A 71,126-nucleotide genomic window follows, 5' to 3' on the forward strand; every position below is an offset into this window, starting at 1 on the left:
ATCAAGCCTAAGTTTTTACATAACATTATATATTAAAAGTAAGAAACCTAAATCATACCTTAGCTAATTCCCAAGTATTATTCCAAGACAATTTTTCTAAAAGAACACAGTCTTCAAAACCTCAACTAATCCGCTTCCTCCAAGTTCCAGTATTTACAATTTTGAGCTCCAATTATTTATTTTCAACCTTACCCAAGTTTCACATAAGTAAGAGTGAACATTTTCCTCAAACTAATTGGATCCTATGAAATTGTTCCGGTAAAAACGTAAAGCTCGACGCGGTGAACGCGTAGCCACAAACGGTACGGTGATTGGAGCTCGAACGGAGAAGTTACGGGGATCGGAAGGTTACCGTAAAGGTTTCGGTAAAGTTCGTTTCTCTTCTCCCCTAATGCACTTCAGTTTCGTTTCTGTTGGAATGAAGGGGATGAAGGCTTGGGTTCACTTAAAAGGGCAGGTCCGGTTGGACCGACAGTTCGATTCGGGTCCGGTTCAACTAGTTCGGTCCAATTTTGGACCGTTTTCTTTGAAATTAGTGTCAAAATTTTCGTTTCGATGAGCTCTATCCTAATTTAATATAATATTCGTGTTTCTAATCTTCCTTATTAAAAAATAATTTATTGACTAATTATCTACTAATTTAACCGAGGTTTACAGAGACCAATTAGATTAGCACCAATTATTGCATTTGATTCAAGGGCTAAGCATTGAATAATTGAAGAAAGAGATCTCTCGAGACAAATTCCACAAGTTTTGAATGATTTATTTGATACTCATTGTTGATTACTCTATATATGATAATAGTAAGATATTAGTATACTCCTAGGTCTTACGTTTTGTGATTGACAATAACAAATGTCTCTGTTTTGTGATTGGCAATAACAAATGTCTCTATGAGTTATAGAGAAAAAATAAAGATTTGAGTATGATAGATAATTAGAAAAAAAAATCTTTTAAAAAATGAAATAAATGAAAAAATAATCTAAGAATATATTTGTCATTTTACAAAAAAATTTGGTCCCTTTTTTAAAATATTATAAAATTAGTCTTTCTAAATAATTTTAATATTAAAAATTCTTTTTAATAATTAAATCTTCCTAACGTCCTTTGTAATAATTTTTCCTAAAAAAACACACCAATTAACTATAAGACTGGATTATACATAATTTTTTTTCTATTTCTAAAAAAATTAACCCAACAATTCAACGTCATCATTCTCTTTTCTTTTTTCTGGTGCAACACTATATTTTTATTTAAAAGATTTTTGTATTGTAATTATTATTTTTTTTTGTGACATTACTTTTAAAAATGATCATTTTTCATTTAATCACCACTAATAAAAAAATTTAAAAAAAAACTTATTATTTTCAAATAATAAGCCAAATGGAATGTTTAATCTGAATATTTATGGGATGGTTTTAAATTTAGTATGGGAATGAGCAATGAATACAGTGACGAACCCAAAAATTTTTTATAATGAGATAAAAATACACTAAAGTAAATTTTGTTAAACATCAATATATTTATAATTTAAAACACACACATATATATATATATATATATATAACTAATAATTTTACTTATATTTATAATAATTATGTATAAGAAAGAATATTAATTAGAATTCAATTAAAAAGTTAATTTTTTTCAACTAATTTCAATTAATATCACTCAATTTTTTTAAAATTATGTTATTTATCTTAAGATTTAAACCCCAAGTCTCTAAAAAATTGAAAACTTTTATAATTAAAAAATAATTAATTTTAAATAACTAAAAGTAAATTTTTTTAATTTTTTTATTATTTAATATATAAATAATATTTTTTATCTCAACAAATTTTAAAAAAATAAAAATTTTATTTATATTTTAAAAACTAAACATCAGTTTAGTAATTAATTAATTGACTATTTTAAAAATAATATTATCATTATTTATTATATTTTTAGTTTTAGTTTTTATAGTAAATTAAATTTAATGCGATATATATAATTGTATATTAAATTTAACAAAATATTTTTTAACATAATTCTAAAATAAATTTATAATTTAATATAGAAACAAAGATAATATAATAATAAGATTAAATATATTTATTTATATATAATTATTATTAATTTTTTATCACTTATTTATATATAATTATTATTAATTTTTTATTACCTATAGTGGGGGCAAGTGTCCCCTCTCTCCTTAACCTAGGTCCGTCACTCAATGAATGTAATATTATTGTTTTTAATAACTCATAGATGTTAATGCTTTTTTTTTTTTTTTTGCGACTAACATAACACAAATAAAAAGGATTTAAGAAAAAGAGTAGCACTCCTCTCTAATAATAATGTTTAAATAATTAGGAGGCAGTAACCACTCTAAGTACACATATTTGTTTAAAGCAGCAGTCTTATCTATTAAATTAGCCACTCTATTTGTTGTGCGTTGGATGAATACTAAAGTAGTTGTCAATTTGCACTAGAACGTCTCTTTGATTTTGTCAAACAGATCAGAGTCATTCCTAATTATGCTGGTTGTATCTTGCGAAACAAGAAGAAATGCATCAAGATTATCAGTTTCACATATAACCTCTTTGCACTCGCAATCCTAAGCCATAACAAGCCCTCTCCAAATAGCATGAAGCTTACAACAGAGAACATTAGAAAGAGGTATACTGGCAGAACAACCTTTTATCCAAATTTTCATGCTATCTCTAATAATATATCCAAAGTCAGTTAATTGCTCATTTTCAAAAACACTTGCATCACAGTTCACTTTACAGACATTCATTGGAGGTACTTCCCAGTTATATTGCAAAGAGGAAGGAATAATATGTTTTTGGTTGGTAACAACATTAGAGAAATCTCGAGCAGTGTGTTTAACTAAGTGAACAATTTTTTCCTTACTCCATGGATCATCTTGATGGAAGATGTCATTGTTTCTATCCCTCCAAATCCACCAAAAGGTCGTTGCAAAGAGAAACTCATTTTTGTTGAGGTTAAAACGAATCTAAAACACAAAATCCAAACTAGAGTTTTGAGCGATCATTTCCAAGTTTAAGCTAATTCAAATTTGATGAGTTTTTTGGCAAATCCTAAAGCAATGGTTAATATTCTTTAGAGTAAGATAACATCTCTAACAAAAATAAAAAATAGCAAGACATCTTTAAAATCAATAACTAACTGTAAAAATTCCGTTGTTGAGATAAAATCAGAACAGACACTTTATAAAGGATTTTTAAAACAACGAAAAAGAAAGTAATTTACTAATTTAAATACGAGCAATGCCTTAGATAACTAGCACTTAATTACTATTTTATAGGACACTTTAAAACAAACCACATACAACCTTTTAAATTTGGGTAAGTGCCTAAGAAATCATATATTTTTATTATATAAAAATTAATGTCAAAGTCTTTGTACATTAAATTTAAACTATTTTTATTTTTTTAATGATGTTATGTTAGTACATTTATTTTCTTCGCAAATTTTAAAAATCAACCAATCAAATCAAATTTTAAAAAATTAAAAATAAAAAAATAAAATCGTAACTCCCACAATTAATTAATTAAATATAATAAACATCTACATTAAAAGTATCATAATAATATTATTGCAATAAATTTTAAGTTACAAACTATTCAAATTTTATATTATTTGAGATACTTATATATCATACATAAGACTTTTATTGTTATTACTTCATTTCACAATTTGGGGTTTATTTACGAGAAATATTTACACCAACAAATGAAGAATAGCCTATTTATTTAAAAATAATTCTATTAGATGATTAGATACAAAATAAAAATATTTATTGTATTTTCAAAACAAATTAATGAAAAAAATACTTTTATTACTTTTACTATTTATACTTTTTTATTATTTTACAATACTTTACATATAATTATATTTTAATAATTTTTTTTAAAGTGAATGTAATTGTATTACTTTAAGAAAGTGATACAATTATACAAAATCTTATGTGGACCAAAAAAAATAACGGAGGGGTTCTCTCAATTGAAACTATAAATGGCTACCGTAATAACTAATAAACTAAAGTAAGAAAAATACATTAGAAAATTAGAAAACTTGTCTACTATTCATCTTTTGGCAAATCTTTTTTGTTGAGTTCGAGATATGTTGGACAGCGGTCTTCTCATTTTCAAACACCTCTTTATTGTGTGCTTTTCACAATACCCAACAAAAAGCAGCGAAAATGTTGAGGGCGTCGTCACCTTCTCTCTCATTTCCAGTACCTAATAGTACCTGAGTCCACCACTCTACAAAAGGGAAAACACTTTGCAATGGCGGCACCAATTTCAAATCTACTGCTCCCTATACTTCCTAAGTAGGGCGGCACTATCGAAGACAGTGAATGAAGATTTTCGAGACTAATCTACATCTAGGACATAAAGGGGGTTGACTGGAAACGTTGATCGATGAGGCTCGATATAGGTAATCTTTCATGCACAGTTCTCCACAATTTTTTTTATCTTTGTTGGTATCTGTAAGTCCTAAATATTTCTCCATATTCTTAGATTTTGCATGATTGCAGGTAGTTGATTGATAGGCTCATGTGCAAAGCCATACGCCACCACATATCCAGACGCCACATCATATTGCTTCTTCAAATTCAAGGCACAAATCAGAGAGTCATTGCCGTTATTATTCAGCTCTATGGAGAGGATGCAGGTACTTACTTTAGGGGAAAAGATTAATTCGATAAGTTTTCTGTTTCATCTTCTTCCTGTGGTCAATAAATCATTTACTCCATTAATTGTTGAAAATATATTGTTGTTGGATTGCATTTTGAGACTGATATAATATGGGTATGGGGCGGCAACCAGGATTCTTGCCAAATATTAACATCATCTTCTGACTCTATACTTCGCACCAATCTTTTTTTCACCACTTTTCTATCTTCTAAGAGATTTTGCCAGGCCCATGAAGGGTTAGTCTTTTTGTCTGCAGTCAAAGAAGACTTATATTTAAAATACTTACCCTTTAATATTTTGCTAAGTAGTGCATTAGGATTAACATCCAACCTCCAAAATTGTTTTTCAAGTAGAGCCAGATCTTAAACACGCAAGTCTTTGAAACTCAATCTTCCTCTCTTTTGTGTCTTGTCATTTTATCCCAACCAATCCATAACATTTTCCTTTCAATGCTTCTTTTACTCCACCAGAATTGTGTTAAAATTCTGTGAATCTTATCTAAAAGTGAATTAGAAAACTTAAAACAGGATAGGATATACACAGGGATTGCTTCTCCAACAGCCTTGATCAAGACATGTCTTTCACTTGTTGACAATAGATTTCTCTTCTAAGATTGTACCTTCTTTTGTACTTTATTTTTTATGGCTCCAAATGTGGCATTTTTAGATCTTTGTACAATTAATAGGATGTCTAGGTATTTATCTTGGGCCCCTGTATGATCAATATTCAGAATTTTTACTAGTTGATGTCTAATGTAGAGCGGAGTGTTTTGATTGAAGAATACTATTGACCTGCTTAGGTTGAATTTTTGCCCACTAACCATCTCATAGTCATAAAGTAGAGTTAGGATATTAGTACATTATTCTTTTGATGCTTTACAGAATAAAATAGAATCATTTGCAAAGAGAAGGTGGTTAATAGCCGGACTTCTTTTGTGAATCTGAATTCCTTGAATAACCCTGTTTTTCTCTACCCTGTGTAACAGAAAAGAAAATTCTTCTGTACAAAAGAGAAAAAGATACAGTGATAGAGGGTCTTCTTGACGAATACTCTTAGTTGGCCTAAAAAAATTAAAAGGTTGGTCCTCCACAAGTACAGACTAAGAAATAATAGAAGTCAGTTCTTTGATCCATGCTATCCATCTAGCATCAAAACCCATCCTCTCCATAATGAACCATAGAAAATACTATTCCACTCTATCGTAGGCCTTGCTCATATCCAGCTTTAGAGCCATTTCATTCCTCAAACCTGATTTTTTTAACTTAAGATAATACATGCACTCATAAGCTATTAGAATATTGTCAGATATTAAACTTCTCTTTCAAGAAGCACTTTGATTAGTACTTACAATGTTATTCATAAATGATTGTAGTCTATGAACAAGTACTTTTGACATAATCTTGTAAAAGACTTATGAAATGCTAATAGGTCTGACCTATGATATATTTCTGGCATTCGAAATCTTGGGTATTAAATAGATCTAAGTGTGGTTGAAGCTTTTTAAAATTCTTCCACTTCCAAAGAAACTACAAATACCCCTTACACATTATTACCTATGACATCCAAAAAAAATTGATAAAATTTGGTTGTGAATCTATCATTCCTCGGAGCACTTTGAGCGCAAACACTAAATATATCTCTCTTTGTCTCTTCAAGTGAATCTGGTCTCAGTAGCCTACGTTCATATTAGTTGTAATCGTAGGTTTGAAATCCTCAAAAAGTATTTCCGGATCAGTTTGATTAGTAGTCGTAAAAATTTTCTGAAAATAGGATTCAGCCACCCTCGCTATACTTGTTGGATCAGAAGCGACTTCTCCATCTTCTCCAACTAATTCCCAAATTTTATTCTTCTGATTTCTAGATTGGAACATTTGATGGAAGAACTTTGTGTTGCTGTTTCCTTCTTTCAACCATTTACATCTAGACTTCTCCCTCGAATAACTTTCTTCTCTCTTCATCTCTTCCTCTAATCTATTCTTAAGTTCAATCAACTTGCTACCTCCAAAGATACCCTCAGCCTTTTTTGCTTTCAGCTGCAAAGTTATTTTTTTCTATTAGTATTTTAGAATTGGACCGAGATTGTTGCTACCATTGTACTAATCTGTGTCGACATTGCTTGAGCTTCTATGCTAAAGAGTACATCAGAAAGCCTTCAATGGTTAGCCCCCAAACGTCTTTCACAATCCTCTTTACCTCCTGCTTGCCACACCATTGCATCTATCCTGGAATTTCAATCTTCTTTTGGTCTTCCAGGTCGGGGGGTTTGAATCTAGGATTAAAGGAGCATGGTCCGAACCATTGTCTGCTTGTCTCCCCATATATTTTAACATACTTATAATTATACTTATTTAAATATACTATTTAAATCAAAAAATCAATTTTAATCATTTTTTAGTACTATTTTAAGTTTGTATTACTTAAAATATTGTTTGACAAAAATGAGTTAAAAAATATTAATAGATATTTTAACTTTATGCTATTTAAATTATTTTAATTAAAAATAACTTATTTTACACACACACACAAAATAAAATAGGAGAAGAAGAATTTTTAATCTTACTATTATAGATGTCATTAAAAAACTATATACATTAGGAGAAAAAGAATAAGTAGATGTCAAAGAAAAACCTATAAAAAATAAAATTTTTGTGCTACAAGATAAAATATTATTAACATGTATTTTACTTTATGCTATTTAAATTATTCTTATTAAAAATAGCTTATTCAATATATTATATATACACACAATAAATATTCTTAAATTTTTTTTTTTACTATTATAGATATTATTAAAAAACTATATGCTCTAAGAGAAGAAAAATAAATAGATGCCAAAGAAAAACTCATAAAAAATGAAGTTTTTGTGCTACAACATAAAATAAATATTACAAATTTAAATTATAAAAAATTTCATCAAATTCTATCAAATTATACTTATTATAAAATATTCATCAAATTATAAATTACTAACTCAATAATTATTATAGATTCAAAATTAAATTAAAGGTTTTAGATCAAAGTGCTACAATAATTTCTGTGCCATTTGATAGAGAAGTAAAAAAATTATTAGGTACAACTACCTTAACTCTAATTACACTCTAAGATAGCAATGACACTCAAGTACTATCCCAATTAAAAAAAAATCATACAACTTCACACTTATATTTAAAGTCAAAATAAATGATTTTAACTATGCTCTCAACAATATACTATTACCAAGACATTTGTTCCAATACAAAATACCAAAACTCAACGCCTAATCTCCTATTACAACAAATAAAATAGGCAATACAACAAAATTTTTATTTATTCAAAACATCATTTATATTGCTCATTTATATTTTTCATTAATTATAGGAACCAACTTCATCAACACTAATATCATCAGACCTAGATGACATAATTATTAAAAATTAAAGAAAAAAAAGTAAATGAATTTAAGACACATCTTCAGAAGACGAAGAACATATATAAAAAGATAAAACAGAAAAAAAAATAATAGATAAGAAAATATATACAAGTCAACAGTTCAAAAAAAAGTCTCTGCAAGAACATATGATAGAAAGAAGAAAGAAACAATTTCAATAACAACAAAAAATAAAAAAAGGACAAACAACATATAAAAAGATTAAGTCCGTCAATTAAAACAAATACAAAAATAAAAACAACAAATAAAAATAGGTAAATTCTATCTAATCCTCTGTAAAAAAAACATGTAAATTACTTCCTATGATGTATCACATCTTAATTAATATTTACTTTTAATTTGAGTTATTATCTTAACCATAATTAAATTATATTGTAATTAAATTTTTAAAAGGTATAAATATATAATTTATTAAAAAAATTAAAACTAATTTTTTTAATTTTTTAAATTAGGTTTAGGGTACTCTACAATTTTAATATAAAAATTTTTTATATTATAAATATTTTAAATAAAAAATATATCAAATTTAATATTAATTTTTATACATTTTAATTAATTTTTCAATAATATAAGATTTTTTTAAATATACTATATACTACCGTTAATTTACTAGCACAGGTCTCACTCTAGTCTTATATTATTCTCTGGTAATTGAAATAGTTACATTACATTACATATCTAATGGCATTTCAAGCATTTATTATTAAATCTTTCTATGTTGAGTTGAGAAGGAAAAATTATATCAATTAAAAAGTACAATCTACTGACATCTCTTATTACTAATCCACTCCTGCCTAACTAAACTATGGCCTCTACATAAATGTCAAGAAAATCAATGAAAAACCAGCGAAAAGTCCCACCTTGATGAGTAAAGTTGTAAGCATGTTTCCACTGCTCTCAATTTGTATAGGGAAGAAGCAAGTTCCATTTGTGGGGTCATCTGTTACAATCTTGGCCAATCCTTTGAAATCACATGCCTCAACACTTTGGTCACTTATTTGGAAGTAGGAGTTAAAAGCATAGGAAGCACTCCCATCCTCACTCTGATTTGCACAAGAAGAACCAGCACCTAAGCTTGTGCAATCACCAAGTGCACAAGCATAGCTCAATGCCCCTGGCAAACTGCTCATGTTCAAGGACTTGTCAAAAGGTTTGATTACACACCATTTACGCTCTTGGTAGACGACACCTTTAGCTTCAACAGGCATTTTATTTTCTCCGTTACCTGAAAAATCCACTTCAAACTTAGGCTTCCCGTCGTATCGAAAAATTCCCCAATGGCGTTCGAAGTTTCCGGGGGCGATACTTTTGTCGTCCTCGTCCAAAAGAGAGAACAGATATGCATCCATAGGCCCGGGGCGAAGCGGGGTTCCTGTTTTACTAGCCATTTTCTTGAGGAACCCTTGGTAGAACCTTTTTGCATTACTTGGAGTACCATGTTTGTTACCATCAGTTGGCCATCCAATTTCTCCAATCACTATGTTCACATTAGAGTGATCAATCTTTCTCAATGACCAAACAAGGGTATCAAAGTTTGCATCAAACACATTGTGGTATTCTTTATCATTGTCAGTAACTGGATTTGCCACGCCATCAAAGAATGCGAAATCTATTGGGAAACCTTCATTTTGATATAGACTAAGGAAGGGGTATATGTTAACAAGAAATGGTGAGTTATGTTCATCAAGAAACTGCACAATTTCCTTAATAGCATGATACACATCCGGACGAAACTCGCCGTCGGATGGCTTGTCTGTCTTAGACTCGTACACATCGGCATTCAATGCCGTTGTCACCTTGATCTTGTCTCCATAACCAGCCTTGTCAATAGCATTTTGAACATTTTGCATTGCTGGAAATGTGATATTCACGAATGAACCATTGTAACTTCTCAAGAATGGTTCATTTCCAACAGATACATATCTGCATCACCATATTGTTATATGAGCAATAGCTAGAAAGTTATTATTAAATCATTTTTTCACCTTAGTTCATAACAACAATAAAAAAAATTTCACTATCTACAAATTCAACTCAACAGAATATATAAATTTAATTATAATTTTACTCTTTATTATATTATTTTTCATAGATAAATACTCTGTATATATTTAGTGTTATCTTCATCATAAATTTTAATCAATAAAAAAAATGTTCTGTATCTTTGCACTTTTTATATACTCTTTCAGTTTTATTAGTTATAGTCATAAATCTTTGACAAAAACTATGGTTATGGAATAAAATATTAAAAATGTAATTATTAGTATACCTGATGTTGACCCCTCCGTTATAAACGAATTTTGTGACATTATTTTTAACCCAGTCTTGAGCATAATTGGCATCTCTAGCTAGTTTCCTGAGTTGGTCATTGGGAATTCCAACCATGAGTTCAATGTTTGAGCCAGTGAAAGCACTCACAACCCAAGGATCCGTGTCGAAGATCTTGGCCTTTTTTATGCCGTTGTCCTTCAACATATTCACTACAATGGGAGGATTTATGGGGTGAGTTGCAAGTAAACCCCAATTGATACCGAGACCTGGTACTGCCTCTGGTTCTGGTTCCCCTTCCACATGATGTAGTTGGCAATGAACCAGAAACAACCATATCAAAAAAAATGGCCACATGAGGAACTTGGGTAGAGCCATTGTTGAACCTGCAACTAAAGTATAGTAGATATTAGTCAAAGTAACGAGAATGATAACTTCTTTTGTAGGAGTAACTTGACTTTAGAAATTGAATGATCAATAACATTTGTGCCAAATTTGGGTTCTCTTGTATGATTACTATGTTAATGTCTAAATAAAGCACATAGAGTACTGGTTAATTAGATAACTATGTAACTGATTTTCTAATTGTGGGTGTCATGTCAAATCGTCCACAAATAGTCCCATAAGCTGTAATATTGAAAACATTAGAATGTAACATCTTTAAAAATGTCTTTTTGTCATATAAAAGTAAAAAAAAGTAAAGATATGCTGAAGGAAAGTTACCATCAAACAATCTTACAAAATAAAATAAACATAACCAATAACGTTTCATATTTGTGATTTTCTGTTCATGTTAGTTTTAATTACTTATTATTTTCAAGTAAAACAAAGATTTCGTCAATAGATTTTATTAACAATTATAAAAAAAGAAGAAGAAGATTTTAAGAACCAACGTTAAATCATTAAATAAGTTTTAAAACGATGTTATATATTTACAAGGGTGTTAAAGAAACTACACATCTTTTTATGTGATAAAAAATAAAAGTACAGTTTTGTTATAATATTAATTTACTAATTTAGTTGCTGGGCTCATAACAATCGTTAAAAGAAAACAGACGGTAGTATTAAAAATAATTATTTTTTTTATTCAAGTTATAAGGTAATAATTAAAAAAGGTAGAAGCTCATAGTTATTTTTGTATAAAGTCATAGTTGAGAATTGTTATATGATAATTTAATTAAACTATTTAAATTATTTAATAATTTTTAATTACTAATTTTAACAACTACACATCAGTTTTTATTCAAAAACAAATGCTCAAAATTGAAAAAAAAATACTAAAAAACTTTGAAAAAGAAAGTTAAGACATGATGGAATCTTTTTTAAATAAATAAAATAAATACTTTATTTACCAAAAGATACAATTTATAATATTTTTACCAAAATTTATTGTATCTCTTATTTCGTTTAAGAGAAAAAATATGTATATTTTATTTATAGTGTAAAATAAAATAAATATTTTATTTATCAAAAGATACAATTTATAATATTTCTACCAAAATTCATTGTATCTCTTATCTCGTTTAAGAGAAAAAATATGTATATTTTGTTTACAGTGTAAATAAAATACGTATATTCTTATTTCGTTTACATTGCAAACGAAATACGTGAATATATATAATGTTTATAGTGTAAACGAGATATGTTCGGATAAATTTTCAGCAGCTACAAAAGGATGTGCAACCCTTTTTATTCTCCAAAATAAGCCAAAATGTCTAGTGGTAGTGGATATGTGGTTATAAGTGTATATCCCAATTGCTATATGAAAAATAGTGATACTGGTGCGATATTTGAGTGCGAGAATCCCATTCTATTGTGTACCTGACGAGTAAGTTTATTGTCGGAACTGAAGAGTCTGATATTGGGTATTTGGTGGTCGCGGGAGAAAAGAGATCGATAGGGTGGGGTATCGGTTTCGTTTGTTTTGACTCCATAGCGACGAGCATGAGCGTCTCATGTTTGGCATCCATGGGAGAATCATGACGGAATAAGTGATAGAATTTTCTTTGGAGGTAGGTGATGTCGGTGGCAACAGATCTGACTAGTCGGATTTTGTGCAGGACGACCCTCCTCTCGCACCACCACCACTACACGTTGCTAGTCCAGTGAAAGACATGGACGTTGATAGTGAGGACTCTGATGAGGAGTATGTTACGGATAACAACGACATTAGTTCTTCTGAAGATGAGGAGGAGGACGAGTTTGTACCAGAGTCCAGAGATGACGGTCAAGCCATCAGTTTAGTATCTTTTGTCCGTCCCGTAGCCAATTTCGGCCTTATCAATTGTATCCAGTCACTATTAGACATTGGATCTGGACGCGATGCATGAGAAAACTCCATTTTCCAACATAAGTGAAGGCAACTACAACTTAGACGGTGGTGTGGAGTTTTGAGTTGGTCACAAATTCAGAAGTAGATATGCAGTAATGCAAGAGAAAAATTATGGAATTCATAGAAATGTTGAGTACCGAGTTGTGGAATCGGATCGATTAAAGTATTATGTGCACTGCCGGCAATATTAATAAACATGTAGTTAATAACTAAATCAATAAACATGTAATTAATAAATTGATTTAAATAAAAAACATTGGCTTAAATAATTTATAACTAAACTAATAAACATCTAGTTAATAAATTAACTTAAATAATGACATTTAATTAAATAATTAATAACTTAATCACTCAACATCTACCTAATAACTTACTTTAAATAAAAAAATTAAAAACATTTACTTAAGAAATTAATTTAACTAATACCTAAAATCATACTCTATCAACCTTTCATAACAATATATTAATCTAGCAAACATGTGTTGTATATTAGTTTTATAAAAATACCCTAAGTATGGCTACACATACATGCTCTAACATAAACAGAAAGAAAACAACACTAACCTTGAAATCAACTGCCACGCGATGTGCCATGTTGCGTTTAGTCGGTTGATGTCCAGATCATGTGCATTTGTGCGCGCCATGCTCACCAAGTAAGTCGATAATATAGTTAGAAGAGGGTAAAAGTTGGAGGAAAGTTGAAAAAATGGATGAAAAACCTATCGAAAGGGTACTAATTAGGGGTGGAAACAGGTCAGACCAGGCCAGGCTTTGCTCTTAACAGGCCTGGCCTGTCATACAGTTGATTGGCCTGAGCCTAGCCTGCAGCCTGCTATAGGCTCTTTATAAAGTACTAGGCTTAGCCTGTTATTCAGCCTGGCCTGGCCTGAAGCCTGTTAAAAGGTCTGATAATTTTTTTTACAAAAATAAAAATATTATTTAAAAAATTATTTTTTAATAAAAATAGTTATATGTAATATGTCATATATTTAATATTTATAAAAAAATTTTAAACTTTTAACATATTTAAAATATACAAAAATATTTATAATAAAATATAATAAATTTAAAATATCTCATAATTTTATTAATAATAAATAATTATTTATATATTTAATTATATTTTAACAAGCCCAAGCAGGCCTGACAGGCCTATAAGGCTAATTAGTGAGTTTGGGGCTGGCCTATTAATATAGTAAGGCTTTTAAAAGAGCCTGGGCCTGTACCTATTTTATAACAGGCCAGGCCAGGTCAGGCCAAATACAGGCCAGGCTGCAGGCCCTGGCAGGCCGTCTGGCCTTTTTCCACCCCTAGGTACTATAAACGAATTGTATATATATAGGCTGCGTTTAGCCTTATCTCCTTTATCGTGTAAATGAAATAATATTGCATATATTTTGTTTATACCGTAAACGAGATAAGGCACAATTAAAAACCGGACCGAACCGGCCAATTCGACTGGTCTAATTGTGAACCAGCAATAATTACGGTCTGATTTGCCCCCTAAAACCATTTTTCTAAAAAGCAGAGAAGAACTATCGAACCGGCCGGTTTCCAACCGGTTGAACCGGGCAGTGAACCGACCGGTTTAGAAAAAACGGCGTCGTTTTTGCCAAATTTGCTTACTTTAACTCTTGGTTCTGAAGCTCCTTCGTTTCTTTCTCCCTTTCTCCCTCCCTTTCTTTCATTGACAGAAACTCACCCAAAAAACCCTAGCACTGTAAGCCTACACCACCGCCGCCGCAAGGAGTGGCATACTGCCGCCGTCCGTCCGTGTATCTAGCTTCCCTCGTGCTCCAAGTCTTCAACCCCCGTTCGCTGTCACCGATCGCAGCTGCTTCCTCGATCTCGGCGTCCGTCGTCTTTGTCTGCTCAGCCGCGCTTCCGCCGCCGTTGGTTGCCGTTAACGTTCGCGACTTCGTTCAGCCGTCGTCTTCGTTCGCGTTCTTCGCCGTTCAAGTTTGCTCGGCGTTCACTTGTCGTTCACCGTTTGGGTTCGCGTTCGTCTGGAAGCCACGTTGCCCTGCTTCAAACTGTTCGACCAACCCGCGCGCTCCACCTAGCCGTCGAACTGCTCTCTTTTGTCGCCGCCGTGAGTTTCCTAAACCCACCACCAGACAATACACTCACACAACCCCAATACTCTGCTTCAAACTCTGCAACTTCTTATTTCTATTACAATAAGTAACTATTTGATTTGGCAGTGGTCTGGATTTTTTTCATAAACTGCATTAAAGTATACAATAGTTATGTTCTCTTCTCTATCACATTCATACTAAGCTTTGAATTCTCTTATTTCGTTTCAAATTTACCGCACTCAACATGTTTGATGAAATGCTTTAACCATATTTCGGGTTGGTTTTTATCATTTCTGGCTTTTAGAAACTTAGTAAGTTGATTGCATGTAAAATTAGAATAATTGGATCGGAAATTTTAGCTGCACAAATAGCATCTTTGTTGAAAACATATTAGCATGATGATTCCACTTGCATTAGTGTTCTTGTGAGAACTTGTTAATTTGCTAATTGTTCTTGTGTTGTTGTTCTGTTGTTCTTCTGTTATTTTTATTTTATTTTATTTTTGTTGTGATTCTCTGTTCTTGAACTTGTTAAGTTGATAATTTGCTAAATTGTTGGGCTGCTGTTGTTTTAATTTGCTAAATTGTTAGGTTTCTGTGATTTAATTTGTTGGATTTTCTATTTAGGTATTGTTCTTGTTTATTTGCTAAATTGTTGCGTATTTATTGTTGTCTTTGAGATTCTTGCTGGATATTGGTAATCATTGATTTATTATATGCTTCATGTTTTCGTTGTTTTCTTCTTCTGAAGAAAAAAAAATTCTGTTTTCATTGTTTTGTTGATTGTTTGTTTTGTTTTAGAAATTAATTTTTTGTGATCAATGCTCAAACTCTAAATGCTGTTCTGTTGGTTTTGCAGTGTTTGTTTTGTTTCAGAAATTAATTTTTTGTTATCAATGCTCAAACTCTGAATGTTGTTCTGCTGTTTTTGTTGTTTCAGAAATCAATTTTATGTGATTAATGCTCATACTCTGAATGTTGTTCTGTTTTGTTTTAAGGCTGTGTTTAGAAGAGGTGATTGATTTCTGAGTGTTGTTTTGTTTTTGTTTTAAAGCTGTGTGTTGTGTACAATTTTCATTTTGTACGAAATTCTTTGAGGTATATAAGAATTAAGAAGGAAGACTATTTTAACCGTATAATTCTGTTGATTCTGGTATGCTACAAGCTTGAACATAGAATTGAAGAGAGAAACCCTTTATTATTTTATCATTGGCCTATTTTTGGCATTGCATATCATTGTAGTTTGTTTATTTATAGAACCAGATGTTTATGATCCCCTCTTGAAGTAAAAAAGTGTAGAAGAAGAGCGTTTAGAACTAGTTGCTTTATTCATTGAATTTTTATAGAAACAGGTGTTTATTATAAAAAGGTTTTTTCGATTGAACCATGGTTGAACTAATGAATTAGTGAATCAGTAATTAAAAACCGGTCCGGTTTTCTAAACCTTGGGCACAATACACCATATTATATTTGTACTCGTGGTGACGTCTGTATATATGATGTGTAACAACTGTAAACGAGATACGTAGATAAACGAAATAAGAGATATAATAAATTTTGGTAAAAATGCTACAAATGTCAAATGGTATATTTTAGTAAATAAAAAATATATTTTAAAAGAAAACCTCGAGGTAGCGTTTGTTTTCGGAGATAGGACATAGAGACATAGACAATACATGTTTAAAATGTGTTTGGAAAGCAGAAACATGGACACTGAACACATTGTCTCTGAGACAGTTTTTTTATACTTTTGTGTTCATAGATACTTTTTATTATTCCACTATTACCCCTTCTTATTTTTTCTATTGCATTGTTCTCAAAGATACTGGTTCTCCTTCTTTCTTTTTTTAGGTACTCTTTTTTTTGTAGAATTTTTTATTGGACTAGATAATTTTTTCTTTTTTATCGTTCTTACTTCAATACCATTTTAACCTTATATTATATTATTTGATTTGTAATAAAAATAATAACAAAAATAATTAGTCTTAAAACTTTTGAAAGATAAATATTATCAAAGGTAAAATTGATCTTTTAAAATGCTAAAAAGTAATTTATAAGTTGTAATTGATTTTATATAATTTAAAGAAAAATCAGTTTTTAAATAAAAAAATTGGTTTTCTAAATAAAAATAATTTTTATATGCAAAAACTAATTCTTCTTCCATGTAAAAACTGATTTTTTTTTTTCAAAACTGATTTTTTATTTAAAATTAATTTGACTTATTAACTTAAACAAATTTTTTATTAATCAAACTTTGATTTATTTTTTTATTAATCTTAACCATAAGTATTTTTACATATTAATAATAAATTTAAAAATAAAATAAATATATTTATAAATTTTATTTTAATATAAATATTATTATATATTATTTTATTAAAATTTTTGGTCTCTCCAAATATTTTTTTTCAAGTTCTGTTTGTATTCCTATGTACTCTTATTTTCTATTAAATTAGTTTGTACTTGATGTGGAATTACATGGCTATTTTAGTCATTTTATATGGTATTTTAGTCTGTCCCTGTATATCCAAATGTAAGATTGGATATTACATTAGTATTTTGTACATAATATTCGAACACAATACACAAAAAATAATTTAGTGTCTTTATCTTATTGTCTTTTGTCTACGTCTCAGTGATATTCTATCCCAAGAGATGACTATTAGTCTTATTTTATGCAGCCCAAGAGAATGAGAGATGACTATTAGTCTTATTTTATTTTAATTTTAACTTTTATTTTTGTTAGTTTTTATTATAGATGAAAAAACCGAAGCTAACCCCTCCATAAACCCTAATACCCAACTGACATATTCAACGTTCCTCATTCCTCATTCCTCATTCCTCAACACACTTTCTGCCGTCGACGCACGCCACTGTGTGCCACCGCTGTCTCCACCGTCTATTTAGTCAGGTGCGGTGTTGCTTCCTATCGTAATCTCTTGTATGCTATTTCTCTCTCTCTCTCTCTCTCCTTGCGAGCTAATCACCCATTTGAAAACTTCAATTTCGCTGCAGAGAAGAGATGAGGAAGAAAGTGGACGAACGAATCAGAAATCTCATAGAGAATGGCGTCAAAACAAGGCACAGGTCCATGTTCGTCATCATCGGCGACAAGTCACGTGACCAGGTCTCTATTACACACGCCATTTCCTTCTGTAGTGCAGTGATAGGTTCTGTAGAATTTTAAACGGTTTTGGAAGCTTAATTTTATACTGTGAAGGAAATTAGAAGGCATTGCATTCCTTCTTTTGAGCTCTAAACACAGTCTCGAATATGTGCAGATTGTGAATCTTCACTACATGCTTAGTAAGGCCCAAATCAAATCCAGGCCAACTGTTTTATGGTGTTACAAGGACAAACTTGAACTCAGCAGGTTCTGCATATATAATTGATGCCTTGGTTTTGTTTTTATGCGATTTAGTTGTGGTAAATCCAGTGTATATGTTCTGTTTGAGTTGTTGTAGACATGGTTTTAACATGATTATCATCATTGTGAATGCAGTCATAGGAAGAAACGTGCTAAGCAGGTTAAGAAATTGATGCATAAGGGGCTTTTGGATCCTGAGAAAGTTGATCCTTTTTCGTTGTTTTTAGAGAGTACGGGTTTAACTTATTGTTTATACAAGGATTCCGAAAGAATTCTCGGGAATACTTTCGGAATGTGTATACTCCAGGTATCTTATGCTTCCTATTAATTTTCTTTGTTTTTTTCCCTTGTCTCTTTTTTTTTTCCCACTGAGATACATCAATTTTGCCATTGTCTTTCCTTTTAGGATTTTGAGGCATTGACACCTAATCTCCTAGCAAGAACAATAGAAACAGTTGAGGGAGGAGGGTTAATTGTTCTGCTGCTTCGTTCATTATCGTCACTTACCAGTCTCTACACCATGGTGATGGTATGAACACAGATTCATCAGAATTGATGTTTAAGTACTTTTTCTTTTATTCTTTTTGTTTTTATTTTGAATTTTAAACATCTACTTTTTTGTTAAGTCATACAAAATGCAAATTTTCTGTTGTTCACTCGTTGCAGGATGTCCATGATAGATTCCGGACTGAATCTCACTCTGAAGCTACTGGGCGCTTTAATGAGCGTTTTTTATTATCATTTGCTTCTTGCAAGGCTTGTGTGGTCATGGACGATGAGTTGAATGTACTACCAATTTCATCTCATATTAGGTCTATTAGCCCAGTTACTGTTAAGGAGGTACTATCATATCATCTATAACTATCTGTTTCCTTTTTGTTTCTGTGCTCTGTGTATTTTGAGAAATTTTTATTATGATGTTGCCAAAAGCATTTAATTTACCATGTGCTCTTTTCTTCTGCTCTCCTTTTTTGGCTGCCAACTAAAACTATTAACTATCTAATTTTGTGCCTCTAAATTGATGTTTCAGGACTCCGAGGGACTCTCAGAAGCAGAGCAGGACCTGAAAAACCTTAAAGAACAACTCAATGAAGATTTTCCGGTTGGACCGTTGATTAAGAAGTGTTGCACATTGGACCAGGTTTGTTTTAACTCAACCTTGGATTGTCTACCATGGTTAATCACAGTAGTTTTTCCTCTATGGTGGATGCAAGCTTTACATGGTTTTTGGTAATAGGGAAAAGCTGTCATCACATTTCTGGACGCAGTTCTGGACAAGACACTTCGTAGCACTGTTGCATTGTTGGCTGCTCGTGGTCGTGGGAAATCAGCTGCTCTTGGTTTATCAATTGCTGGAGCTGTTGCTGTGGGGTATGTGCTTTTGATGCTTATAGATATAGTTATTGCTCATTTATATTGGCTTTGTTTGGATCTGATTGTAAGATTACCTATGTAGGTATTCAAATATCTTTGTAACTGCACCAAGCCCAGAGAACTTGAAAACCTTGTTTGAATTTATATGCAAAGGTTTTGAGGCACTCGAGTACAAGGTACTAGTTCTCTTCACTTACAGCTGTTATCATTATTCATTGCTTTAGTAAGAAACAAGTTGCAAAATCTGCACTGATGGCAAATGGGCAGTTAGATTTAGGTAATGGACTGGCGTCCTAACTCCTAAGTACCTTTCTTGTACATTTTAATTTATGTTGGATATCCTAACGGTTCATCCGACATCTCTTAATTGCTAAATATCAACTTCTGGACTACATGTACTTTCTTATTCAAATGGTTGTCTAGGAAAACTTTGCAATAAAGAGAATATTATTTTGCTTTCCAAGAAGAAATCAAGGGATCTTCTCATCTTAAAAATGAGTATATTGAAGAGAACAGAAGAGAAATAGGGAAAGCGTGAACTAATATGTACAAGTGAGAATAGATAATGGTGTGTTGATAGTCTGACCAAAAACATGTGCATATAATTAGTCAATTTAGGTAAGTAATGGAGATGGAAAACATATCCTTTCAACTATACATAGTGAAATCTCTTAATAATATGTATTATTTATGTCTGAAATTATTCCCTATACCGAGTGTTATGGCGTGCTTATTTGCCACTTATTTGTTTTTTCTCTCTTTCCCAAAAAAATGTAAGAAACTTTCCTATTAAATTCCATTCCAAGCAATACATTTGAAGACCAAGGAAAATATTAAAGTTTCCACATTCATATTATAAGTGTACCTACCTGTTTACTTTTCTAGTCAATAGGATACCAAATGATTGATCACTTCACATGGATTTTGCATATTATTATCTCCTTTTAACTTTATGTTTTTGGGGAATAGGAGTGAGTGAGAATAGAATGTTCCTAAAAAGTGTTTATAGTATTTGAATCCCCAACCTCTTGCCTTTCGGTTGGTTTGTGTATAAAAGCTTGATTAAATTCAAAAGTGCTGCTCTTTCCTATGTAAACAGGAACACATTGATTTTGATGTGGTGCAAAGCGCAAATCCTGAATTCAAGAAAGCTACCACTGTAAGGATTAACATTTACAAGCATCATAGACAAACAATTCAGGTAAATTTTTTTTGTAATGCAGATGCTTTTACGTTAATAAATGTCTTGATGTTAAGGAAACTTAATGTTTACGTAATGCTATAAGTATAAATGTGGATGTGTATGCTACATTGATATCTTCTTTCCTTTTTTTTTGTCTCTTGTAAGGGATATCTTTTATCCTACCGTTATATTGTATTATTCCTCACACAGCCCTAATGGTAATCTTCTTTTATATATAAAGAAATTGTAAACATGATTCTGAACTTGTGTTTTCATCTAAATGGTTTTCAGTATATACTCCCACACGAGCATCAAAAGCTTTCTCAAGTTGAATTATTGGTTATTGATGAAGCAGCTGCCATTCCACTGCCGCTTGTGAAGTCTTTGCTCGGGCCATACCTTGTCTTCCTGTCATCGACAGTTAATGGGTATGCCTTGTTTTTCATTTTCATTTAATGAAGTTTGCTGTGCCTATTGTTTATAGAGCTGACTTCTGATGTGACTTAATTATGGGGAGACTTATTTCTCTTTAAACTCATGGATAGTTATGAAGGCACTGGGCGTTCATTATCGCTAAAACTTCTGCACCAACTAGAAGAGCAAAGCCATGTATCTTCCAAGAGCACGGAGGGATCTGGTTCTGGTACTTAGTGCTTCTAGCTTTTATTAATCAATTTTAAATATATAATATGCATGCCATTTTATGCTGAGAAATTTGGTGCAGTTGAAGGGGATCAAGATTGCTTTTCAACAACTGTTACTGACTGTTATACTTAAATTTTTAGAAGTGCATGCTTGTTATTGCTGAATTATTAGTTCTATCTTTCAGGTTCTCTATTTAAGAAAATAGAACTGAATGAGTCCATCAGATATGCTTCTGGGGATCCCATAGAGAACTGGCTTAACACTCTACTATGCTTAGATGTTTCAAGTGCCATCCCTAATCTTAGCAGGTTATATCCAGTGTTTTTCATATCATATTGGAAACTTGGACCATCCTTTTTTCCTCTGTTTATGGTTCTTCGTTTTGCAATTAGGTTACCTCCACCCAGTGAGTGTGATCTATACTATGTTAATCGGGACACCCTCTTTTCCTACCATAAAGATAGTGAATTGTTTTTGCAGGTAAAAACCAGAATTATCTGATGATTTTGGCTGGAATGATAAATAATTATGTCTGTATTTATTTGCTGTACTAATATATTGATATTCTTGCAGCGAATGATGGCCTTGTATGTTGCTTCACATTACAAAAATTCTCCAAATGATTTGCAGCTGATGGCAGATGCTCCAGCACACCACTTATTTGTATTACTTGGTAGATTTGCTTTCCTTTCTAGTTATTTTTTCCTGTGTTTAAATTGATGTGGCTTGAACTAGATATATACTACTATTCGAATTACAGGACCTGTTGACGAATCAAAGAATCAACTTCCTGATATCTTGTGTGTCATCCAGGTTTGCATCGTTGGCATAAATTATCCTTGTCTTTTTGTTACATTTCTTCACATGGTCTGTTTTGACATAACCTTAGGATCTGCAATTTTCTCCTTATATGCTCTTTGCCTCTCGTCAGATTAACATGTGTGATAACTGATATACTATACGAACTATGAAGTTCTAATATCAATGTGTGAAGTTTCATTTGTTTAGCTTAAACTGTTGTTCTTGCTTGATTGTGACGGGTAAAAACTGTGTAGCTACAAGCATTAGCAAATGGCTGTGATTCTTTGAGGGTTGTATTACTGTGTACCAACAGTTACTTGGTGTTAGTTTTAGTATAATTTCTTGTTATGTTTATCCTCCTATTTCTGTTTAGCTTGCATGTCCATTTGTTGTGATTTCTGACATTCATAGCTTACAGGTCTGTCTTGAGGGGCAAATATCTCGCCATTCAGCAATCAAAAGCTTGAGTGATGGTCATCAGCCTTTTGGGGATCAAATTCCATGGAAATTCTGTGAGCAATTTCGTGATACAGTTTTCCCCTCACTTTCTGGTGCTCGTATTGTACGAATTGCTACACACCCAAGTGCCATGAGGGTAATTCTGTATTAAGGCATATCTTTCTGTTACTAAACTGATTCTCCAAAGGCGTGATACCCTCTTACGTTTCATCATCTTTCTTTTACAGCTTGGATATGGTTCACAAGCAGTTGACCTTTTAATACGGTGAGAGCAGATTGACTCCTTGCTTCAATTGATGTTCACTTTAGCCTTCTTTTCCTTATTCTTTTTAACTTTCTTAAAGCGTTCTTCAAAAGTTTATTTTTACATCTATTTGGTTTTAGTGTGCCTTGGTTCAACTGTGTAGTTGAAAATATGTTGCTGCTGCCTCCAGTCAATTATTATTCTAATCAAGAGCTAATGTAGGTGCTGATATCTCTTATAATTAGGATTGTATTAAATGGTGCAGTAATATAATTATGAAAATATTATTCGTGTTGTTTTAATTACACTTCTCCATCAAATTACCATTTTTTTTAGTCTAAGGTGTTGCCTTGGAATGGGGCCTGCTGATTAGAGTTTCCAGTGGTGAGAGCAGCTTTATGGGATAAGCTTCTAGCCTTAAGCATGGGTCCACCAGGGAAAATGATTTAGCCTTTTTTAGGGACCATCCAGATCCAGTACATTGATACTCTGCTTTGAAAGATGTTGTCTCAGGGGCCAGGGCACTCGTTTTAGTCTTATATATAAAATATGTGAAAATATTTAATGTAGATTCAATTGATCATTTGCATTGCCTACTTTTTACAGTTACTATGAAGGACAACTTACTCCTATCTCTGAGATCGATGTTGAAGATGAAGTGCAAGCTCCACAAGTTAGAGTTACAGAAGCTGCAGAGAAGGTATATTTCTGCTGAACTCCAATATGTACAGATTAGTTCTGTTCATTTCTTTATCAGAAGTTAATTTATGCCATAGGGGGATATTGGAGCTATCCGGAGTCTTTTATAGGCCCACTACTAGTGCGAAAGCTTCAATTAGTTGCTGATACTTGTTTTCAGGATATTACTAAATCATTTCATAGTTAGAGATAGTAAAGAAATACTCATTATTAAGTACTTTCGATCAGGTCCTTGCTTATGTATCCTGGCCTTCTTAATTGCTTCCTATAATAAACATTAGGGTAATGTTTGGTATCTGAGTTAAAACATACGGTTGACTGGCAGCAACTGGAGCAAAAATGGCAGATTTAATTTGATTTGTTATTGTTTTTGCTTGAGTTTATCAATTTCTCTTTATGTTTCTATATGCTTAGCCTTTCTAATGATATGATGATAATCAATACAGGTTTCGTTACTCGAAGAAAATATAAAACCTAGAACAAATCTTCCTCATTTGCTGGTACATCTGCGTGAAAGACGCCCAGAGAAGCTCCATTACATTGGCGTCTCATTTGGGTTAACCTTGGACCTTTTTCGCTTTTGGAGAAAGCATGCATTTGCTCCGTTCTACATTGGCCAGATTCCAGTTAAGATTTAGTTTTTCTTAGGCAGCAGACAATAATAATGAAATTTATTTTACGGATGACATATGTTTACTTTATAGAATGCGGTGACTGGTGAGCATACGTGCATGATCCTGAAACCTTTGAACAATGATGAAATTGAAGTTGATGGATCAAATCAATGGGGTTTTTTTGGTCCATTTTATGAAGGTGAGTTCATCTTCCTTTGTGCTGGATATAGAGCCATTTATGTGTCTTTGCCTATTCATGACATTGCATAAGTTTCTATTGTTATGGGGTTTACAGTTCAATCATTGTTACACCCAATTTTCTAAATAAAAGTTAAATTTTACTATAATATAGCATGGTATAGGTCTGTGCATAGCCCGCACTTTTTTAAGTTTATAAGATGCTTGTGCCCGTGTGTTGGGGAGGGAGGGTGCTGAATATAAAGCCATTTATGTACCCTTACGCAATAGTTTAAGCTCTTGGAAGAGATTATTCAAGAAAGTATGCTATATGATTTGCATTCAATATTGATCATTAACTTTGTTAATTTTTATATGATTTTTGTTTGTAGATTTTAAGCAAAGATTTACAAGACTTCTGGCTTCCACTTTTCGTGGTATGGAATACAAGCTTGCTCTGAGGTTAGTATTAGGAATTTACATCTTTTTCCATTCTCAATTTGCAACATTGATGTGATATTTCCCCCATGAAAATTTTAAGATATAAAATTATATAGATGCTTTTACTCAACAGTTAATACTTTTGATCCTGGATATTGAAAGGAAGTCAAGCGATTCATTTTCCTATGCTTTTCGTAAACTTCTAAGACTGTTGCATAACATACTCATCAACTAAAATTTAGAGTGCATTGAACTCAATGGGTTCTTCTCCCCTGATATTTATCGCCATCATTGAAATACTTATTCTATTCATATTGTGATAATGCATCCAGCGTCATAGATCCAAAAATCAATTTCATGGACCAAGAACCTTGGAAGACCAATTCTGATAAATATTTGGGATCTGTTAGAGAATATCTATCACCACATGATATGAAGCGACTGGAGGCTTATGTTGAAAATCTAGCTGACTTCCATCTGGTAAGATCTCATATATTACTGACCAGAATTTCCAAGTGGTGCCTTGATATGTTCAATTCTGTATTCGGAGATTAAAGAGGTTCTTCACAAAGAACAAAATTTTCCCCTGATGATGTCCACAGTGATTTCCCTTTTTGAAGTAGAATTTCATTTTGTGCACATGAAAAACACCTTAAGTAAAATAATGCTTAAGAAATGAATAAGTGAATGGGAGTTTCGAGGAGGTCGCCTAAGATCAAATTTTGTGCCCCATATACATACTGCTGAATATCTGATATATTATATGATCAATTCACTCTGCCAATACGTACGATTCTCAACACCTGTCTATATGATTTGGAGTGCTTTTAAGTATATCTTGACCCTCCTTGTTGGACAGATTTTAGATATTGTTCCCACCATTACACATCTGTTCTTCCAAGAAAAGATTCCAGTTACATTGTCATATGCCCAGGCTTCTGTGTTACTGTGCATTGGACTGCAGAACCAGAACATTTCATACATTGAGGTTTGTTTATTTACTTACTGATTTCTTTAGATGAAAGTTGAAATATCACTAAGATGACTAGTTGGCACCTTATGGCTTGTATATGTAAGATAACTGAAGTCCTCCTTTCAAAATTCAAAATTATTCAACTTTTTTTATTTCAGTAGATCTCTATCTTGTTTGTCATGATTAAACATAGTTTTCATGTTTTACATCTTTCCCTATTGTTTTCCTTCCACAAAAGATAGTTTCACTTCCTCTATATACCCTTCTCATTTAATAGGAACAAATGAAGTTGGAAAGGCAACAAATATTGTCTTTATTTATAAAGGTTATGAAGAAGTTTTACAAATATTTATATGGTCTTGCATCCAAGGAGATCGAATCAACCTTGCCCCGACTGAAAGAGGTAAGCTTATTGATAATGTTACCTTGTCTATTCCATAGCTTTATTCTTTCAGAAGAATTCTTCACAAATTGGTCAGTGAACTCGTCATATATGTGTGCTGCTGTGTATAAAGTTTCCTAATATTTGGTTCTCCTTTGCATGTCTCACTAATGTGCCTACTTTTTCATTTTTACCCTTCATCTGTTTTTGCCCCCAGATTGTTATGGAACCTCATAGTGTCTCTGTGGATGAAGATCTAAATAATGCAGCTAAACAAGTTGAGGTATGCTTGTTTCTCATTTGCTTTATTCTGTTGAATATTCTTGTGTGGATCCCCATAAGGCCATAGCTCCTTTCTCCAACCTCCCATTTGAAGTAGCTCTGAACTCCTGCGTGACTATTATTACTGGATAGGATGACATGAAGTCAAAAACAGAAGCACTTTTTGCTCCTGAAATGATCCAACAGTATGCCATTCAAGATGGAGAATCCGGCCTTGAGAATTTGTTACAAAATAATGGTGGAAAGATACCCACTGGCGGACTTGTTAGCGTGAAATCCAGTAAGAGTGTTGTCAAACCCGAAAAAGAGAAGAGAAGCCATAAGACTGACAAAAAGCGGGAAAAAGACAAACACAGCAATAAATCAAGCAAAAGGAAAAGGACTTGACTTTGAGGAGAATCAAAGTTAAACCTGTTAGTTGACTGATCGTTTGCGTCACAGTCAAAAGAGTGTTGTATAATGCAAAGTTGAAGATGCAGGAAAATTTTTGACCTCGCTAGAAGCTATCATATGAATGCATGTACCAGCCCATTTTCTTGTATAGCTTAGCTACAGAGCATGGCCATGTGGACCATGTAGGACAGTAGGAGGCAATTGCCAGTTTTGTAATTTACACATTAAAATGATCACAGGTGATTAAATTGGTCTCACGTTATATTCGAAATTGTGGTGGTCGGAATTTGAAATTCAATTATAAAGGGTATTAGTATATCATCAAAAGGGTACACCATAATGTAGACTCTTGCGAAAAGCACTAGTTGCTGTAGTTTAAAAATTATTCTGTTCTTCCAATTTGCGCGAGTGCCATCTTGAAATTTTATTATTCGCATCTGTAAAGTGCGAAATTATATTTATCGAAAAAAAAAGGATTTTCCGTAGTCAGTATAATCCTTCTTGAGCATGTTCCACCAAAAAATAATAAAGTTGCTCTAATTTTTCAAGAACTAGTAACCAGTTGTTTGGATAGGTGGGATATAAGTCATATAACTCTTAAAGTATGGTGTTACAAACATCAACTAAAGATCAGGATTAAAGACTTATTTCAACGTCCATTAAAAGAAAAAAGACCTGTTTCTACACCAGTTAGCCTGAAGCCCTGCACAAACAAACAATGTAATGAGATGTAGCGAAGCTTTATGCAATAAAGTAAGTATCATGACCAAATAAAAAGAAAATGCAATAAAGTGAGTATCGAATAGCGAGAAGTCTAGGCCTTTGTGTACCTTATTTAATCAAAGTGTAGTAGTATAAAATTTTAAAAAGAGATATATGCACCAGCCGGGAATCGAACCCGGGTCTGTACCGTGGCAGGGTACTATTCTACCACTAGACCACTGGTGCCAATTGAATAGCTATTTTCAACGCCTAAATATAGATTGTTTTAAAAAGTTCGCATTCTCCCTTACGTTTTTCCGTTTTTCAGGTTACAAAGGTTCAGGAGAGTTTTATGCTAATTTATGTATGTAACTATTTTCCAAATGTCAATGAATTTATTTACTACATAATTCACTAATCAGAAGATTCAAATTTCGAACATTTTATGTCGCTCCTTATTCCCTGAGAAGAATAACATAAGTGGTGGTACATGCGTTCTTGATTCTTCTCCACATAGGTTAACTGGTATATAGGGTAGATGAATTGGCAATAAACAAAGTATAAAAAATACAACTCCCAAAACAATTAATAATGCGAGCAAAGTACAACTACTCTTTAACTCATCACATAGTAGAAAAACTTATCTGCATAGTCGGTTGAAATGAGCATCAAATGACTCAATGAGGGCAAGGAAAGAGTTTCACAAAGTCAACAAATAATTAACTATAGAAAAATCTCTTGCTCAATATCCATGAAAATTGAGTTAATTATAGTTGAATATAATACATGTCATATCTCAAAAGTAGTGCTTAACTCAGTATAAAGAACAATGACAAAGATGAGCGCACATAGTTACAGATGAAAACCACATTATTCTTATTTCCTGAGAGGGAAAAATAAAAGTAGGAGCATCTGAAATATCTTGTGCTTCTTTTTCAATGATGTCTCGGATACACTGGGACTCAAAACAAGTTTGCCCCTCTCAAACAAAAAGGGGGAAAAAAAAAGTAGAAGAGTTGTTTAGAAGGTTTCAGAAATAAATCATCAATATGTTGAGCACTCTCATAAGTTCAAGGACCAAAATGAATATTCAATCTTCCATTTCCCAAAAAATGTGTCGTATACCAATAAACTTTTAAACTTTTCAATACATTCCTAAATTCCTTTTTAAAAGGTTCAACAGTCTAAAATGATAGGCAAACAGATTTATATAACAATAAAAACTATCCATGGTCAAACCTGTAAAACAAGGTTACAAAGATTGAAACAAGTAGCTCTGATAGTCTGATGTCTCCCGTGTACCACAATTAAAAAACTAATATCCCATCCAAAATGCACGAGATTGAAATTTCTATTCACCCTAATTGGTATTTTACAGGAGCTAGACAAGTCAAGCCTCTCTCGAGAACGGAAAATGGAGACTACTGTTCAAGCTGAATGTTGGCTACATGCAAGACTTTCTGCATAGTTGAAAGAAACATAATAATTCTCATTTCTGTGAGCTGGTAGATTCTTTAACTCACGACTGTAAGGATTCAAGATGGATAGAGTAGTTTTCACTATACCAGATTCATCAACATGTTCGAGCAATTGGTGGCAAACAATTTGATCTCTCCAAATACTTATTGGATATATTATCCTTGAAAAGGGCCCTACCCTGTATCGTTTAATCCATCTCTCCCCTTCAGCTGCATATGTATGAGTGTTATCCAATACCCACAAGTCAATCAGAGAAATTTCACCATTTACCATCATAAAATTATGGAAGTTTCCCATCATAAACTGATGAAACATAACAAGTTTGTCATTGTATTCTGCTAGCACAGAGGTAGAGGAGTAAGTAGTGGGCAAAGGGTGTGATTCAGGACCTCTTAACAACCTAAAAACATCATGTCCAACGTCGAATGAAACCAAGCATTCATCAGGATCTTGACTGGACTCGAGATCGGAGCTCGTGGTGGCCTTCCAAAACATGCCTCCACCGGCGGCAATAGCATTCGATACCAAGCATAAATTTTGCAAATTGCTAGCATCAACTTGTCTCCATGACCCACTAGCTAAGGAATACACTTCCACTCGGTTAACATGAATGTCATCAAGAACCACAATTCCATCATTACCCTCATTATCATCATCATCATCAGACTCATAAGACTCACATACACAAATTCTCACTATCTTGTAATCATTGACAAGTGGACTATAGCCAAATCCAAAATAGTAAAGAGTCCTGACATCAGTTAGGGTTCGAGGTACCTGTGTGACTTGTCTAGTTGCTGGATTACAAATGGAAAGAGCGTGATCGGTGTGACGTAAGCACAGCAAGCCATTGCGGGAACCCACAATCTTGGCACCATTTGAGGCGAAATTGAGAAATTCAAGCTCGTGAACACTGAGGTCAGGTCCAATTAAGCAGAAGGATGTTGGAGTGGAGCACACTGGGGAAGTAGGAGAACGTTGAATTCTCTGAAGAAGAAGAAAACGATTCTGAATTGAGTGGCGAAGGTGCTGTGCCGTGAAATGAGGGGTTCTGAAGAGATTCTCCCAATTCTTGGAGACACACTTGAATCGCATCAAATATTTTACTGGAAGCCTTTTCAGAATATCTATCATCACATCATCAGGAAAAATCTCACCGTTCTCACCCATTGAAGCCAATCAATCCTTTCTTCTGCGATTCCTTCCACAAATCCTAACTGTTGCTTAAAGTAAAGTAACTAGCTTTTCTCTTTCTCAATAAGAGAGAATACCATTATTAGAAACAGGCTATGCATCCAAGCATATTATTGCCATCAAAGTTTAATAAAACGGACTCAACACTAACAAAAATTATTACACGCGCGTCGTGGTCTTCTTCTTTTTCTTCGCGATCTCCTTCCTCTTTTTTCTCGTTTTTTTTTCCGTATTTTTTTTATCATCGTCATTTTTTAGGCAATTTACATAAATAAATAAAATGGGAGAATTATTTACGTAAATGTGCAAATCTGTTTGTTGTTACGATTTTGTGCAAAATTGAATTTTATGTAAACCGTGGCAACCCACCACGGTTTCTAAACACTCATAAACCGTGGGAGGTCACCACGGATTAGGAACAAATAGTTTAACATGTAAACCGTGGTAGGTCACCACGGTTTACGAAGGAAAATGTGTGTGCATAAACCGTGGGGAGTCACCACGGTTTATGTAGTGTAAAAAACCGTGGTGGCTTGCCACGGTTTACTCTGACGGAAAATCTATATATATGTGGGTGATTCAAGCAGCAGAAGAGATCATTCTCACAATGGCTAGTGAGGAAGAGAGCTTTCTTGCTCTGGTGCATTGCTCTGGAAAAATTAAAAAAAGCAAAAGCCATGGTGTGAAGTTCACCGACAGAGAACCACTAAGTATGTTTATCAGTTCGTCTATGAGTTTGTCGGACTTGAAGAACAGCATCTTGGAGAAGCTTGGCGTGTTGGGTTCCAAGTGGGTGAAGAAACTATTCTACAAGATTCCAATGGCGGTTGTCTCGACCGGTGTTCAGTACGAAACCTTTGCGGTTAAGTCTGATGAAGATATTAGGGTTCTCTTCTACTGTGTAAGGAGTTTTCCGGAGATCAGAATCCATGAGTTGTTTGCGAAGTTGGAGGTTGGTGTCGATAGTTCTGGGGCATCCGCTCCAGTTCCTTGCGTAGCTTCCGCTGGTGGTGCATCTAGTTCGATGCCTCCGGTCAGACCGCATCTTTCGCCGGTTCAATCACCTTCTTTTGCGGCTGACTTACAACAAACGGAGGTTGTTGGTTCTGTCCCTTTGGAGCATGCAGCAGTCATTGAGCCTCCCAATGTCGTGGGCACCGGTGGTGGTGGCCTCGTGCCTTATCTCGAAGACTTTGGTGGACCTGATCATATAGAGAATGCAATGCGTGACGATGAATCTGAAGAGGAGCCTGTTGATATCGATGGTGACAGCGACGAAAACACAGGCGGCGATCCAGATGCGCAACATCGGCCTTCGAGTTCTGCTTCTCATCAATACCCTCCACACTTCTCGACACTAAACTTGGAAGCTCTTGGTCAACAGGAAGACAGTGGTAACAGAGTGGGTAGATCTTCTACAGAATTTGAGATTGGGCAACCTTTCCAGAGTAAAGATGAAGCTGTGCTCAGTGTGAAGGACTATAGCATCCGGCGAGGTGTTGAGTACAGAGTCATCGAATCGGATCATTTGAAGTATCATGGAAAATGCAAGGCATTCGGCAAGGGTTGCACTTGGTTGATTCGTGTAGCGCTTCGTGCACGAAAGGGAACTTGGGAGGTTAGGAGGTACAACGGGCCACACACGTGCCTCGCAACTTCTATTTCAAGTGATCACCGTCAGCTGGATTATAACGTTATATGTGCGAGGATTCTTCCTATGGTTAGGGCGGATGCTGCGGTTACGGTAAAGGTACTTCAAGAAGCGACAGAAGCTGATTACGGTTTCAGGCCTAGTTACAGGAAGGTCTGGTTGGCTAAGCAGAAGGCTGTGGCAGAGATATATGGAGATTGGGAAGAGTCTTACGCGGAACTGCCCCGTTGGATGCTAGGGATCCAGGCAACAATGCCGGGAACAATCACGGTGCTGAAGACGTCTCCGGTTCAGATTGGTGGTGCTGTTGATGAGTCGAGGGTGTACTTTCACCGACTTTTCTGGACATTTCCACCCTGTATCGAGGCTTTCCGGCATTGCAAGCCACTCGTCAGTATTGATGGTACCCACTTGTATGGGAAGTATGGAGGGACGCTCCTGTTGGCTATAGCTCAGGACGGAAACTCGAACATCCTCCCGATAGCATTCGCCCTTGTAGAGGGGGAAAATGCAGAGTCGTGATCATTCTTCTTGTCAATCCTACGAGAGCATGTGACTCCTCAGGAGGGTATCCTAGTTATCTCAGACAGGCATAATGGGATCAAGGCGGCCCTTGAGGCACCTGAGAATGGATGGCTGCCTCCTCGTGCATTCCGGGCCTACTGTATAAGGCATGTGGCCGCCAATTTCGCCCTAACGTTCAAAGGTAAGGACTCAAGGAGGTTACTGGTCAATGCTGCCTATGCCAAGACTGAGGGTGAGTTTTACTACTGGTTCGACATCATGCGGACTGAGAATCCAGCAATGTGTGACTGGGCCAACCGTATGGAGTATGACAAATGGACCCAACATGAGGATGCTGGTCGACGGTTCGGGCACATGACCACAAACATCAGTGAATGTGTGAACTCCGTGCTAAAGGGAACTCGCAACCTCCCTGTCACATCATTGGTTAAGTCAACCTACGGGAGGCTTGCTCAGCTATTTGTAGTCCGGGGACAGACAGCAGAGGCACAACTCGGAGCCGGCCATGAATTCTGTCAGGCATTGGTCAAGGCTATTGATCGGAACCTTAGAGACTCCAGGTGCTTTACTGTGACATTATACGACAGGCATCAACTAGAGTACACCGTGGCTGAGACAACACCAACGGGGACGTTCTCTCTTGGTAGCTATAGAGTTTCCCTTAAAGATCACCGATGCGACTGTGGGCACTTCCAGGCGCTGCATTATCCATGTTGCCACGCCATTGCCTGTTGCGCCTACTCCCGGCTAAACTGGGCGTCATATGTTCATGAGGTGTATCGTATGACTGAGGTGTTCAACGTTTACAATCATGGGTTTCTCCCACCTATTCCTGAAGGCCTGTGGCCTCCATATGGTGGCCCAACCATTATTCCTGACCCTAATCTGCGGCGTGCAAAGGAAGGTCGTCCAAAGTCAACCAGGATCCGAGGAAGCATGGATCAGTCTCAACAGAATCAGCCGAAGCGTTGTGGGTTATGCCGTCAGCCTGGGCATACGCGAAGGAACTGTCAGCAGCGATCACAAACTGGTGGAGGGGATGCTTAGATCTCATGTTGTGTAACCCTCGTCTATGCTGTTTTATTTGTTTCTTGCTCTAAGTAATGTTAGTAATGCGTCGTTGGTTAAATATGTCACTTTCAACGTGTTTCATCAACAACGAAATCTTAGTATAATAACCTCGTTTTAAATTATCAGTTTCATTAAACCTCTTTAGATATCTTTAATAATGTGCATTATAATATAAACCATACATGAGCACATGAAATACTCTGAATCAGGCACTCACTACAAAGTCAAAAGATAAATAATATTTAACAGTAAGTCTGAAATACATAAACACTAACAATCATGCACATTACATAACGCAATTAGCATGCTGAATACATAACGTAAACCGCGGTGGGTTACCGGGTTTTACGTTCAAAATTGCTTTCTCATAAACCGTGGTGACTCCCCACGGTTTATGCACACAAATTTTCCTTCGTAAACCGTGGTGACCTACCACGGTTTACATGTTAAACTATTTGTTCATAATCCGTGGTGACCTCCCACGGTTTATGAGTGTTAAGAAACCGTGGTGGGTTGCCACGGTTTACATAAAATTCAATTTTGCACAAAATCGTAACAACAAACAGATTTGCACATTTACGTAAATAATTCTCCCATTTTATTTATTTATGTAAATTGCCCTCATTTTTTAGTTGATGTTGTTGGTATTATATTTTTTTCATCCTCCTCTCTACGGTAATTTTGCAGCATTATAATTATTTTGTTTGATTTTTCTTCTCTTTTTCTTAGTTTTATTCTTCTTGAAACAAAAAAAATTATAACAAAATAAAATAAAAATAAGATAAAGAAGCAGTAAAAAATGAAGAAGAAGAGTTTTGAATTGTGTAGAACAACAATACAAAATGTACCTTAATTCACTTAGAAATAAATCAAAATTACATTTAAAATGAACCGAAAATTAAATTTTGAATGAACCGAAATTACTTAATGATCACAAATAAATTCGTTTCAAAACAAGCACAGACCAAGTGCACATTATTTAAATTCAGAACGAATCGAAATTACTTAATGACTGCATTCGAAAACAAGCGCAAAAACAAAATTAAATAATTAGAAATTCACTAAAAAATGAACTGAAATTACATTCAAAATGAACCAAAAATTAAATTTAGAATGAATCGAAATTACTTAATGATGCCGATACACAAACAAACTCATTTCGAAACAAGCACAGACCAAGTGCATCTTATTTAAATCAAGAATGAACTAAAATTACTTAATAATTGCGTTAAAAAACAAGGACACAAACAAAATTGAATCATGAACAAAACACACATCCAAATTCATCAAGTGATTTTGCAGCATTATGCATTTCTTTTTCTTTGTTTGATTTTTTCATGTTTTTATTATTATTATTAAAATGGTAAAATAAGAAGAATTACGAAAAGGAAAAATAAGGAGGAGAAGATGAATAAGACAAGAAGAAAAAGAATATGACGAGGAATTTTGAGGAATTTTTTATTCTTGTTTCTTTTTTCTGTTTGATTTTTTTCTCTTTTTCTTGATTTTATTCTTCTCAAGAGTGGATGTGAGGAGGAAGGGTTTTGAATTGTGCAGAACAACGAGACTAAATGGAGGAAGGGTTTTGAATTGTGCAGAACAAAAAAACTAAATGTACCTTAATTCACTCAAAAATAAATGGAAATTACATCCCGGATGAACCAAAAATTAAATTTCAAATGAACCGAAATTACTTAATGATGACGATACACAAAGAAACTCGTTTCAAAACAAGTATAGACCAAAATGCACCTTATTTAAATATAGAATGAATCGAAATTACTTAATGATTGTGTTTGAAAACAAGCACACAAACAAAATTGAATGATTAGAAATTCACTAAAAAATAAAACGAAATTACATCCAAAATGAACCGAAAATTAAATTTTGAATGAACCGAAATTATTTAATGATGACAATACACAAACAAACTTGTTTCAAAACAAACACATACTAAGTCAAATTTGAACAAAAATACATCCAAATCAATTTGGATCAGACAATATCATCAATATGGCAAAAATTCAATGATATCGATAACAATAACGACGATAGCGATAACGGCGATACGTATTAGAAGAAAAGGACAATGACGATAACGATGATGATCATGATGATGATGATAATGGAGGAAGATGATGAAAAGGAAGGAGGAGAAGAAGAAGACGACAATGTAGCATCAGGGGTGAATAAGAATGTGCGTGCATAAATTTGAAACAAGAAGAAGAAGCGCGTGAATCTAAAAGACTTGGTTGAACTTTATTGGTTAAATCACTTGGATGTGGAGCTTTATTGTATTGAAAGATAGTGGAGATATTTTGAATTTTAAATTCGGGTACACTACTAAAAATGCACTCGAATAATTTTATCGCTGACAAAAATGCACCTGAATTTTACTATCAATAAAAATGAACTCAAATAATTTTAAAACGCGACAATTATCTAACGGTAAATATATATTTCTCAAAAAAGATTTTAGAGATTGAATTTTGATGCGATTTTTTGCAAGCATGATTAGAAAAATGAGATATTATTATATAAATAGGTTGTTTTAAAAAAAATAATGTACTGATTTCAAATGTACAATTTCAAATTACTAATTTTAAATATGTAGCGTAGCAGTTTTAAGCTATAACTTTTAAAAATGGAATTAAATAAAAACGAAAATTAAATTGATATTATTTTAATCATAATTATTTTATAATAACACACATATCTATTTATAGCATAAACGAAATAATTATGAATATATCTCATTTATATGTAAACGAGATACATTCATAATTATTTCGTTTATACTGTAAACGAGATAAATTAATGTGATGTAAATTGATAAATACATTACAAATTTTATATTTTGATAAATAAAATAATTAAATTATTTATTTATAAAAAAATTCAATCTTTAGAAGTGTACAAACAGAGTTCAATACCTATCTTCGGTAAAAACTTGTAATTTGGAAGATACGATTGTTATTGTGTAAGAAGTTAGTGTCTTATAATCAGACAAATTATCTCCTATCAAGTAGGGCTGTCAATGGATAGAATAGAATACGATTTAGACTTTATACTAATTCTACTTATGCGCTTAAAATATTTTTAGAGTAAATTTTTATTTCTATTCATGAAAATTAAATGCTGACAAATCTACTCATAAAAAAATGAAATAAACTTTATTTAAACCCATAAAAATAGACTTCAGTTGACAAAATTACCAAATTCTTAAAAAATTATTTAAAATTCTCAAATTACCATTCAATTTAATTTATCCTTAAATTTTAATATTTTTTTACATCACTACCACTCTAATCTCCAATTCCATCACCACCCAAATTCTTTCTTACCATCATTCTCGTCCTCAACTATCATTGTTGTCACTACCATCATCACTATCTTCGCCATTCTTTTTCTTTCTCTCTCTAAATTCACTACCACCATAATTTAATTTTACATAATTGTGCTCTAACAATTTTATTACTTATTCAAACAAATACAAACACAAAAAAATTAAAATCAGAAGCAAAAGAAATATCCACAACTTTTATCTTTATTTTAATTAATTAATTAATCAATGATATCAATAATAATAACAAAAACAAAAAAATATATTTTAAAAAATAAAAAAGGCTAGGAAAAAAAGGCACAGAAAAAGATAAGTTTTCATCAAAATCACGTGGGCATATTTTTGTTTTTCTTTATATGTTCAAAAGTATTGATGAAAAAAAGAGAGGATTTAAAGGATTGGGAGGGAGGAAACCTTTCAACAATTATAAAAGATTTTGATGAGTTATGTTTACCATGGTAGTGGTCGGTTTAGAGAGAGAAAGAAAAAGGTTAGTGATGATGGCGGCAAGTCGGCAATAAAAGAATGGAGGTGATAAAAGATTTGGGGGTGGTAGGCTTAAGAATTGGTAGTTAGAAAAAAGAGCGAAGGTGATAAAAGATTTGGGGATGCTGGAATTAGGAATTGAAATGGTGGTAGTATAGAGTAAAATTAGAATTGAGGATTAGGTTAAATTAGAGGATAATTTGAGAATTTTAAATAATTTTTTAGCGTTCGGATAGTTTTGTTAATAAAATCTATATTTAATGGGTATAAAGTCAATTTTATTTTTTTATGGATAGATTTGTTAGAACGTTCTAAATTTTTGTGAATAGAAATGGTAATTTATTCATCTTTTTAAAATTCAACTATATCTACTCACGAGTTGAGAATCTCTTAACTATAATTCTACTTGCACCCTAAAATTCTCTACCTAACTCTACCCGTAACAAAATCAATTCTTTTTAATTAAATATAATATTTAATCATTCTATATTTTATAAACATACTAATAAAATAGAAAATAAAAAATTAAATCTATTAATTAAAATATTAAAATTATAATAAAATTTAAGTAAAATTATAAATAATATGATCATCAATCAATTAACTTTATTATACATGTTCTGTCTTGAAACAGGACTCCAAGGTATAGCTCGTCCACACTGAAGGGAGCTCCTCAGTCGTCTTCTTCCTATGTGTTGTACAATGGATTCCTCGTTATTCCAGCTACTGCGGGAGACCTGTAAAAAAGATTTCGACGCTCAAGTCAGTACTAAATCTTGAAATAATAAATCTCTTAAGCCGGAATGTTTTTTTTTGTTTTGCTTTTTCTTGATGATCATATAGCTCATACTCGTTCCTATTTATTGTTGTTTAATGTAACCATCTTGGTATTGGATATCTGAGATTCGTGTATGAGCCGTTGAGGTCCGATATTTTTTGGTTTTTTGAAAATTTGTTCTGAAGTATAATATCGTGGTTTCGAGTTATCAAGTATGGACCAGAGCCCCCAAGCTTGACTTGCTGCAGATGCTTTGTAAGCAAGTTGAGCTTTTGGCTGAATCGTTAATGTTATACTTTGGATTGAGTATCATGCTAGCCCCCATGCTCAAGTTGCGGACGTGGCATTTGGTCAAGTTTAGGGCTTTTAATTTTGAAAAAAAGATCGTGTGCTTCAAAAAATACAATCCATGTAATAATTATTGTCGGTTAGTGTTTTCAAGTATACATCCTGTTCGTTGATTTGGACCTGTAACTGAACAATTTTATTGATCTAATAGTGTATATTTTTTCATGAGCCTCATTGTGTGGTAGTGGCTTTATTTGGTTTTTTAACTTTTAATTTTTTTCTCTTTATGCGTTGAAAAAAGTCACCACTTCCCTATTTCTTCTAATTTTATCTAGAAAAATGACATCAAAAAGTTAGTAAGCTTTTCTTACCTTTTACTTCACTGTTTGTTGTTTTGAATTTCTGATGAGAAAAGACAAAGTTATTGAAGTTAAGCATGACTGGTATCACTAGGTCTATGCAGATATGAAGTGTTCTGTGTCGCTATTCAGAGCATGGATTCCTTAACTATTTTGAGTGGGTCTAACTGGGTGGGGAAGGATTTTTTAACTAGTGTTGAATTTCTTCTCTATAATGATGAGGAGTGAGTGTGTGAGAAAAAAGGGGACTGAGCGTATTTTTATTTTTATAGCTATGTGTTGACTGAGCTTCGTGTTAAGTTTTCTTTTACGAATTTTGAGTGTAAGATGTTAATCCAATTGAACTGTTCTCCCTAACAGTTGCATCCCAATTCTTGGACTTTTCATCGATCCTTTGAATGTCTTATGGACTTTTTTGAAGTCTGTCCTTCTCTCAATATATTTTTCTCTTTATTTCAGTCAAAGGAGGGTGCAGAAAGGGCTCTTGGTGAATCTCAATAGCTACCCTAGTTGTTCCCTTTTCGTGTTGTATAAGTCTTCTTTCAAAATTTTTAAAAAAATGTTTATGAAAGTTTGTTCGAAGGACACTGAATATCCTTTTTACCTAGATGATGAATTAGTAGAAAAATTTTCGTTGTATTGGTGTCTAAAACCTCTACAGATTTTGGAAGCTATGAGTACGACTGAAGAGGAGGAGTATATTTTAGATTATCTTATTGAATGTTTTTCTCCTGGGAAATTGATGTCGATACTTGAAATGTTAAAATTTGAATTTGATAGAAAATTTTTGGAAAAATACATAGGTAATGGTGATAATGTTGTTGTTTTGAGATTCTTTGAAAGAATGTCATTCATATACTTTTTTTGCAGGTGGAAAAGTACCGAGCTTGTCTTTAGTGCATATGAGGTCCTTTTGGACTAGAAAAAGAAAAATGAAAAAGATGATTCTGATAAGACTGTTATTCTTGAGGCGGCTGAATCTAGTACTTAGCCTAAAAGCGGGAAAAGGAAAATGGTTTGGGTGGTCAGTATGAGAGGCCGAAACAGATGCGGCTTCATGGTTTTGCTCGTGGTTCGAACCTTAGGTCTGTGTGAAGTGACCAGTTTCCATTTTTTGAATTAACTGAAAAAGTCGCTCAGCATCTGAGTGATATCCATTTGTTGAAGAATTTAGGAAAAGAAACTGTCGAAAAATTTCTTCAGGTAAATAGTATTTATATTTTTAGCATTTTATATATTGTTGCCATTTGATCGTTGGTTGGTTTGCGTACGACGATGTTGTGCATAGGTCGCACAACTGAGCTTCTTGGAGTAGAAGAAAGGAAAGAAACTGAAAAGGTGTTCGAGTTGGAAAAAAATCGTTAAAGGAAAGGGATATAGTGATTGCAGATGTGACAGAAGATGAAAGACAGGGAAGAGGAGGTGGAAAACTTGTGAAATCGATTTCGCACTTTGCAGGGGCAAATTAAGGAGGCGGATTCTGACCAAGGAAAAATGATTGCTCGGGTTCACGAGCTTGAAAATGAGGTTATGGAGATGTTTGTAGCGGATTTTGACCGTTGCGTGAGTCAAGTGGTTGTCTTTTTCCCTGAATTTGAAGTTACTAATCTTGACGTTACCAAGATTATTATAGGCAGTAAACTTGTTGATGATGAAGCTGGTGAGATTGAAGATGAAAATGTGGCAGTAGCCGATAAGGAAGGCTGGTCATGCTTTAGTTTGTTTTTTGTTATTATAGTATGAACTTTCCTAATTTCGTATGTTTTTGCTAAGGGTTTAGCTTTGATTGTAATTGAACTTTTTTTTGTTTTGGAAATTTGGTGGATGATAAGTTGCTATAAAAATTGCCTTTAACTCATGTATGTTGAGTAGATAAAGATAGAAATGAATTGGAAATAGACAAATTTTATTTGAGATTCTACTTATGTGAAGTGGTCGGCCTCGTTAAAACCTCCTCGAGTAAAATGCAGAGTAGAAAAAACCTCGGTGATAGAAAAAAGAGTACCGCCCATCCTTCACTTGTTACAAATGATTAGCTATGATATATGCGTAACAATGATATATTCCAAGTATTTGGTAACTTTGTTCCTTCTAGAGTTCATAGAGAATATGCTTCTCATCCATGTACCTTTGATATTCTAAAAGACCTTCCTAATTTGTAACGAGTTTTCCTTTGCCCAGGGGATTTTCTGACATCTTCAAGTCTTTGTAGGACGAGGTCTCCTTGGTGTAGCGCTTGTGGTCTTACCTTTTTGTTGTACTTGCGTTGTATAGTGATCTGCAATGTTGCTTGCCGTATCTTGGCAGTGTCGCACCCTTTGTCCAGTGTGTCGAGCTCGACATTCCGTGCTTGCTCATTAGTGTTATTGTTGAAATAGTCGGTTCACAACGACCCTTGAGAGATCTCAACTGGGATCATTGCTTTTTCTCCGTACACCAATCTAAAAGGTGTTTCTTTAGTTGTGGAATGTGATGTTGTATTATAGCCCCAAAGTATTTCGAATATTAACTCAGCCCACTATCCTTTGGCTGCTACAAGTTTCTTTTTTAATTCCTGCAAAATGACTTTATTAGCAGCTTCGACGAGCCCATTAGTTTGCGGGTGCTCTACCAAAGAAAAGTGATGTTTTATATTTAAGTTTTGCAGAAAAGATGCAATCTTTTTGTTAGTGAATTGCCTACCATTATCAGAAATGGTGTCCATGGGTAACTCGTATCTACATATAATAGACTTCAAAAAAAAAAAGATTGTACCTTGTTCGAGGTTATTTTGGCGAGCGGTTGCACCTCTATCCACTTTGTGAAATAATCAATGACAACTAGTAAGAATTCTATCTACCCTTGTTAAACAGGGAATGGTCTGAGGATATTAAGTCCCTATTTGTGAAAGGGCCATTTGATTTTCGTGGTATGCAGTAGCTCGATTGGATTATGAATTGCTGGTGCAAATTTCTGACAGTTGTCGCAGCATCTGACTTTTTTCATGCAATCATTTTTGAGAGAGGGCCAGTAGTATCCTGCTCTTAGAAATTTTGTAGCTAAATTTCGTCCTCCGACATGTGTTCCATAGATGCCTTCATGCATTTTCAACGTTGCTAAGCTGGAGTCCTCAGCTCCGAGACATTTTAAAAGTGGTCTAGAGAACCCTTTTCTATATAAGTCATCACTAATGAGAGTTAAAAGGCTTGCCTTTTTTAGAAAAAGTTTTGGGTTGTCTTCCAATGATGGTATGCTCCCGTTTCTCAAGTAATTAACATATGGTGCTCTCTAGTCTTCGTCTTGTGACAAACTCAAAACATGCATACTATATATACTCGGTTCCTCTAACATGAGTTGTGATAATGTTGGTGCTATATCTGGTATCCTTGAAGTAGCTAGTTTAGACAAGATATCTGCCCTATAGTTTTCTTCTCTAGGTATATGTGTTATTTGAAATTGTTGAAACTGATGTATCAAATGCTTTGCATTATTTAAGTACTATTCTAATAAAGGGTCTTGTTCCAAGGGTTACCTGAAACTGTAGGTCGATCTCGGTTGAGATCTTCTGTGTTGGTCGGAGCCGACGTGTCCGGCAGGTGTATAGCTGCCGGATCTGGTGTGTCCGACTTGTGGGACTTGAAAGTATTGCTGATCCTTCGTCCCCGGAGGGTGAGGGTACCTGCAAGGGACTCCGATGCTTAAGTTAGCAAGGGTATTAAGCAGGTATTGAGTAGAATCAGAGTGTGAGTTATACCTGGGTGCTCCAGTGTATTTATAATGGCGAGGAGTGACCTTCTGTGGATAAGATAAGTTAGTTATCTTATCTTATCTTATCTTCAAGTGAGGTCATCTTATCTTCGAGGGAGCCTCCTTTCTCTCTGTAGACTTGGGCCGCCTTAGGATTTGGAGCGTGTTCCTCTATTTGGGCCCTTCTTTGGGCTTTCCTGGTGACTTTGGTCGAGCTCTTTGGAAAGAGGTCGGGTTGTCCTGACCTGAAGAGGTCGGTCGCTTTGTCTGTCAAACATCTCGGGTCGGACAGCTCGACCCAGGGTATGAACAGTGCCCCTGCTTGAGCTCGGTCTTTTTTGTTGAGGTCGAGTTTTTTACTTTGGTCTTTTTACGACGAAGCCGAACTCAAGCATTTTGTCGATTTCTTCCTTTTGTAGAATCTTTTGAAAGTAGAACGTTTTCCTCTAAAGGCACGCGCTTTTATATCAGTGCTTTGCTTTTGGGAACGTGAAAGGGTTTAATACCTTCATTAATTGGTATTAATTGCCCCGTTTTCTCCTGGCTTTTATTTTGAATTTTCTCAAAAAACAGTTTCTCTTCTTCGCTCTTCTTCGTAACTTCTCCCTTTACTCTCTCATTTTTTGTTTCTTTCGTAACTTCTTCCTGCAACATCTGTTCTGTCATTGCTCTCTGTGGAAGAGGGGTGATTTTCAGATTTTCTCCTTCTATCTTTGCAGTTTTTCACTTCAAGGGGTGGCTTTGTTGCTTCTGCTCTTCGACTTTCCTTCGTGGTTTCCTTCTTTTTCTCCAGGTTCGATTTTTCTTCCTCTGTTTCTTTTATATGTCGGTAGAAAGTTTGCATTTTGCTCAGAGAAAGTTGGGATCTTTCTCTTTTTACCATACCTGATTGTTGCGTGTTCTGGAATTTCTTCGTTTTTTGGTGCGAGTCCTTTGCTTTTCTCATTGCTTGAATCTTTTCTTAAGGCTTTTGCATGTTGTCGTCGCTTCTGATTGCGCCTTTGATGATGATTTTTGCTTGATTCTGAAAAAGTTTGCGTCTTTGGTGATTTTTTGCTTGGCATTTTTGACAATGCTGATAAACTGTAGAAAGGTGGTGACTTTGTGTTTTTGTTTTTACTTCCTTTGTTTCCTTTTGGGACTTTATTTTCTTTCTGATGAGTGCCGGGGCGTAAGCTATAGAAATTTCTTGAATCCTTGCTTTGTTACTGCCTCCAAAGGATGCCCCAAGACTTTGGTTTAAATCTTGGGGCTTTCCTTTTTTGTTCGTCCATCGAGTTGTTTTCGCCCCTTGTCCGAGATGCTTTTTTAGTAATCCACTCTTCTTTTCTTTTTGTAAGATTTAGTTGGCCTCATGTCTTCTCGCAATAACGTTGTAGAGATGCCTTCCCAGGTTCCTGAGGGCATGGCTGATTGGGTGGACTCAATGGTCCTTATGTGTGTCTCCTTGGTTGATTCCGAATTTTGCGCGCAGCTTAGGCAGTTTCATAGGGTCTGTAGTAATCCTGGTGATGAGAAAAACTATGAACTTGTCCCTCCCTCCTCCGAAGAGAGAGTCTGCTTCTCTACTCGGGTTGTTGACGATCGCCCTTTCTTCTATGTTTATGACTTTTTCTTTGGTCCATTGGGTATCACCCTTCCTTTTATTAAATTTGAGGCCGACTTGTTATGGTCTTGTAATGTTGCCCCCTCTCAACTTCACCCTAATTCCTGGGGTTTCATAAAGATTTTCCAATTGTTGTGCAATGGTTTTGGTATCCCTACTTCCCAATCTCTCTTTTTCTATCTGTTTGTCTTGACTAAGCCCGGAGTGGTAAAAAAGAAGGCAGCTTGGGTCTCCTTTCGCTCTACCCAGGGAAAGAAGGTCTTTTCCATGTTTGACGAGTCATTCCGTGACTTCAAAAACTACTTTTCAAGGTCCGAGCTGTTGAAGGAGTTCGGCCCTTCTTTCTGGATGAAAATGACGAGCCTGCTTTTCCCTTGGAATGGCAAAAGGATGTGAGGGTGTCCCGATATACGTGGGAAATGTTGGATGAGGTTGAGCGAGCCTTTGTGACTGTCTTGGAAGAACACTGGGGGCAACCTCCCCATCTCGACACAAAGAAATTTCTAACCAATCCCTCTCTTTTTCAAACTGAGCTGGGTATTTTTGTGTTTCCTTTTGTATCTGTTTATTTTTCTTGTGACTGTCCTTTCCGACTTGTGGCTTAATTTCTGTTTTATTTGCAGAGGCAATGAAGAATAATGAAGCCATGAAAGCTTTCAAAAGGGCGCAGAGGGCGACTGCTGCTAGAAATGTCTCGGCCAGGGCGGCTGGGGAAGGATCCTCCCAAGTGCACGTGAAGCCGTCTGTGCTGAGTTCCCCTGGGGTGAAGAAGGTGATCCCTACTCCCCGAGTTTGTCTGGTGGATCCTCACCTTACTTCTGCTGCTCCTCCCAATAAAAACAAAAAACCGCTGAGCCCTTTGACCTCAATGCTCCCGATTTTAATGCCATTGAATTTGTGGATCAGCAAATCGGTCCCTATGGTACCCTCTCAATGGACGATGTGTCCATCCTTCATCACTTGGAGTTTATGGCCCGAAATCACGTACAGATGGCGCATATTATGGCTGCTATATACCGGACTGCTCAGAATCTTCCTCTCAATGCTACTAAGGCATTTATGGAGGAGGCAAAGCAGGAGTTTGACCGGATGAAGGGGCTGAAGGAGGAACTTGAATTAAAGGTGACCAAGTTGGAGAAGGATCTAGAGAATGAGAAGGCGAGTTCTCTTTCACTGGCGACTTCTTTGAGGTTGGCCGAGGACACAGCCTTGATGCATAAGGAGAGTTATGTTACGACTTATCGTGAGGTGATGCGCCTGAGGGAGGAGTTGAACAATGCCTGGGAAGATTATTCTGAGCTCCAAGGTTATCTCGTTGTCAGCGTGACTGCTGCTTACGAGAACTTGAAGGAGCAAGTTCAGGTCATTGCTCCCGAGGCCAATCTCACCCCTTTCAGCCTGGACAACGTTGTCAGGAATGGCAAGATTGTCCCTGATGACGATGGTGATGATGATGCTGATCCTCCTCCTGTGTCCTCTGCCAAAGTGTCGACCTCTTCTGTTCCTCCAGTTGCACCTAATTCGGATTGCCAGGTTCTGAACCGGGCGGATGGAACTATAGATGCCGTGCCTATTCAGACTCGTCCTCCATCTCCTTGTCCTGATGATGCCAAGAAGGCTCCTGATGCTTGCTGATCTCTTTCTAGATATTTATGTAGCTGGCCCGGCTTGTGGGCTTTTTAAAACTTTGTTTATTTTGTTGACAGTCTCTAGTTGCTTGTTTTAGCAACTTTTATTTTGAAAAACAAAAGTAGCTCGCTATTTTTAGTAGGTGTTGATGGCCGCCGAGGCTTTTGTAGATTATATCAAGGTTTTTGACTTTGTTTTCTCTTCTGCTTTCTGAGAGTGCTGGAACCTCGCGGCTCGACTTCTTGGGATTGCTTTGTGCGTTTTGTTTATGGCTTGGATCCTTTGTGTCTATATGGATCCGACTTGTTTCTTGGTTTTCTCATTTTCGTACGTATTTTGGCGCTCCGTAACCGATTCTTTTGCGTTAGTCCCCTTCTAAGTTATTTCTGTAATCCCTTTTCTAGGAACTTTATTAGGTTTCCTTTGGGGATTACTTTTATAACTTGTAGGAGATTGACTTCGTTAGGTCGATCTCTTTTTAAGTTATTTTTGTAATCCTCTTTCTTGGACCTTTGTCAGGTTTCTTTCACGGATTACTTTTATAACTTCGTTTTGTAGGAAATCGACTTCGTTAGGTCGATCTCTTCTTAAGTTATTTTTGTAATCCTCTTTCTTGGACCTTTGTCAGGTCTCTTTCAGGAATTACTTTTATAACTTCGTTTTGTAGGAAATCGACTTTGTTAGGTCAATCTCTTCTTAAGTTATTTTTGTAATCCTCTTTCTTGGACCTTTGTCAGGTCTCTTTCAGGGATTACTTTTATAACTTCGTTTTGTAGGAAATCGACCTTGTTAGGTCGATCTCTTCTTAAGTTAAAGTAATCCTCTTTAATAGGGTTGGCCAGATCTCTTTCTAGGGTTTTCTTATAACTTGGGTTGACTTGGTCCGACTTCTGAACGTCGGCCAGTCTTTAAGTTATTATTTTAGCTATCCGTAAGACCTCGTCAGGTTCTTTTTTGGATTGCTTTCGATAACTTCTTACATTATTCTGTGTTCATCTTTGCTGATTTGTAGAATGTGGTTGGCATCTTTAGATCGTCTTTTGGGTGAATCGCGTTTTCACCTTTATCGGATGGTTTATCTTTATCGTGATTGTGCAGTGAAATTATTTTTCACTTTCTGCCGATCTGTTGCTTTATAATCGGACGATGAATACTTCAGATTAATGCGTCTTGAAATCTTGTAGAATATCTGAATAAATTTTATTCAAAGAAAGGTGCGAAATATATATATGTGGGAATTTTTTCATCCCTTTTAAGTCGGATAGTGTCTAGGTCTCAACTTGGTGCCTCATTAAAAAACCTTTTCAGGAAAAAGAGTGCATCCAATAATGAGATCCTTTACCTTTTCTAACTGTAGTACCTTCTTAGGTTGCAGGCGTGCCATAATCTGGGAAGCTCTCGTCCATCGAGTTCGGACAGTCTGTAGTAGCCCTTCCCAAGTACTTCTATAACTCGGTAGGGTCCTTTCCAGTTTGCTGCCAGCTTTCCTTCTCCTGGTCGAGTTGTTCCAATATCATTTCGGATTAGGATAAGATCGCTCTCTGCAAAACTTCTCGGTACTACCCTTTGATTATATCTGGAAGCCATTCGGTGCTTTAGAGCTTCCTCCCTGATCCGAGCTCTTTCTTGGATTTCAGGTAGTAGGTCGAGCTCTTCCCTCTGAAGTTGGGAGTTTGCTCCCTCATTGTAATGGACTACTCTAGGCGATCCTTCCTCAATCTCTACTGGAATCATTGCCTCTATTCCGTATGCTAACCGGAAGGGAGATTCCTTTGTGGTGAAATGTGGCGTCGTTCGATATGCCCATAGGACTTGTGGAAGCTCTTCTGCCCAGGCTCCCTTTGCATCTTGTAATCTCCGTTTTAATCCGGCCAATATGACTTTGTTGGCGGCTTCAGCCTGTCCATTGGCCTATGGATGTTCGACGGAGGTGTACTGGTGCTTTATGTTCAAGTCGGCTACTAGTTTTCTAAAGCATGCATCTGTGAATTGAGTGCCATTGTCTGTGGTTATTGAATACGGAACTCCAAACCTTGTAACAATATTTCTATATAGGAATTTCCGGCTTCTTTGGGCGGTGGCGTTAGCTAGGGGTTCTGCCTCGATCCACTTTGTAAAGTAGTCTACCCCTACTATGAGAAATTTAACTTGTCCTGATCTCTGGGGAAAGGGGTCGAGAAGATCGAGTCCCCATTTTGCAAACGGCCAAGGAGAAGTCACGCTGATGAGCTCTTCTGGCGGAGCGATGTGAAAGTTGGCATGTTTCTGACATGGTGGACATGTCTTTACAAATTCTGTAGCTTCTTTCTGTAATGCTGGCCAATAGAACCCTGCCCGGAGTACTTTTTTGACGAGGGCCCGTGCTCCAAGATGATTGCCACAAATGCCGCCGTGTACTTCTTCTAATACTTCCTTTGTGTGGGGGTCGGCACGCATTTTAATAATGGTACTGAGATCCCTCTTTTGTATAGGATATTGTTTATGATGGTGTAATACTGTGCCTCCCTTTTTAGCCTCTTTGCTTCCTTTTCTTCGTCGGAGAGTGTTCCTGTTTTGAGGTAGTTGAATATGGGGGTCATCCATCCTTGGTCCTGGTTTTCGATGGCTAGGACTTTTTCTTCTTCCGAGATTGACGGGTTCTGCAATATTTCCTGGATGAGGCTTTTATTGTTTTCGCCTGGTTTGGTGCTGGCTAGTTTCGAGAGTGCGTCAGCTCGGGCATTTTGTTCGCGGGGGATGTGGCAGATCTTATATTCCTCGATTTGTCCGAACTGTTCCTTGGTCTTATCCAAATACTTTTTCATGATGGGATCTTTGGCTTGGTAGCTCCCTGTTATTTGTGATGTAACCACTTGTGAATCGCTGTAAATGTTGAGTTTTTGAGCTCCCACCTCTTCAGCCAGCTTCAACCCAGCTAACAATGCTTCGTATTCCGCCTGATTATTTGAGGTCGGGAACCCGAACTTGAGGGAGAGCTCGACTTGGGTTCCTTGGTTGCTTTCTATTATTACGCCTGCGCCGCTTCCAGTTTTATTTGAAGAACCGTCCACATAGAGATTCCATTCTGTGAGGGTTTCCAGGATGTCTGTGAATTCTGCGATAAAGTCAGCCAGATACTGTGATTTGATGGCCGTCCGAGCTTCATATTGGAGGTCGAATTCTGACAGCTCGACTGCCCATTGTAAAATTTTGCCTGCTAAATCTGTTTTCTGCAATATTCCTTTTAGGGGCTGGTTAGTTCGAACCTTAATGGTGTGAGCCTGGAAGTAAGGGCAGAGTCATCGGGATGTTAAAATGAGAGTATAGGCGAACTTTTCTATTTTCTGGTAGTTCAGCTCGGATCCCTGTAGTGCTTTGCTGATGAAGTATACGGGTTGTTGTCCATTCTCGTCTTCTCTGACTAGTGCTGAGGCTGTTGCCCAGCTTCCTACTGCGAGATATAATATGAGTGGTTCTCCTTCTCGTGGTCAAGATAGGATAGGTGGCCGTCCTAAGAACTTCTTAAAGTCTTGGAAGGCTTGCTCACATTCTGTTATCCATTTGAACTGTTTTCCCTTTCTCAAAGTAGCATAGAAGGGGAGAGATCTTATCGCAGCTCCTGCTAGGAATCGGGATAGGGCGGCCAATCTCCTATTGAGTTGCTGTACTTCTTTGACACAGGTTGGGCTCTTCATGTTGAGTATGGCCTGACACTTGTTTGAATTTGCTTCAATTCTTCTTTGTGTGAGCATGAAACCTAAGAATTTGCCCGCCTCTACTGCAAAGGTGCATTTCGCGGGATTGAGTCGCATGTCATGTTTTCTTATGGTGTCAAACACTTGGGCCAGATCGGACAATAATGTCTCTTCGCTTTTGTGTTTTTATTAGCATGTCATCCACGTAGACTTCCATGACCTTTCCGATGTGATCCGAGAAGACTTTATTCATTAGCCTTTGATAAGTAGCTCATGCGTTCTTGAGACCGAAAGGCATCACAATGTAGCAGTAGTTTGTTTTTGGTGTTAAGAACGAGGTCTTTTCTTGATCTGGTGGGTACATAGGGATTTGGTTGTACCCCGAGTAAGCGTCCATAAATGAAAGATATCTATATCCGGAGGAAGCATCTACCAGAGCGTCAATACTTGGGAGCGGATATGGATCTTTTGGACAAGCCTTGTTGAGATCGGTGTAATCGGTGCACATTCGCCACTTCCCGTTTGATTTTTTCACCAAGACGACGTTGGCTAGCCATAGTGGGTATTTGACTTCTCTTATGAATCCCGCTTCCATTAGTGCCTGTACTTGCTCTTCCACAGCCTGGGATCGCTCTGGCCCGAGTTTTCTTCGTCTCTACTGTACTGGCCGAGATCCTGGATAGACCGCCAACTTATGGCTCATTAGCTTAGGGTCTATTCCTGGCATGTCTGCGGCTTTCCACGCGAAGAGATCAACGTTATCTCGTAAGAATTGTATTAGTAATTCTTTTGAATCTTCTCTTAGGATTGTGCCGATATTGGTTGTTTTTTCCGAAGTATCCCCAATCTGAAACTTTTCTATCGCACCTTCTGGTTGTGGACGAAGCTCTTCTCGTCGTTGGACTCCGCCTAGCTGGATTGTGTGGAACTCTTCTCCCCTGCCTCTGAGGTTTAGGCTTTCGTTATAACAGCGACGTGCCATCTTTTGATCTGCCTTTATCGTGGCTATTCCTTTTGTAGTGGGGAATTTCATACATAGATGTGGGGTCGAGACTATCGCGCCAAGTTAGTTGAATGTTGTCCGACCTATGAGAGCATTGTAAGCTGAACTTACATCGACCACGATGTAGTCTATTCTGAGGGTCCTGGATTGGTTCCCTTTTCCGAAGGTTGTATGTAGTGGTATGTATCCCAGTGGTTGAACCGGGGTATCTCCCAGTCCGAACAGACTGTTTGGATATGCTTTAAGTTCTTTTTCTTCTAATCCGAGTTTATCGAAGGCTGTTTTGAATAAGATATCGGCAGAACTCTCTTGGTCTATTAAGGTGCGGTGTAGATTGGCATTTGCCAATATGATGGTGATGACCATGGGATCGTCGTGTCTTGAGATGATGCCGGAGGCATCCTCTTTAGTGAATGTTATTGCCAGGATGTTGAGTGCTTCCTCCTTTCCCTCGACATGATATACTTCTTTGAGATATCTTTTGCGAGATGATTTAGAGATCCCACCTCCTGCGAATCCGCCATGTATCATGTGGACATGTCTCTCTGGTGTCCGAGGTGATCGTTCAGTCCGCTCGGTATCTTCATCCCTTCGTCTCTTTCTTTGATCATCATCTCGGGTGGCCAGAAATCGATATAATTTTCCTTCTCTCACTAATTTGTCTATGATATTTTTTAAATCGAAGCATTCGTTTGTGGAGTGTCCACGGATTCGATGGTATTCACAATATTCCTTCCGATTTCCTCCTCCCTTTTTGCCTTTGAGTGGCCTTGCTAGGGGGATTTTTTCTGTATGACAGACTTCTTTGTATATCTCGACCAGGGATGCCCTAAGAGGAGTGTAATTGTGGTATTTTTGATTTTCTCCCCTTGTCGATCTTCTTTCCTCTTGGATTCCTTGTCTTTGTCTCGGTAGGAGGTCCCCGATTTTGAGGTCTCTCCTAACCGAGCGTTTTCTTCCATGTTGATATATTTTTCCGCTCGTTCCTGTACTTCGTCTAAGGAGGTCGGGTACTTTTTTGATATAGATTGGCTAAAAGGTCCTTCTTGCAGGCCGTTGATGAGTCCCATGATGGCGGCTTCTGTTGGTAAACTTTGTATGTCCATGCACATTTTGTTGAATCTTTCCATGTAGTTGCGGAGGCTCTCCCGATCTCTTTGTTTGATCCCTAGTAAGCTGGGGGCGTGTTTGATTTTATCTTTCTGAATGGAGAATCTGGCTAGGAATTTTTTAGCTAGGTCATCGAAGCTTGAGATGGACTTTGGGGGTAGGTTGTCGAACCATCGGATTGCTGTCTTTGTGAGAGTTGTTGGAAAGGCTTTACAACGAACAGCATCTGGGGCGTCGGTAAGGTACATTCTGCTTCTGAAGTTGCTGAGGTGGTGGTTGGTGTCCGTGGTGCCATCGTATAGAATCATATCTGGGAGTTTGAAGTCTTTTGGAATTTTGGTTTTCATGATTTTCCTGGTGAATGGGTCTTGCTCTTTGTGTGGATTTTCTTCAGGATTGGCCCGGGGGGCTTTTAATTTAAGATCGACTTCCAATTGCTGTAGTTTTTCTTCTAATTCTCGACGTCGCCGCACCTCACTTTATAGATCTTTTCTGATTTCTCGTTGTTGTTGGGGTTCTTTTTTAAGTTGTTTTAGGTGATCTAGGAGCGCTTCTATTGCCCCAGAATTTGGTGAGTCTTTGTCCTTGTTGGTTTTCGGGGTATCTTGTAGCGTGACCTTCGTATTCTTGTGCGGTGTTCTATCTTCCAGACCTGAATCGTGGTCGTTGTCATGGTCGTCCGCCATGGTGGTGGGATGACTTCCAGGTTCCTCAGCAACGGCGCCAATGTTCCGAGGGTTACCTGAAACTGTAGGTCGATCTCGGTTGAGATCTTCTGTGTTGGTCAGAGCCGACGTGTCCGACATGTGTATAGCTGCCAGATCTGATGTGTCCGACTTGTGGGACTTGAAAGTATTGCTGATCCTTCGTCCCCGAAGGGTGGGGGGTACCTGCAAGGGACTCCGATGCTTAAGTTAGCAAGGGTATTAAGCAGGTATTGAGTAGAATCAGAGTGTGAGTTATACTTGGGTGCTCCAGCGTATTTATAATGGCGAGGAGTGACCTTCTGTGGATAAGATAAGTTAGTTATCTTATCTTATCTTATCTTCAAGTGAGGTCATCTTATCTTCGAGGGAGCCGCCCTTCTCTCTGTAGACTTGGGCCGCCTTAGGATTTGGAGCGTGTTCCTCTATTTGGACCCTTCTTTGGGCTTTCCTAGTGACTTTGGTCGAGCTCTTTGGAAAGAGGTCGGGTTGTCTTGACCTGAAGAGGTCGGTCGCTTTGTCTGTCGAACATTCCGGGTCAAACAGCTCGACCCAGGGTATGAACAGGTCTCATACCTAAAAATTTCAATTACGTGCTGGACGACCAGTAGTGAATCACAATAGACCTTCAAGTGTTTGATATTAGCTTCATTATCCAGGCGTAGCCCGGCCAACAATGCTTCATATTCGGATTGGTTATTGCTTGCTGGGAATAAATACTTTATAAATTGTTTGACATACACTCCTGACTTGTCTTTAAGGATGATACCAGCTCTGCTGCTGTCCTCGTTGAAGGCTCCATCTATGTATAGCTCCCATTTAGAGAGAAGCTCGTCTGTTGTGGTAAATTTTGAAACAAAGTTGGCGAGTACCTGGGATTTCAGTGAGCCTCGAGTTTGATATAAGATGTCATATTCGAACAGCTCGATTGACCACTTGATTAATCTTCCTACAAGATCAGGTCTTGTGAGTATTTACCGTAATGGTTTATTGGTCTGAACTATGATCTCGTGGCTTTAAAAGTAATGGGGAAGATGCTTTGCTGTAATGATTAGGCATATGCTAGTTTCTCGATGGATAGGTACTGTGTTTCTGCGTTTTGTAGGATTTTGCTGACAAAATACAATGGATGTTGCTCTTTACCTATTTCTGTCACAAGCACAGAACAAATTGCATGAGTAAATACTAAAAGACATAAATATAAAGGTTTATCGTGTATTGGCTTGTGTAATATGAGTGGGGAGGCAATGAGTTCTTTGAACTCGGCGAACGCCTATTCACATGCATTCAACCATATGAAGTTTTTGGATTTTCTCAAGCTGTTAAAGATATGATATGATCTTGCTGCCGATGTTGGCAAAAATGGTGATAGGACTGTGATAAACCACTATTTTATGGTTTATCTTGTGCTCAATTGAGTGATTTTTATCTACTCTTTACCCACTTTTTCATACTATTTGCATTGTTTTGTATTTGCCTTCCTAATTATGTGCTTTGATTGAAAACATGCTTCTTTGATCTTATATTTGCTAATATTAATCCTCTCTTATTACCATTAGATGCCTTGATATGTGTGTTAAGTGATTTCAGAGATTACAGGGCAGGAATGGCTTAGAGGATGGAAAGGAAGCATGCAAAAGTGGAAGGAATACAAGAAGTTGAAGAAACTGCAAAGCTATCAGCCTGACCTCTTTGCACTGAAACGGCTATAGCTTTAGCTACAGAGTTTCAAATGACGCGGTTTCAGTTGCATTGGAAAGCTAACATCCGGGGCTTCGATTTGATATATAATATGCCATAGTGGCCCTGACGCTAGATGACGCAACCGCGTGCTCCATGCGGCCGCGTCGCAGTGACGAAAAACCAGCGTGGCAGATTTCTTCTCTAGCGATTTCTGGGTTGTTTTCGACCCAATTTTCGGCCCAGAAAACTCAGATTAGAGGCTATAAAGTAGAGGGAATGCATCCATTTATAAAGAGTCTCCGAATTTTCTGTTAATTTGGAATGATTTAGATCTAGTTTTGAGAGAGGTTCTCTCCTCTCTCTCTTAGGATTAGGATTAGGACTTCTCTTAGTTTTAGGAGTGACTCTCAATCCCAGGTTCTTTATTTTTATTTATCCTAATTCAATTTATGAACTCTTTCATGTTATGATTTTCTTTGAATTAATATTATTTGAGGTATTTCAGTTATTATTGCTTTCTTTTATTTACATGATTATTGCTTCCCACCTGAAGGCATTTTTATTCCAGCAGCTTCAATTTTCTTTCCTTTTGGCCTTGGTTAAATAATTGGTAACTCTAGAGTTATCAAACTCATTATTGAAAGAAAATTGGATTTCTTCATTTCATTAATTAATATCCAATAACTCTAGTCTTTCCCAAGGAAATACTAGGACTTGAGGATTTGAATTAATTCATCCACTTAACTTACCTTCATAGTTAGAGGTTAACAAAGTGGGAGAAGAATCCAATTCTCTTCATAATTGATAAGGATAACTAGGATAGGATCTCCAATCTTTATACCTTGCCAAGAGTTTATTTTACTGTCATTTATTTATTTTACTTGTCATTCATCATAATTATTCCTCATTCTTAAAACCCCCAATTTACAAACTCATAGCCAATAATAAGAACATACCTCCCTCCAATTCCTTGAGAAGACGACCCGAGGTTTAAATACTCGGTTATCAATTACAAAGGGGTTTGTTACTTGTGACAACTAAAACGTTTGTACGAAGGAATTTCTGTCGGTTTAGAGACTATATCTACAACGCGACTGTTTTTTTTATGAAATTCTTTACTGGCAAAAATCCTAACGTCAAAATGGCGCCGTTGCCGGGGAATTGCAAACGTGTGCCTTATTATTGGTTATTGTAAATATTTTTCAAAAAAAAAATATTTTTCTTCTACTTGTTTATTTGTTTCTCCTTTTTCCCCCTTATTTCTGATAGCTATTATGAATTCTCAACCCTCTCGCTTTGAGTTTAGTTCTAACTTTGTTGAAGGAAATAGAAACCACAGCAGGAATATGCATCAAGGTCAGACCAATCAAGGATGGATGGAGTCAAGAGGATCTAATCAACCCTTTAGGCAACAACACCCTCCAAGATATCATGGACAACGACCATTCTACAATGCACATCCAGCTGAAAGATATGGTGGACAACCTTGTAACTACCAACAAGCCCCACCCCGTGCCTATAGACGATCCTCTCAACATGACCTCGAACCACCACACTCACAAGCTTCTTTTCGCCATTTGCCACCATACGATCCTTATTCGCCCCAATACCAATCCAATTACTCCCAAGAACCACCACTCCCCCATACGCATTACCCATATCCATCAAAGTCAAAATCACAGGTTAGCCTCGAAGAATCAATGAAGCAATGTACTGCAATCCTTCATCAACTGGAGTAAGCAATGGTGGAGAAGTTAAAGCAATTATCTTCCGTATGTTTAGCCCCTCAACAGACTCCCATGGCTTTATGTGGAGAATCCAATGAAGAACATGTTGTGAAGAAGACACAAGAAACTCCAGTGAACAGCATAGAGCATAACTTCATACTAGAACAAGTAGAGAAAGCTGTCATTGCAGAAGAAGAAGAGTCGGTTGTTGTGGAGAACTCTGTCAAGGATGTTACAATTGACGCTGAGGAGGATTTTGTACCGCCTCCACTGCAAATATCTTATGAGGAACTAAATGGAGTAACCTAGGACACAAGTCTCCTTGATGATGATGATCACGAGACCTATTCTTTTAGCGGCAAACTTGCATCCACAAGTGATTTCTTTGAGACAGAAGAATCTTCCCCGAGTGAATATGAAGATGATGCTAAGGTAGATCTTTCTCAACCTCCAATATATGACTTGAGCGATGATGAGGGAGAAATTGAAGACTCTGATCAAGAGATGGTTGAAGTGGAAGAATTCACAGAAGATTATAAGGGAATAGAACTTACAAAACCACTGAAAACACCTATCCCAAGGCCGTTACTGCCCACCACAAACTACAAGTGGGTAAAATCCTTGTCTTTTATCTTCAATATTCCACTTGAATATGGTTTGCTTGAAATAGATGGCCAGCTTAGAGCTCTCTGTGGCTTTAAGAGTAAAAGAAAAATGGCTCATACTCAGAGCCGGTGCACAAGGTTCAATAAGGTTCCACGCTTTAACTCGAAGTGCAAGGATTGGTATCATGCTCGATTGAGTAGATCACGGAGAACGTTTGGCCACCGTGGTGAGAATCTAATTTCCAAACCGCCCAGATGGAAAAGTATAGATCACAACGAAAGTGAATTTGGAACCAAAGTTTGGGATCCTGGAAAATATTCTGATATTCATCACCCCGAGAGCCTAAAAATCTGTTTGAAGCTGCTCAGAAGCTTCACTTGCCTAGTTTGGGACCCCGGAGGCTATTGGCATTCCAAGCATTGGTGGAGATTCCTAGATCGATACAAGCACAAGCCACCCTAGCAGGAAGCTTATCAAATGTCCAACTTAAGGACTATAACTAAAACTGCTAGGTGGGAGACAACCCACCATAGTATGATCGTTCATTTTGCAATTTTAATTTTATTTAGTTTTGTTTGTTTTTGAGATTTATTTTATTTTATTGAACCTGGAATCATGCATAGCATTCACATTAAGCACTGCATTTGCATCTGCATATTGCATTTAAAAAAAAAACAGGCACGCGACGCGGCAGCGTCGCTGACGCATCCGCGTCACTAGTGCGTTGGGAAGAAAAGATTTGAACAGAGAGTCACGCGAGAGCGTGGCTAGAGGCGTGCCTTCAGCATAATTTGACCCCACGCGACCGCGTCACATGGGAACATTGGCCTCCCACGCGACCGCGTCACTCACGCGGCCGCGTGAGCTGAATATCAACGTGAAAAGAGTGCATGGCCAAAAGTTGTGCTGGAGTTGGGCCGGACTTGTGCTGGAAGCCCAGGCCCTCCCACGCGTCCTCGTCATTTCTCCATGATGGCCACTCACGCGATCGCATGACCCACGTGATCGCGTCACCCCAGATTTGGCAAAAATAAAAATTTTGAACAGAGAGTTGTGCGAGCGCGAGGCTGTCCTCACGCCAATCGCATAAAACGAGTCACGTGACCGCGTAACCGACGCGACCGCGTGACTGACGCGACCGCGTCGATTAATTTAAGCGCAAGTCACGCGACCGCGTCCCCCACGCGTCCGCGTCGCATGCGCCGCACAGCTTATCTTAATCTGTCAAAATATCTTATCTTTTTCTTCCCCAAATCCTATTTTTTTTCTTTTCCTTTCTTATTTCTTCCTTCTCCCTTCCTCCTTCTTCCTTCTTTCTTATTCTTTCTTTCTCCTTTCTTTTTTATTTTCATGTATTTTCATGTTGGTGTTGGAAATTTATTTGGGTCATTATTTCCTATATTTTGCTTATGGATTATTTGGGATTTGTTTAAACAATTATATATTATTATAAGGGTGCTTACATGTTCTAATTAATATTTTCCATACCTTATTTAATATGCATGCTTCGTGTTTGTGAAAACGCCCGTATGGCATTGTGTACTATTTTTAGATTTCTTTTTAATCTACTACTCTAAATGCCTGCTTTTCACATAACCCCTTCTCTATTTTATTATTTAAATATAATTGTCTTTACAAACGTATTATTAATTTGAGAGACTTGGTAATCTAATTTGGACATTGAATGCTTGACCTATGCTACTCATGCCCTTTGCCGGCATGCCAATAAACACCTTGCATTCAATTTTCCTCACATGCACTTGCTATATTTCTATTGTTGATTTGCCACATGTTGTCATGACCATGTGTTCACATCATTATCCATACCTGTGCATTGATTACCACCTTTCCTATTCTTTTCCTTGCTATCACCCTTGAATGCTAATGTCTCCCTTGTTTCCCTTCAGGATGGCCACCAAGAAAGGTAAAGAGGAAGCTACTCCCATACCACTGGCAAGGAAAAGAACAAAAGAGCAACAGCTGAGGAACCACAATCTCCGTCCACCTGCACATCTCAGCATGTACCGAGGACAGTGCAATCTTTAAGTGTGGGAAGGTCGATACCGATCTCCACGGGTTAGTTAGTCCCTTCTCAACACCAATTTTTATTTTTCATTATTGCAATTACATGTTTGATTGCATGTTTGTTTTTTGTGCATATTTTACCATTTGGTTAAAGTAATATTTTCTTTTTCAAGAAAATTTTTATAGCATTTCACTAATTTGAATAAAACTTTTTGAAAAAACTTGTATGAAGAAAGATTATTTTGGAACATAGTTTAGAGCTCGAACACACAAAACCAGTGAGATTTTGAGCCTATTTGATTGGTTGCATTTTATCGACCAATATTTTATTTTTGGTGTGTGTTTTTCTCTCTAAAATTGTGATCTTTGTCTTGCTTAATTCTATATTTCCATTATTTGATGTATGCATGCACTGATATGATTGAGGCCTTTATTTCACTAAGCTTACATACCCATATGGCCTTACCCTTTCATTATCCTTTGCAAACCAATTTGAGCCTATTTTACCCATTTGTTCTTTACTTTAACTCATTACTAACTCTAAGCGGAAAACAATAATGTCCTTAATTTGAATTCTTGGTTAGCTTAGACTAGTAAAAGTGCTCATGATTTAAGTGTGGGGAAGTTGGGTTTGAAAATATTTGGTTTGAATAATTGGGTGTTATATATTTTAGTGAAAATGTGCAAAATAATGGTTGAGCACATGTTATTGCATTCAATACTTTAATCATATGCGTTGAAAAAAAAAGTGAAAAAGAAAAAAAGAAAAGAGCAATTAATAAAAGGGGACAAAATGCCCTAAAAATAAATAGTAAAATCAATGCATATGAGCTGTACTCAAAACTTGGAATGCATGAACATGTGGAAAGCACAATTAATGGGAAGTTAGATTTTGCATTTTAATTAAATGGATTGCCTTAAGTTAGGTAGAAAGTTTATGTTAATTAAGGATTCAGATTTTAGTCCACTTGGCCAAATACAATCCTACCTTGACCCTAACCCCATTACAACCCTTAAAAGACCTCTTGATTTGTGTATTGGTGCATTAAATTTTTGTTGATTGTTAGATGAAGAGTAAGCTATAGAAAGCAAGATTAGTAGAAAATTGAGAGAATTGACCCTAGACACTTGAGAGTTAGAATGATATACACTACCAGTAAGGGTTCAGTGCTTCATTCTATATTCCCTACTTTCATGAGCTATCTTCTTCTTGCAAGTTATTTGTATTGTATTTTGTGATTTGAATTAGTGAAATCCAGTTCATAATTATTTTTGAAAGATTTATTTACTTTTTCACCAAGTAGGTAGAATCATCTTTGCATGTAGTTGCATTCATATAGATAGGTTGCATTTCATACATTCTATCATTCCTCTTCGTATTTATAGTTTCTCTTGAGCTTAGAATGAGGACATGCTATTGTTTAAGTGTGGGGAGGTTGATAAACCACTATTTTATGGTTTATCTTGTGCTTAATTGAGTGGTTTTTATCTACTCTTTACCCACTTATTCATACTATTTGCATGGTTTTGTATTTGCCTTCCTAATTATGTGCTTTGATTGAAAACATGCTTCTTTGATCTTATATTTGCTAATATTAATCCTCTCTTATTACCATTAGATGCCTTGATATGTGTGTTAAGTAATTTTAGAGATTACAGGGCAGGAATGGCTTAGAGGATGGAAAGGAAACATGCAAAAGTGGAAGGAATACAAGAAGTTGAAGAAACTGCAAAGCTGTCAGCCTGACCTCTTTGCACTCAAACGACTATAACCTTAGCTACAGAGGTCCAAATGACGCGGTTTCTATTGCATTGGAAAGCTAACATCCGGGGCTTCGATTTGATATATAATATGCCATAGTGGCCCTGACGCTAGGCGACGCGACCGCGTGCTCCATGCGGCCACGTCGCAGTGACGAAAAACCAGCGTGGCAGATTTCTTCTCCAGCGATTTCTGGGCTGTTTTCGACCCAGTTTTCGGCCCAGAAAACTCAGATTAGAGGCTATAAAGTAGAGGGAATTCATCCATTCATAAAGAGTCTCCGAATTTTCTGTTAATTTGGAATGATTTAGATCTAGTTTTGAGAGAGGTTCTCTCCTCTCTCTCTTAGAATTAGGATTAGGACTTCTCTTAGTTTTAGGAGTGACTCTCAATCCCAGGTTCTTTATTTTTATTTGTCCTAATTCAATTTATGAACTCTTTCATGTTATGATTTTCTTTGAATTAATATTATTTGAGGTATTTCAGTTATTATTGCTTTCTTTTATTTACATGATTATTGCTTCCCACCTGAAGGCATTTTTATTCCAGCAGCTTCAATTTTCTTTCCTTTTGGCCTTGGTTAAATAATTGGTAACTCTAGAGTTATCAAACTCATTATTGAAAGAAAATTGGATTTCTTCATTTCATTAATTCATATTCCAATAACTCTAGTCTTTCCCAAGGAAAGACTAGGACTTGAGGATTCGAATTAATTCATCCACTTAACTTACCTTCATAGTTAGAGGTTAACAAGGTGGGAGAAGAATCCAATTCTCTTCATAATTGATAAGGATAACTAGGATAGGATCTCCAATCTTTATACCTTACCAAGAGTTTATTTTACTGTCATTTATTTATTTTACTTGTCATTCATCATAATTGTTCCTCATTCTTAAAACCCCCAATTTACAAACTCATAGCCAATAATAAGAACATATCTCCCTGCAATTCCTTGAGAAGACAACCCGAGGTTTAAATACTTGGTTATCAATTTCAAAGGGGTTTGTTACTTGTGACAACCAAAACGTTTGTACGAAGGGATTTCTGTCGGTTTAGAGACTATATCTACAACGCGACTGTTTTTTTTTATGAAATTCTTTACTGGAAAAAATCCTAACGTCAGACTGCTAGCCTTCCTGTTAGTTGTTGTGCTTTCTTGATTATTGTTGGCGACTTCATTTGTATTATTGCTTGACATTTTCTGGATTTGCTTCAATTCTGCGATGAGTTAGCATAAAACCAAGAAATTTGCCCCCTTGTACCCCAAACGCACATTTCTCAGGGTTTAGTCGCATATTATGTTTTCGCAGTTGTTGAAAAACCTCTAGAAGGTTGAATTGATGTGTTTTTTCTATGACTGACTTGACCACCATGTCATCGACATATACTTCCATGTTCTTCCCGATATGTTGCTGAAAGACTTTATCCATCAGCCGTTGGTAGGTTGCACCTGTATTCTTAAGACCAAAAGGCATTACTTCGTAACAAAAATTTCCATGATAAGTTATAAATGCGGTTTTATCTTCATCTACAGGGTGCATAGGTATCTGGTTATAACCTGAGTAGGCATCCATGAAACTTAGCACTTTGAAACCTGAGGTGTTGTCGACTAGCTTGTCAATGCACGACAGGGGGTATGAATCCTTTTGGCAGGCTTTGTTTAGAACTCTGAAATGGACGCACTTTTGCCATTTGCCAGCTTTTTTCTTTACCATCACGACGTTGGTTACCCATGATGTGAATCTGATATCTCGTATGAATCATGTGCTCGATAGTTTCTATCTCATATAAATCATGTGCTTGATAGTTTCTGTGTCTCTCTGATGGCGACTTCCTTCCTTTAGCAACCTAGGTTATGTTTCTTTTGCTTTATTGGGCGAGCTCTTGGATCTAGGGGGAGCTTGTGGCATATCACGTCTGGGGTAATTCCAGGCATATCGGATGGAGTCCAAGTAAATAAGTCAGCATTTGCTTAGAGTAGAGCAACAAGTTTTTGTGTTTTATCTGCATTCAAAGAGTAACCGATGTTAGTACTTTACAATTCATCATCAGTTAGTCTTACCTTTTGGAGGTTGTCGGTTGGGATAGCTCGCTCCTCCCAGCGTAGCCGAGGATCTAGCTCGTTTATCCCTGACATGTCATTGGTATTTTAAACCACGTTAATTCCTGGAATTGATTCTTTGGATTGTTTAATCTTGAGTCCTGCATTATAGCATTGCCTTGCCTCTTTGATCAGAATGAACAATTGCAATTATATCATCCTGCACATGGAATTTAATGCACAAATGAATAGTAGCAACAATGGCTCGGAAAGAGTTTAGGGAGGGTCTCCCTAGTATGATATTATATGGACTAATGTAATTAACTACTAAATATTGAATTTCTAAAGTCTTTGAATGAGGGTACTCTCCTAGGGTGGTTCACATCCATACATAACTTGTTACTGGGACCCTTTCTCTGGAGAAACCAACTGACTCTCCGGATGAAGGTCGGAGTGCTTTTTTATTTAATTGTATCTTCTTAAAGGTTGATAAAAATAATACATTAGTGCTACTTCCAAGCTCCATGAGCACTTTTCGGATTGTCATCTCTCCGGTGGTTACCGAAATCACCACGGGGTCATCGAGGTTGGCACTTTGAGATTGGAAATCCAAACTTGTGAAAGTGATATTGGGAATGCAAAGGGTTAGTTGTTGTGGCGTGGGCTCTCTTTGCAGGGTAAGCATGATTCTGTAACTTCTTTTTCTCGTCGCCACATGCAAACCCTCCTGATATGTAATTGATGACTTTTCTCATTAGAGGAGGTAGACTAGAGGCGGGCCATTGTTCCTTGTTGGTACCCGAGGTTGTGTTGGAGTGATTTGTTGTTGCCGGGCTTATTGTGTCTTTTTATATTCGGCTACTACTTGTCTAGTAGTCCTTGCCGTGATAGTCATCCAATAGGTCCTTGGTGACCACACAATCGTCGGTAGCATGTCCAAACTTTTGGTGAAATGCCCAGTGCTTGCTCCTGTCCATGTACTTCTGATCCTGGTAAGTGCCTGCTTTACTAGGTGATTTTATGATTTTTGCATGGAGAATTTCTTTAATTATGTCCTCTCTTTTCGTGTTGCATTGTGTATATGAGTCGAATTTAGGTGTTAGTTTGAACGGCTTCTTTTGTTCTCGTGTTTGGTTTTGCTTTCCGTGTATGCCCTCGTCTCGTTAAGGGTTTGTCTTTCTGCCCTCTGACTTTCCCGAGTTCTTCGATTTCGATCTGTCTGGCCGCCTTATCTCTGAACTCAGTTAGTGTCTTTGGTTTTATGATGGCAATTGTCTCTTGAAACTTTTCCAAACGGAGACCACTTTTCAAGGCCTGTAGGTGAACCTCAAGACTAAGATTGGGAATTTTTATTGTGACCTCGGTGAACTTTATCATGTAATCCTTTAGACTTTCATACTTCCTTTGCTTGATTGTACTGAGGTAATTGGAATCATGGACATAAATCTTTGAAGCTGCAAATTGATTGATGAACAAATCGGCAAATTCTTCAAAGTTGGAAATTGACCCTTCATATGGTTTCAGGGTTGTTGACAACGTGAAGTTCTTTGGCATTCGAAAATTTATTATTTCTTCCGAAAAATGATTCATTCTTCTTTTGTTAGTCTTTGGTGGAGTGACTTCCATTGCTGTATTCGTTTTAGAATGGTGTTCGTCCTCTAGATTTTCCTTCTCGGCATTTTTCTTTTCTCCTTCCTTCTTGCTCCCATGGATCCTACCAGCGAGTAGGTCGGCCATCTTTTTCACTTCGACTTGGAGAGTGATATTCATGGCTACCAACTTAGCGTGAGTTGGAGCAGGAGGGGGAGTGTCGTCATCCATCATGATCACAATCCTACAAAAAAGGATAAAATAATCGTAGGGTAACTTTATAGTCGGTCCCACGGTGAGCACCAAATGCTCCGTCTTAAAGTGGGACTTTGGGTATAGCTCGTCCACACTGAAGGGAGCTCCTCTATCATCTTCCTTCTGTGTGTTGTACTATGGATTCCTCACTAGTCCAGCCAATGCGAAAGACCTGCAAAAAGGACTCCAACGCTCAAGTCAGTACTAAATCTCGAAATACCAAATCTCTTAAGTCGAAATGTTCTTTTCTGTTTTGCTTTTTTTTTATGATTGTATAGCTCATACTCGTTCCTTATTTATTGTTGCTTAATGTAGCCATCCTGATATTGAATATTCGAGATTCGTATATGAGCCGTTGAGGTCCGATATTTTTCGATTTTTTGAAAACTTGTTCCGAAGTATAATATCATGGTTCTGAGTTATTATGTATGGATCAATACATATGTAAAATTATAAAATGGAGAAGATGTGGATTCAATTCTATGATATATCAAGAATGATGCAAGTAGGTCAGATAAGATTAAGTCTAAATTTATACTCAATTCTATTCATAATTTAATCCGTTTCAGTTGTCAATCCTATTTAAATGGGTTGATTGGATTGAATACCCATAGATAGAATCAATATTATGAACCCTAGTGTCACCTATACTTAAGAGACACCAAAATTTATTCCATTTGAAAATTAATTTATAACAACAATTAACTATCATTGCCATCACATTTTTATTTTGGTACTTGTTCTCGTATATATTTCAAGTGACTACTGACTAGCGATACAAAGAGAGAAGAAATTATGTGTGTGTGTTTTTTTAATAATAATATTACACATTCAAGATTTTTTTTAATTAAGTCTAATTAAATTAATTTAATATAACAAAAATCAATTATAACTAATATTATTTTAAGTTTTATTATTTAATTTGATTAGACTTAGTTAATAAAAAAATTTAAATGTGTAACATTATCCCTTTTTTTTAACAATGAATGTCTCTTCTGTATATTATGTAAGTGTTTTCTTTTATTTTTTATTAACAAAGAATCGAGCACACCTTAAATAAAAATTTTACAAATAAAATAGATACGCCTGGCACGTAGGCTTTTACAAAATTTTGACAAACAAAATACAGATATTGTAAGAGTTTGAGTAGCATCTGTAAAATTACACTGGCCATTAATTATCGGATGAAAGAATTACCTATAAAGTTTGATATTAAATTGAAAAGTTGGATGAAATAATTTTGGCTTTTTTTGTCTTATAAAATATTCTTCTCTTAGTTTTGGTTTTTATATATTCTTTTCTTATTTTGATTTTGTAAATGTTAAAAAATTTTAGTTTTATTTTCTACTGTTTATTTATTATATTAAATGTTTAGATGATAAGTTAAATAATGCTGTGATAAATTAAAATATTTATAAAATATGTCATATCCACGTTTAATCCTTAATTGAATATACTAATGATAAGAATAAAAACCAAATATTTTTAGATTTTATTGAAAACAAAACTAAAATACACCATATTGTATAGTCCAAAACCTTATTTAAACCATTTCTTTTTTGTGTTAAAAGGAATTAAACTAATTAACTACATGTATCTTTCAATATCAATGAATTTAAATTATTTATTACCGAAGTAAGTGTGAAAGTCTGGTCTTACTTTTTAGATTTTAGGGTAGTTGAATTGTTGAAATGAAATATTTTGCTAAGTGAAGAAAATCCTTTAAATTTAAAAAACAGAGAGGAGGGCTACTGGTTGAGCAGTGGATGAGATTTACTATTTAGCACTTGTAGGTTAAAAGAAAATAAAATATAAAAGGAAGAATGCACCAGCCGGGAATCGAACCCGGGTCTGTACCGTGGCAGAGTACTATTCTACCACTAGACCACTGGTGCCAATTGATGAAAGACATTAGAGCATTAACATGAAGACTAACTATAACGTGTAGTAACATCTAATATCCACATTCTACGGGACACTGGTTATTGAACCTTTAGAAATACTATGAAAATATTAATCACTATAGTTTCAAATTTCAAGTACAATCATACAGGCATCCGATTTGGATCTTCAATTTGGACTGTAGAATGTAAATTTGAACCATCTGGAATTCCTAGGGGGGGATCTATGCATGAACAATTATCAACATTATATAGCTCCCATTCTTTTATTCCACATTTCTGGAGCGCAGCAACTACCTTTGTCCTCTCTCTTTCATTTGGAAATGCTCCATCTGGACTAACAAGCACTGCTCCAGTATAAGACTGCCCTGCAGCTCTTGCAGCTCCATGATAGTGGAACAAACCCCAACTAAGATCATCGGCGACTTCCACGATTGTCCAATATTCATTTGAAACAACTCCATTATCCAATACACTGAAATGGAATGTCCCGGGTATCTTACCTCTCTTAACCCTGTATCTTCTCCTCCTCCAAACCATTTGTCCTTCTAATGTTTTTACCTGGAATACTGGTTCATACCAAAATGACCCTTTCGCTTTTCCCCTATAGAATAGTTGGTATTGACATGGAAATTGATCGTATGCCGGGTTCTGCCCAGCTACAACACGCCAGCTCCATTGCAAATTCCCCAACCAACCAACAAACAAATCTTCTGCCATTTCATAGTTTATGTCCTGCCCCCGAAACTTAACCATTGGAGGCACATACGGCTTGTTGGGGACTTCTGCTTCCAGCTCAAGACAGTTGTTTTTCTGTAATACACAGAGTGAAAAGGCTTCTAGGTTCGCACTTTCATATGAAGCAATACACCTATAGTTACATACTTGATCAACAGGACTGCACCGGTTCAAGCATTGAAGAGCTTTTCTACAATTAGGATCCAACAAGCAATTAAGTACCTGGCGGCCACAGTTCCTCAGCATGCACTTCAAGGTAGAAAAACCCTTTGCTCTCAAGTTCTTCAACACTGGAACTGGCCTTATATAAGCATTGATTAATACCAGCAAACAGAACCTTATATCATCAGAACTATGTCGATCCCATGCTTCGGATACAGTTTGCACTACTTTACTTGATTCTCCAGTTTTATCTGATTGAGAGTTTCCGAGCACTTTTCCAAATATACTTCCTTTCACTTGATTGTGAACTTCATAGCCTCCTAATTTGTTCTTCAAATCTGTTGTAGAGTCAAAGCATATTACATTTTGTATAGTTCTGCTGTGGATTTTAATCCACTCAATTGATTCCTTTCCTGTAACAGCAACAATCACCAATATATCAGCCTTCAGTAATTCACTCTGAAGTCTCAGAGCCTTTTGTTGATCAGATTGAATACATTCATCGGAAAATACAAGAAGTTCATATCCTTCGTCAACCCATTTCAGTCTTTCTGCCTGTAAAAAGGAATATTAATGGCACTCGACGCAACCGAAAAACTAAGCTCACTATCCATATAAAAAATTATCATGAAAACATATTAGATATTACAGCTAAGCAAAAGACGCATCCATCACATGGAAATACAAAATGTTTTCAGCCACAAATCTGAATGCATTCTTTCATCACTGAAAATAAAGCGACGGAAAAATTGTTACTTAACAGTGTGAAGCATGACTTCTTGCCATAGTGCAGACTTGAGAGGGCTGACAGCGCCATGGCCAACAACAGCCAGCATCCTCACCGGAGGCTCAGGCGGCTGCTCAGCCGTCACAGCGGAGACAACGGCAGGGGAAGCGTGAAGAGGATGAGGAAGAAGTGAGCGAGAGGTGGCATGGCGACGAAGAAAAGAGGTTCCGAAGAATTTAGGTTTGTTTGGAAGAAAACCGATTCTTGTGTGAACCGGTGTCAGAAAACGTGGAGCATGCACTTTCACAGACATCAAAACCTCTCTGTCTCCGCTCTTGAAAGAATAGGGAGAAGAGAACCTCTCATAGCCAAACACTCATTACTTTTTATTCCTCCTGAATACCGGATAGGTACACGTACAACTGTCGTATTCCAACTCCAGAAACTTTGGGACACTTCTCTAAGGTATATCATCTAGCTTCATTAGGATTTTGAGCTTTTAATTTTATTTTTCTATTGGAAAATCGTATTTATCATTTTATTGCTCGCCATAGCCTTTATTACTTTATTGTTTCCAAATTCCAAGATTTGAAATTGTGTCCTCCTGCTGAATTTTGTTACGATAAAGACATAAAAAAAACTAAGAATAATATAAATTTTTGCTTAATGTCATAATGTGCCTCATTTCTCTATATTAAAATCTGAATCCGGAATTTTAAGAATTACATGGGCAATTTTTTTTAATGTTTTGCTAAAAGGGTTGTTAAAGTGGTAGATTAGAAAAAGGCCAAAAAAAAAGGTGGTAGATTAGAAAGATATCTTTTTGGTATAGTCAACCCTGCTAAATTTATCCACATAATTAGGTTTATATTTGGCAATGTTATATTACACCTGATGGATATTTTTATCAAATTTATATAATAATGTAATGTAATTAATTAGTTATTAACAACTAGGCAGATAAAAAATCAGGGACAGGGACTCCCACAAGGCCATAGCCCATAGAGATTAATGAATATAAATACTTGTAAAGCACAGCCGAAGACTTGCACAGCAGAAGGGGGGAAAAAGAAATTTTAATACTTTAAACTTCCAGTTTGAATCTGGAATTCGGAATACAAAGATCTTGAAACTCGAACATTTCTTAAAAACTGGCACCGTTGTTGCACTTCAAAATCATTCGTGTCTATTTATTAAAGAAACAAGATTTCACCATTATCCAAATGCAATAATTTCTAATGTACGCGAACATCTTGACATTTTTTAAATGAAGTTTCTGACATCCAAAGATTTGACATCAGCCTTTTCCTCACCCTTGAACTCCTCCCTGAAATGGCAAGGAATACGAGGAAAAGTAAATATTAAAACAGTAAAATCCTGTGGTGGAGGCAAGAATCAATAATATAGCTAAATTCTAACATCAGGAGAGAAGACATTAGTCCTCATTTAGCGGAAAAATGGTTGGTATATCAAGAGGTACAAACTTCGCCGATTTAGAATAAATCAATTGGTCACCATGATACTACGAAACACAGACACTTCGCTGAGTTGCTGTGTCTGCGTGTTGGACACATTTCGGATTCGACACTCACCGACACTCGTTCGACATGCGTATCTGCTGTGTCCAACAGTATCCTAATAAAAAATAAAATAAATTTCTCCAGACACGCTTAGACACACCTAAATACCATTATGTGTCAACGTGTCCAGTCTTATTCTTAATATATATTCTTGAAATATAAATTTAGAAATAGTATATATTATTATTTATTAAAAAAATATTTTAAATACTTTATATAATTAAAACAAGACATTAAAAATAATTAAAAAATTAATTTATGTTTTAATATCAATAAAATATCAAAATATCATTACGATTTATCTAAAAAATACTTTATATTTTATATATATGCACGTCCCCGTGTCTTGTGAGATATTAAAATTCGCACGTCGGCGTGTCGCGTGTCGTGTCAGTGCGCATCATAGCCATGACACATTCAAAAGCCACAAACCAAGAAAGCTATAGGAAAGGTGAAGGGATCGTTCTGTACCAATTCCTTTGGAGTTAGAATCAAAATATAAAATAAGACTAATTATCATGCGCTTACAACAAAGCGTGTTCGGGGCTTGTGCATGCAAAAGTCTCCAGAAAAATGAGATGGGGAAAACATATATCAGTAAGATAGGGTGTCATGAGCAATACCTCTTCGATTGCGTTTCCATTGCCTCAAGAGCTTCTTTCTTCAGTTCCTCCAGTTGTGCTTTGGCCATTTTAAGCTCTAGCTGATCTTCCAACTTTGGTAGATCTTCTTTCCGAATTCCAAGTCTAAGATGTCACCACCAAACATGAACAAGGAAAGAGAAATATAAATATCCAAGGTAATTACATTACAAACAAATTATGAATTGTTTTCAACTTATGTACCAAACCCAGTGGGTGAATTGGCAACTAAGTATAGACAATAGAATTCCCAAATAGTTGATAATATGATGCAAGGTGCACTGCCTATGAAAGAATGAAACTTGGTTAGTTTCATGAGTTGACATCTTCCTTCCCCAAGTACAATATTCTCTATATTTAATCACAAATATCTATCTCCTCTACACAGCCAGAAGGATTACCACTTTCTGTTACTATGAGGATGCTACATGCCACCCAAACAGGGTGAAAATGGTTTTTGTGAAGTCACCAACAATTAGTCATAGAAAGAATCCCGTATAATCCAAGACAATGAAAGGGAATTTAAATAGTATGAAAACTTGAAAGACTAGAATCTAGATGACACTTGATACAAGGCAGATAAATCAAAATAGGGTGAAGGGTGACTTACTTCTGATTAATCTTATCAAATTCTGCCAAGAGAAGGTCCATTCCTTTCTTATCATCTCTCAGTAGAGGTTTTTTCAACTCCTTTTCAACTTTGTCCAATGCTTCCATCATCATAGCCTCAGCGCCAAGATCATCCGTAAGACCATCCCTGTAAAATAGTATATAAACAAAATATAAAATGCCACGTGAAAAGAACTCAAGATATAAAGACAAGGGATGTTGGCGTTATGTTGCCTTAAAACAAGAGAACAACAAGTAAAAGAATTACATAATACATATCATACCTATTCTTGAACTTGGCATAAAGAACAAAGCATAACAATAAAATGACAAAGGTAACACATGAATAAGCACATATACAGTTACTAATGGATATAGTAGAATAGATCATCACGCACTTGATTCTTATTTCCTGCAAGGTTAAAAGATAAGTGCGAGCATCAGGAATATCTTGTGTTTCCATTTCAATGATTCCTTTGATACTTTGAGACTCTGAGAGCAAGTTTGCCCTGCAGGATGAACAAGGCATTATAATCAGAACGTTTTTTAAAACAACAACAACAACAACAACAACAATAATAATAATAATAGTATTGAGAGAAAATTACAATAAAACAAAAAGTAAAAGAGAATCTTACTTTTGCCTAACAGTTTTCATGACATTTGCGTACTGAGAAACAGCAGCTGGATCATCTGGATCAATGGTAATCTTTTCCTTCTTTAATACTCCCATGGCTGTCTCAAACTTGTTCTTCAACTCCACAAAAATGCTCTTTAGCATCTCTATTTCCCCATTCAATGAAGAGTGCATTGTCAGACAGTGACAGAAAAGACAAAAAAGGAGGGGGGGGGGGGGATCAATCGAGATAAGACTCGATGAAAGTCTAACTACTAGAACAAATAGAGC

At 36.0% G+C, this 71,126-nt stretch overlaps 5 protein-coding genes and 2 non-coding genes across 8 annotated transcripts in view; 1 reads left to right on the forward strand and 6 right to left on the reverse strand.

Moving 5' to 3' along the window:
* Positions 1-8,902: 8,902 nt before the first annotated feature.
* Positions 8,903-10,779, reverse strand: LOC112781072 (glucan endo-1,3-beta-glucosidase 8-like). The gene is made up of 2 exons (XM_025824534.2): positions 10,403-10,779; positions 8,903-10,056 (listed from the first exon to the last, which is right to left on the reverse strand). Exons 1-2 carry the CDS (start codon positions 10,777-10,779, stop codon positions 8,946-8,948), a joined length of 1,488 nt encoding a protein of 495 aa, XP_025680319.2. The 3' UTR covers positions 8,903-8,945.
* A 3,590-nt stretch (positions 10,780-14,369) lies between these two features.
* Positions 14,370-27,171, forward strand: LOC112791209 (RNA cytidine acetyltransferase 1). Of its 2 annotated transcripts, none has more exons than XM_025833946.3 (28): positions 14,370-14,825; positions 17,557-17,721; positions 17,826-17,937; positions 18,092-18,183; positions 18,313-18,484; positions 18,584-18,706; positions 18,844-19,017; positions 19,208-19,318; positions 19,415-19,548; positions 19,634-19,727; positions 20,651-20,752; positions 21,026-21,162; positions 21,280-21,377; positions 21,564-21,687; positions 21,772-21,859; positions 21,953-22,052; positions 22,140-22,192; positions 22,599-22,775; positions 22,867-22,904; positions 23,490-23,583; positions 24,029-24,208; positions 24,287-24,395; positions 24,766-24,835; positions 25,147-25,294; positions 25,674-25,802; positions 26,065-26,190; positions 26,387-26,452; positions 26,584-27,171. In XM_025833946.3, exons 3-28 carry the CDS (start codon positions 17,833-17,835, stop codon positions 26,836-26,838), a joined length of 3,099 nt encoding a protein of 1,032 aa, XP_025689731.1. In that variant the 5' UTR covers positions 14,370-14,825; positions 17,557-17,721; positions 17,826-17,832; the 3' UTR covers positions 26,839-27,171. The 2 variants fall into 2 exon arrangements, with proteins under 2 accessions (XP_025689731.1, XP_025689732.1); XM_025833947.3 differs by having other exon boundaries at positions 14,387-14,825; positions 17,569-17,721.
* Positions 27,172-27,721: 550 nt separating this feature from the next.
* Positions 27,722-27,792, reverse strand: TRNAG-GCC (transfer RNA glycine (anticodon GCC)). Its single transcript has one exon. It is a non-coding gene; the product is annotated as a tRNA-Gly (tRNA).
* An 855-nt stretch (positions 27,793-28,647) lies between these two features.
* Positions 28,648-30,462, reverse strand: LOC112791211 (F-box protein At5g62510). The gene is made up of 2 exons (XM_025833949.3): positions 29,112-30,462; positions 28,648-29,006 (listed from the first exon to the last, which is right to left on the reverse strand). The coding sequence occupies exons 1-2, from the start codon at positions 30,193-30,195 to the stop codon at positions 28,975-28,977; spliced, it is 1,116 nt and encodes a 371-aa protein (XP_025689734.1). The 5' UTR covers positions 30,196-30,462; the 3' UTR covers positions 28,648-28,974.
* A 35,223-nt stretch (positions 30,463-65,685) lies between these two features.
* TRNAG-GCC (transfer RNA glycine (anticodon GCC)) lies at positions 65,686-65,756 on the reverse strand. Its single transcript has one exon. It is a non-coding gene; the product is annotated as a tRNA-Gly (tRNA).
* Positions 65,757-65,846: 90 nt separating this feature from the next.
* On the reverse strand, positions 65,847-68,327 carry LOC112791212 (violaxanthin de-epoxidase, chloroplastic). Its single transcript, XM_025833950.3, has 2 exons — positions 67,424-68,327; positions 65,847-67,217 (listed from the first exon to the last, which is right to left on the reverse strand). Exons 1-2 carry the CDS (start codon positions 67,700-67,702, stop codon positions 65,907-65,909), a joined length of 1,590 nt encoding a protein of 529 aa, XP_025689735.1. The 5' UTR covers positions 67,703-68,327; the 3' UTR covers positions 65,847-65,906.
* A 122-nt stretch (positions 68,328-68,449) lies between these two features.
* LOC112791213 (probable ATP synthase 24 kDa subunit, mitochondrial) overlaps positions 68,450-71,126 on the reverse strand; it is a 3,888-nt gene continuing 1,211 nt past the window's right edge. The window contains exons 3-7 of the mRNA XM_025833951.3: positions 70,858-71,002; positions 70,618-70,728; positions 70,221-70,367; positions 69,593-69,715; positions 68,450-68,716 (exon numbers count right to left, since the gene is read on the reverse strand). Of these exons, the coding sequence (XP_025689736.1) occupies positions 68,653-68,716; positions 69,593-69,715; positions 70,221-70,367; positions 70,618-70,728; positions 70,858-71,002 (590 nt within the window). The 3' untranslated portion in view covers positions 68,450-68,652. The remainder of the gene's footprint in view (positions 68,717-69,592; positions 69,716-70,220; positions 70,368-70,617; positions 70,729-70,857; positions 71,003-71,126) is intronic.

This window comes from Arachis hypogaea, chromosome 3 (assembly GCF_003086295.3).
Source record: "Arachis hypogaea cultivar Tifrunner chromosome 3, arahy.Tifrunner.gnm2.J5K5, whole genome shotgun sequence".
Classification (NCBI taxonomy): Eukaryota; Viridiplantae; Streptophyta; class Magnoliopsida; order Fabales; family Fabaceae; genus Arachis; species Arachis hypogaea.

Bases quoted from the DNA above. Each gene is read 5' to 3' on its own strand.
- LOC112781072 (XM_025824534.2), bottom strand. From the start codon at position 10,779: ATGGCTCTACCCAAGTTCCTCATGTGGCCATTTTTTTTGATATGGTTG. The intron at 10,057-10,402 runs GTATACTAATAA...ATGGTGATGCAG, and splicing joins AACGGAGGGGTCAACATCAG to ATATGTATCTGTTGGAAATG.
- LOC112791211 (XM_025833949.3), bottom strand. From the start codon at position 30,195: ATGGGTGAGAACGGTGAGATTTTTCCTGATGATGTGATGATAGATATT. The intron at 29,007-29,111 runs GTATAGTGAAAA...TCAACTATGCAG, and splicing joins CGAACATGTTGATGAATCTG to AAAGTCTTGCATGTAGCCAA.
- LOC112791212 (XM_025833950.3), bottom strand. From the start codon at position 67,702: ATGTCTGTGAAAGTGCATGCTCCACGTTTTCTGACACCGGTTCACACA. The intron at 67,218-67,423 runs GTTAAGTAACAA...TCCTTTTTACAG, and splicing joins AAGAAGTCATGCTTCACACT to GCAGAAAGACTGAAATGGGT.
- LOC112791209 (XM_025833946.3), top strand. From the start codon at position 17,833: ATGAGGAAGAAAGTGGACGAACGAATCAGAAATCTCATAGAGAATGGC. The intron at 18,707-18,843 runs GTATGAACACAG...CACTCGTTGCAG, and splicing joins GTCTCTACACCATGGTGATG to GATGTCCATGATAGATTCCG. The intron at 25,295-25,673 runs GTAAGATCTCAT...CTTGTTGGACAG, and splicing joins ATCTAGCTGACTTCCATCTG to ATTTTAGATATTGTTCCCAC.